At 44.3% G+C, this 59,385-nt stretch overlaps 2 protein-coding genes across 2 annotated transcripts in view; both read left to right on the forward strand.

Moving 5' to 3' along the window:
• Positions 1 to 4,642: 4,642 nt before the first annotated feature.
• Positions 4,643 to 31,277, forward strand: st6galnac2 (ST6 (alpha-N-acetyl-neuraminyl-2,3-beta-galactosyl-1,3)-N-acetylgalactosaminide alpha-2,6-sialyltransferase 2; the record flags this gene model as incomplete). Its single annotated transcript, XM_084329251.1, has 8 exons — positions 4,643 to 4,708; positions 5,770 to 5,941; positions 6,459 to 6,621; positions 7,290 to 7,428; positions 17,893 to 17,996; positions 19,033 to 19,113; positions 21,579 to 21,681; positions 31,098 to 31,277. The coding sequence occupies 8 exons, from the start codon at positions 4,643 to 4,645 to the stop codon at positions 31,275 to 31,277; spliced, it is 1,008 nt and encodes a 335-aa protein (XP_084185377.1).
• A 13,026-nt stretch (positions 31,278 to 44,303) lies between these two features.
• Positions 44,304 to 59,385, forward strand: part of LOC311240679 (CASK interacting protein 2) — a gene marked incomplete at its 5' end in the record, with an annotated part of 79,813 nt that continues 64,731 nt past the window's right edge. Inside the window, one exon of the mRNA XM_084329252.1 lies at positions 44,304 to 44,397. Within this exon, the coding sequence (XP_084185378.1) occupies positions 44,304 to 44,397 (94 nt within the window). The remainder of the gene's footprint in view (positions 44,398 to 59,385) is intronic.

Genomic DNA, 59,385 nt, shown 5'->3' on the forward strand with positions numbered 1-59,385 from the left:
CTGATTGTACTCACACGTTTGTTCAATTGTCTTATAAAAGATTTGGAATCGGAGCCAGCGCTGCGGGTGAAAACGGTCTGACCGTTGCTTTATTGGAATATCCAACAGCTTAATCAATCAGGTTTACAGCAATCAATTATTTCTATTTCTAATCAGCTCGTCTCGAAGGTTTCTTCTCGGCTCTGTTCTCGAACTCTGGTGGGGTGGATTCTCCGTCTCTGCTTCTCAGTTCTCTCTGCGTGTCTCTCTGCGTCTCGGTGTCTCCGTGTCTCTGTGTTCCCTCCATCATTCAACCTGCAGGTTTTATAAGAGAAGAGAGAATCCCCCCCGCCCTTGCCATCCCGTGCCGTCACCCCAGAGAGCCTGCTTTCCTATTGGCTAGAAGGTCTCCCCTCTAAGTGATTTGGGTCTTGCGAAACAGCGTTACAAGGTGACCTTACAGAGGGGATGTGAACTAGTTTCCTTTTAGAATGATTTACCCAAGTGTCCCTGAATGCGACCCTCATACAGATGGAAATATAGTACCCACTCAACCTAACAGTGGGTATCCCAGAATTGGTCTGTTTGGACTGCTTAGCTAAAGTAAACAGAACTCTGGTGCTGGCCTTCAGGCCGTAATTTTCTGACTTGAAGTTAAGTATTGGGCCTTCCTTCCCACTTTGTTGTGTGGGGAAAGAGGTTTCATCTGTTTGCCATTTGATCTGTTCTTATTTTTATGGTACTCTGGGCTTTTTCCTATAGCTGCTAGGTGAAGGGTGAAGGGTTGCACTGTTAGCCTTTGACTGAATTCTCCTATGGCCTTTTCCAGAAACCGCTAGATGATTTTGATCCCTCCTGTAATGCTTATACGGGTCATTTTGATCAATTTAATTTACGACACGTATAAATACGTTGCAGGTGGATACAGCAGTTATGTTACCCCAACAAGTTGAAGCCTTCACCACGATACAATGTGCCGTGAAGTGGGCCCGTTTTGCCCCTAAATAGAGCCTTGAGACCGCGTGCGAATTGATAGCTAAAGTGTCAGAGTTTAACGCTGTATCGTCGAGTTCGACTTATTCTATTATAAAGTAATAGTCTATTATGTATAGTGTATCGTGCGGCTACCGTTCTACAGTGACCAGCATTACCACCGTTTCATCGTACCGAGCTAGTGTGCTTATCCAGGCTGGGCGGCCTAACCTTGTGCCGCCATCCGAGGAGCCCTAGACGAGAACCGTATGGATATGTACACTGGATAACCTACACCGACGAATGCAGAGCCCTTTTCGGCTGGATTATATTGCTTTGGTACTGTGGCTGCTGGAGCAGAGAACCGTCTACCCCCACTACCGTGTGGGATCTACCCTGTGAGGAGCCCCGTCAAGCCCGCCTCTAGAACTCAGAGGCTGGCTAGCTTTCATCCATGCTGCAGTGCATACCGGAGTATAGCTGTTGCTTTGTCTAAGGACCATGGGATTATTGCACCGTCTCCTGTACCTGGAGTCTCTTTATTCCTCGTTGATCCAGACTTTTGCTCCCGACAATTCCTCTCCCCTGCTGGCTTACAACCGGAGGGAACCCCCCTAGTATCTCCAGCTGACCTACGAGTGTGCCTTATATAATTCTTATGCTACAGGTGGTATTAATTATCTCCATCGTAATATGCTCATGGACTTACGCTCTTGACCTATTCATGCACATTCTTCGCCATACAAGCGCGACCCTAATTCTCAATACTGTAATCTAATATTGCTGCTCTTCTAATAAATATTCCAAACAGGACTTTCTTGGTTAAGCCGTGTTATTGTGTGGGTGTTCATCATATATACCTGTGTACTGTATGGCCAGTAATTAAAGTACATAACTCAGTAGTGGTTTAATGATACCATACTCTCAATACAGTCAGGGAATTGTACCCCTCAGTTACAGTTATGTTATGTTGATTGATTGATTTATTGCTTGAAAACTTTATTAACAGATTGCAGAATGGGTACAATACAGTACGGCTCAATACACACAATTGTTAAGGGGATGCAGACCAGAGAAAGACTGTCGTCTTGTTTACATCAGGGTCCCCCATGTTATGTTATGTTATGTTGAGTGTGTTGGAGTTGTGAGTTGTTTTGCCCCAAAACCAGTCTTTCTGGTTTGCTCTGCACGTCCGCATAATAGCTTTATAGGTAGTTTAATTGCACACCCCAGGGGCCAGAGAGATGAAGAGCCCGTTAAGACTATGATCAGCAGCCTAGGCTGTGATGACGCTCCAGACGCAACACGCAGCGCTCACCTTGAATGAACGACGCGTTCGTTTTCACAATGGACTTCGGTCGCCCAGCATTTCTTACACCTGGGACTCGGAGTGGAGGAAGAGCAGCAGCAACGTGTTTGCTTAACGGGAAAATAATATGATGAGAAACGTTATTAATTATATATGCCGCCGGGAAAGCGAATAATCTGGAATGAGGTTGTTATTTTGCTTTTGGTGCGCTATGAAGAGGACGAGCTCCAAGAAGTATGGTTTCGTGGCTTTATGTTTGACAATAACGACGATACTATACGGTCGTTATTACAACCTGATCGACCGATCCCCCAGGTAATAATAATAACGAGTCATGTTACTTCACATTCTTTACATTTATAGCCTTATAGTTACCCTACCTGTTTCGTTTTCTTAAGATAACAACACCGGAGTTAATCTGCAGATCACTGAATGAATCGCACATCAAGTTCACGTTTTGTTTTATTTGTCACATAAGGTGCTGCATGTTCATTACAGTGAAATGCTTGGTTCAGTATGAGCCTGAGATTGTGCTTCATACAGTAATACAAGTAAAAAAGAATAAAGACCAAACACAAAATATACAATATACAACTAAAGTACAAAATGCTAACCTTTTAAAATGCAAAAATGAGGTATAGGGATGTAGTGCATCATCTTTTATACACTGATGATATGAATACACCGTTGGCTGGTGTCATGCCTGTGTTTACTTCGGGTGTACTAGGTCCTCATGGTTTATTTATTTGATTTCCAACAGGACGTTTGACATCTCGTTGCTGAGAATTATGTCAAGTTTTTGTGTTCTCAAGCAAGTGGTTGAATCACACAGATAACAGGTGTTTTTTTTACACAAACCAGGACATTGAACATCTCTGTTTGTATTATCCTGACAGGCAATCAGAATTTCAGTATGATGAATCACTATAGGCTACAGATGAAAATACAAGTGTCATTTGAATATATGCAATATTTTACTCAATACTCAATTGTGATCATTCAGGTAGTTACAACACCCCCCCCCCCCAAATAATAGATTATATATGATTGAAATTCTTTATTAGGAATAACCCCTTGAGATGAACCATCTCGTTTTCAAGGACGTCCCAGATTACAAAATAATCATACATTTACGACAAGATATTTTACAGACAGTTCAGACAACATCAATCAGACAAACGAACAAAACAAAGAACTAAACAAAACAAGCAAAGAAAACACAACAGTAACAACTACAATAACTACAACAGTACACATAACACATCATTATATTCATCATTGCGTCAATGAACTGTGATAATGATGAATGGTCAAAACATGATGATTAGTCAAAACATGAACAGGTCATCTCAAAGTGAGAGGAAAGAGCAGTTTTAAATAAGTGAAAAGATGTTATTGAACGAATATGAACAGGTAGATTGTTCCAGTCAGAAGGAGCCTTAAACTTAAATGACTTGATATGAAATGGCTGGTAAACATTGTGAAACTTAAAATGCCATCAAACTACCATAATATATTTTTTTGTTCTGCAAATGCATGAGAGTGACAGAGCCTCTGGGTCTGCACTCACAGCTCATATCATATGACCTGAAAGGCGACCCTCCTTGTGGGTCTCTATTTCAAGGGGAACAGGAAGAATGAAGGCTGCAGATTATTTAATTGTGTTGTCGAGTAATACACTATGTATGACCTTTTCAGAGGTTCACATTTATATACCAAAAACTACGACAACATGGAGTCACAGGGATATTCACACCACAAATCAGAATCCCTGAACCTCATCTGAGAGTCTGAATGATAATAATAAAATAGTACACATTCTGCACCATGTATATCTACTGTTATCCTGTGAGATATAACCTTGACCTCAAACCTAATAAGTCAGAGTCAGAGAGAGTCAGAGATTTTATTTGCCATGTATGGACAAATCCACATTGGAATCCAGGTACAGAGCAATACTGTGTGTCTACAACTAAACCAATACGTGAGCAGAGCAGAAACAGTATACAGAAAAAAACATGGACAGTAAGAAAAAAACACAGACGGTATAAAAGGACAAAGGCTAAGGTTAAGATCAACATCCCCTAAAGTGCATTATCATAGTAAAGTGCATAATGCATAGAGGCACAAGTTACAGTAAAAGTGCATATAATCAAAGTGCAAAGTCAGGTATCTGTTAGCTGATTTTCAGTCTATATTACTCCAGTATCATAAAAAAAAGAAAAGAAAAGAAAAGAAAGGTGCAGTGTGGCTGAATCATTGACGTCATCCAAGAGGTCATGAGATGGACAAGAACAACATTTTTGTTTATTATATTGTTGTTTTCTAGTCTCGGTCGAGATGAAGAGAGAGACTTGGACAGCAGCTGGATTGAAGATCACGATGACAGCGGCCTTGGGGGCCCGTGGCACATTACCACAGCAGAACCTGAAGAGATGGTGGGTCTCGGTTCAGTTGGACTTTATATGTCATGATGTGTAGGTTAACCCTTTCACTGCCACACGACAGAAGGTTAACCCTTTTACTATCACACAACCGACGGTCGTGTGATAGGGTTAACCTTATGTGAATTGTCGCGGTGAAAGGGTTAACCATTTGGTTGTGCGGCAGTGAAAGGGTTAACACACAGGGTCAACAGTACAATGAAATGTATTGTTGATCAGAGAAACAGCTCAGCAGTAAGAGCACTGGCCACAATAGAGCACTAGTCATATCAAGATAAAAAGATAAAGAAAATAAAGAAAACAAATAATATAGACTATGTACAGAGTTGTAGTATTAATTTGTACAGTGATACAGGTATAAAGACACTATGGTATATCATACTGGCCAGCAGTGTAACTAGTAAGAGTAGGTAAGGGATATATATGTATATAGCTATAAATAAAGAATCTACAGATATGTAAAAATGATTATATGCAGGTATGTACAGACAGATGTGGATAGATATATACGTTAAGAATAAGTATATACTGTGTATATATATATATACACAGCATTATTGTACATTCTATCATACAGAGTTATATGGGTTATATGCAGGTGTATAAGTAGGCATATAGAAGGATTGTATGCAGGTATATTGAGACAGATATGGATACTGCATGTGGTAAATATATAAATGTATATATATATACACACTATTGTACATGCTATCATATAGGGTAGACTATGATAGTATGAGGTAGGTAGTTGTGATGTATTATGATTACTATGATTACAGTGTAGGGCAGTTGTAGACAGTGAATATATGTAGACATGTACATGGAAAGGGGATTTTGTGAAGAAGGAAAGTGAACAGTAGCACACTTTGTAAACGTAGTCGGTTGCCCTGGAGATGGCGCTGTTGCCTTTCACTTTGGCTCCTTAAAAAGAGATTCTTCCCATCGCTGACAAGTTTGACAACCTCACTGTGCCACCTTCACCCTCTCTGGTGAGCGTTTAAATGTGACACAGATGTGTTGAAAGTAACTTCTTCAGACTGGTTGGTCTTCTTCCCTCCCCATCAGATCGAAGGACCCTGTTCTCTGAGAAAAGCGACGAGGGAGGACCCGCTTATCCGAGAGCGGTTCAACTTCTCGGTGCCGGTGCTCCAGTGGGGTGGAAGCTTTTCCGAGGCCGCGTGGCGACGACTGACGAGGCGCGCGCCTCCCTACGGCTGGAAAGGGCTGCCTCGGAGGGGTACACACTGGAACTTCCTGTCCTAGACTCTGTTGTCAACCTTTGACCTATCATATATGCCCACAAAATAAATGGTATACTTGAGATTTATACTTTTGATGATAAGTTAAAACAAAACCTGCACCGGACTACAACGTATGACGTCTATCGTGCCAGTTAGGGTACCTTGTGTATATTGTTTACTTTTACTCTTACTCATAGTATATTATACAGATTCAAATTCTTTATTGCGTATATATATTTATTGTAACATATAATATAACCAATATAGGGCATACAGACCCTCATCTGCACTTTTTTTTTTACAGTTCATTCTTTCTCATATTTTTATATTCAGATGACATTGTATTGCCCATATTTCTTTCCAGTATTACCCTGCCCATACCTGTACATCCCCCTCCCCCCTCCCCCATGCTGCAATGACGCTCCCCCATTTCCTCAAAGGGGATCAATAAAGCACTATTTTATCGTATCGTAATCTTATTTCATCTTATTCCCTCCTGTGTACGTCCCCCAGTGGTCAGGTCCACGCTGGCCCCCCTCAGCGGCCGGCCCAGCAGCCGTCTCTTTGAGCGCCGGTCGCCTGACCAGTGTGTCAGCTGTGCGGTGGTTGGCAACGGTGGCATCCTCAGGGGATCCAAGCAGGGACAGGACATAGACGGCCACGACCTCGTCTTCAGGTGCGTGTGTGCAGTGGGCCTGTCCCACAACTAAGGATTTGTATAGTCGACTATCGAATGCAAAAATATATATATATATACAAAATTTTAAAAATATTATAATATTATTATAATATTTTTTTTGTATCATTCCATTTGGGCTGTGGGGGGGGGGGGGGGAGGGTGCTTATTGCTTAATGTCTGAAGGGGTCGACTGAAGGCTTCTTGTCCTCTGCGAAAGCATGCAACTGGTCCACTGATGGATACATCTTGATATTTGTCTAGTCTAGTGTGTTCATTAGATGGGTGAAATCCTCTTTCAGTGCCTCTGTGCCCGTTTTCTTAGGCAGTTAGCCTCGTTGGTATGCGCGCCATTAGCGACCTCTTTGCTTTTGGAAAGAATGATATTTAAAATAAAAAAAATATTATACTTCCCATCATTGAGCTAAGACTCTGACGTGGTTTTAAATGGGGAACTTCAAACCTCACACAATCTTGAGCTTGACAACTCGCCCCCTGGACCACGATGGAAATAAGTGCTCGAGGTTTATTGTGTTGTCCTCGATCATTTTACAACTGTACACCGAGATTTAATTCTAGAGTAGCATCCTTCTCCTAACTATTTTGAAAAAATGCTCATTCAAAAAAAATCAATCAAATATTTTTTCTTTACTAAAATCTTCTCCCAGGGTCAACGGGGCGGTGACTAGAGGCTTTGAAGACGATGTGGGGCAAAAGACCTCCTTCTACGGGTTCACCACCAACACAATGAAGCACTCCCTCAAGTTATACTGGAAGGATGGCTTCACCAAGGTCCCCCAGAACCCAGTAAGACAACCCCCCCCCCCCCCCCCCATACGAAGATGAACTGTAGTGAAAACTATAATATTCCTGTGTTTTCTTCACACTAGCGATTTACTACTGAAATACTCTGGTATTATTGTAATTGGAAAAAAAAGCCACAGGAATGCTATGTGGTGATTCAATTAGATTAGATTGAATCGAATCGAATCGAATCATCATAGAATTCCTATGGTTTTACTATAAATGGTAAATGGACTGCATTTATATAACAGTTTTTATCTAAAGCACTTTACACATTATGCCTCACATTGACCCATTCACTCACACATTCACCCACCGACGGCAGGGGGGAAACCATGCAAGGTGCCAACCTGCTCATCGGGAGCAGTTAGGGGTTAAGTGTCTTGCTCAAGGACACTTCAACACGTGGCCGGGAGGGGCCAGAATCGGACCGGTATCCTTCCGATTACGAGACGCCCGCTCTACCTCCTGAGCCACTGTCGCCACCCTAGAAATACCACGGTTATACTATCATATTTGACACTTCCAAACTCCTCCACAGGAATACCATAGTAATAATTATCATGTGGGATGTTCAATGCAAAGACCTGTTAAAACTGAAGTGATTGAAAAAGAGGGGTGACAGTCGCTGGAAGTGTCCTTGAGCAAGACACTTAGGGGGCTTTCTCACGGCCATAACCCCTAACTGCACCTTGCATGGTCGCCTCCGCCATCGGTCTGTGAATGTGTGAGTGAATGGGTGAATGTGAAGCACAAGTTGTAAAGCACATTGGATAAAAGCGCTAAATATAAATGCAGTCCATTGAAAAGTGAAATTGAAGGAATTTCTCATAAGAAAAAAAAGAAATTCAAAGATGGGAGTCTACACGACTACGCTCTCATTGGTAGATTACCACCATGTGTAGTTTTGGGCGTGTTTCTGCAGTATAGACCTTTTCATAATAATAATAATAATAATAATAATAATAATAATAATAATAATAATAATAATAATAATAATAATAATAATAATAATAATACATTTATTTTATTTAGCGCTTTTCAATGATCCAAAGTAGCTGACAATAGGCAAAATGTGAGGTTTTGTCCGCTGCTCACCAACTTTCTCTGTTTTCTTTAAGCCTACTGTTTAGGAATTCCCTCCTCACTCACTCTCTCTAGCCCCCACCCTCTCGTTCTTTACTCTCGTTTACTCTCAGTGGCCACACCTGGACTACCTGTCATTATGTGTTTGATTGGTCTGGTGCCGAACTCACACTTTTAGTTCGATTATCAATTACCTCTCGCACCTGTGGTGGCAGGCTAATTAGTTCCCCTGTGGGCTTTAAATACCAGGGCTCTTCCCCTCGTTTCGGCGTGGGGTCGTGTTGTAAACATGCCGTATCATATTCTCAAACATCAAGACTCCTTCGGGAGGTCCTCTGTTCTGCCTATGCTGTTTTGATTCTCTGGCGTAGAGATGTTGCTCCAGCCTTCGCCTGCTGTCGCCGTTGCCTGAGGGGGAGACTGGTCTGCGCTCCCTAGACTTCCACGGGAGGCATCCCAGTGATCCACTTCAGACCCCCACGCAGCTATCGACCTGACGCACATCCAGACCAGCGCGCAGACGCGCATCTTCCAGACCATCGAGCTTGGCACGCTCCTCCGTACCAGCGCACAGACGCGCATCTTCCAGACCTTCGAGCTTGGCACGCTCCTCCGTACCAGCGCACAGACGCGCATCATCCAGACCTTCGAGCTTGGCACGCTCCTCCGTACCAGCGCACAGACGCGCATCTTCCAGACCTTCGAGCTTGGCACGCTCCTCCGTACCAGCGCACAGACGCGCATCTTCCAGACCTTCGAGCTTGGCACGCTCCTCCGTACCAGCGCACAGACGCGCATCTTCCAGACCTTCGAGCTTGGCACGCTCCTCCGTACCAGCGCACAGACGCGCATCTTCCAGACCTTCGAGCTTGGCACGCTCCTCCGTACCAGCGCACAGACGCGCATCATCCAGACCTCCAAGCTTGGCACACTCCTCCACGCAGACGCACCCCAGATGCGTCTCTCGGTTCCGGCGCGCACTCCAAGCAGTGGCGCACCACTCTGACCTCGGCTCGGACAGCCGGCTCCCCGGTGGCGACGCTCTCGCCCCGCTGCCTGTTCCAGCACCACTCTGACCTCGGCTCGGACAGCCGGCTCCCCGGTGGCGACGCCCTCGCCCCGCTGCTGTTCCAGCTCCTTTACGCATTATACGCATTACGTCTGGGTGAGTTTATTTGACTGTCTTGATCATCTCCGTTTTCGTGTGTTTCTTAACACTGAAGATAACCACCTTTTTAATCAGACAGTCACTCACCCAGCGTGTGCCTCTGTTTGTTTTCACTGGGATATTATTTTGGACGTTACATCTCCCACTGTGTGTTTGTTCACACCGAAGATAGTATTCACTTTTGGATTGTTTTTGGAACTTTGCTCTTTGTGTATTTTACACGAAGATAGTTTTTACTTTGATAACTTTTGTATTTGGACTAGTCACCTCTCCTGCATCTGCTCTGTTTTCCCCTTTGTACTTTAACCCCCTCCTCTCTCCCTCTCGGCCGCCGTTACCCACCTCGGAGATCTGCCGAGAGAGTTCTGCAGAGCGGCCCTGATGTTTCCCACCGTTCCTCCCAGTCCTCCCTGTCCCCAGCCCGCCTCCGCGGGCCTCTGTCCCTGTTCTCCCCTTTCTAGTCCTCCTCGTCCCCAGCCCGCCTCCGCGGGCCTCTGTCCCTCTGTCACCAGAACCTGGCCCTCTGTTCCCCAGAACCTGTTCCCTATGTCCCCCAGTACCTGTCCCTCTGTCCCTAGTTCTCCCCTCTCTAGTTCCTCCTAGTCCTCCCGTCCGGTCCTCCTAGTTCCTCCCTGTTTCTTCCAACCTTCCCCTAGCGTTCCCTTAGCCTTCCCTTAGTGTTCCCTTAACCTTCCCCTAGCATTCCCTTAGCCTTCCCTTAGTGTTCCCTTAACCTTCCCCTAGCGTTCCCTTAGCCTTCCCTTAGTGTTCCCTTAACCTTCCCCTAGCGTTCCCTTAGCCTGTTCCTTCCCCTCTTGTTATTTCCAGTATTTTGTGTTTCTCCCTTAAAGGGACAGTGCCGGTTTCCCTTTGTTTCAATAAATGCCCGTTTCTTGGCTTACCCTCATACCTGTCTTGTGTTGTGCGATTGGGGTCGGTTACAAACCATAACAGTACGACCCCACCAAATCGACGACCCCAGCCAGCACAGACGGTGTATGTTGAGTTTGCCTTTCTTTTCTTGTTCCCCTCTAGCTCCCCTGTTAGCTCCCCTGTTAGCCCTGTTGGCTTCCCTGTTAGCCCAGTTTAGCTCCCCTGTTAGCCTGTTAGCTCCCCTGTTAGCCCTGTTGGCTTCCCTGTTAGCCCTGTTTGACCCCCCTGCAGCTTGTTAGGCCTCTACTACCAGCATGGCCCCTGTCTGCTAGCCTTGCCCCGGCTGCTAGCACAGCCTCTATGTTTATGCAGCCCTTGCTGCTGGCATAGGCCCTGTAGCTAGCCTTGCCCTGGCAGCTAACCCAGTCCCTCAGCAGAGCCCCAGTCTGCTAGCTTAGCCCCGGCTGCTAGCACAGCCTCTATGTTTTATGCAGCCCTTGCTGCTGGCATGGGCCCTGTAGCTAGCCATGCCAGGCAGCTAACCCAATTCCCTCTGCATGGCCCCGGTCTGCTAGCTTGGCCCCGGCTGTTAGCACAGCCTCTATGTTAATGCAGCCTTGCAGCTGGCATAGGCCCTGTAGCTAGCCAGGCCCAAGCAGCTAACCCGGTCCCTCTGCATGGCCTCCACTTTTTTGTGTAGCATCTCGCACTGCTAGGACTGCCCCTTCAGCTAGCAGGGTCAGTTTTCTCCCACTGCTAGGACTGCCCTTTCAGCTAGCAAGGTCAGTATTCCCACTGCTAGGACTGCCCTTTCAGCTAGCAAGGTCAGTATTCCCACTGCTAGGACTGCCCTTTCAGCTAGCAAGGTCAGTTTATCTCCCACTGCTAGGACTGCCCTTTCAGCTAGCAAGGTCAGTTTTATCCCCACTGCTAGGACTGCCCTTTCAGCTAGCATGGTCAGTTTATCCCCACTGCTAGGACTGCCCTTTCAGCTAGCAAGGTCAGTTTATCTCCCACTGCTAGGACTGCCCTTTCAGCTAGCAAGGTCAGTTTCTCTCCCACTGCTAGGACTGCCCCTTCAGCTAGCATGGTCAGTTTGCTCCCACTGCTAGGACTGCCTTTTCAGCTAGCAAGGTCAGTTTATCCCACTGCTAGGACTGCCCTTTCAGCTGGCAAGGTCAGTATTCCCACTGCTAGGACTGCCCTTTCAGCTAGCAAGGTCAGTTTATCTCACACAGTTAGGACTGTCCTTCCAGCTAGCTTGTTCTCTCATGCTGGTCCAGCCCTGTCTGCCAGCCTAGCTCCGGCAGCTAGCGCAGCCTCTATGTTAATGTAGCAGTATAGCTGGCATAGGCCCTGTAGCTATCAGTGCCTTGGCAGCTACCCTTTCCCCCTGCTAGCCTAGCTCGGCAGCTAGCGCAGCCTCTATGTTGATGTAACAGTACAGCTAGCATAGGCCCTGTAGCTATCAGTGCCTTGGCAGCTGCCCTTTCCCCCTGCTAGCCTAGCTCGGCAGCTAGCGCAGCCTCTATGTTGATGTAGCAGTACAGCTAGCATAGGCCCTGTAGCTATCAGTGCCCTGGCAGCTACCCTTTCCCTCTGCTAGCCTAGCTCCGGCAGCTTGCGCAGCCTCTATGTTGATGTAGCAGTACAGCTAGCATAGGCCCTGTAGCTATCAGTGCCCTGGCAGCTAACCTTCCCTCTGCTAGTCCTTTTCCCGGTCCTACCCCTCGGCTCCTCTGGTTACCCCTCTGCTCCTCTAGTTACCCCTCAGCTCCTCTGGTTACCCCTCAGCTCCTCCAGTTGCCCCTCTGCTACCCTAGTTACCCCTCGGCGACCCTGTTTCTTTTGCTAGCCCCACTCTTGTGGTGGCTTCCCCTGCTGGCTTGGCCAGTACCTTTTGTTTTTGCCTTGTTTTGCCCCCTGCCACTCTGTCTGTATTTTTTTTGGGTCGCCGGGTGGCTCCCGTTGAGGGGGGGGTACTGTGAGGTTTTGTCCGCTGCTCACCAACTTTCTCTGTTTTCTTTAAGCCTACTGTTTAGGAATTCCCTCCTCACTCACTCTCTCTAGCCCCCACCCTCTCGTTCTTTACTCTCGTTTACTCTCAGTGGCCACACCTGGACTACCTGTCATTATGTGTTTGATTGGTCTGGTGCCGAACTCACACTTTTAGTTCGATTATCAATTACCTCTCGCACCTGTGGTGGCAGGCTAATTAGTTCCCCTGTGGGCTTTAAATACCAGGGCTCTTCCCCTCGTTTCGGCGTGGGGTCGTGTTGTAAACATGCCGTATCATATTCTCAAACATCAAGACTCCTTCGGGAGGTCCTCTGTTCTGCCTATGCTGTTTTGATTCTCTGGCGTAGAGATGTTGCTCCAGCCTTCGCCTGCTGTCGCCGTTGCCTGAGGGGGAGACTGGTCTGCGCTCCCTAGACTTCCACGGGAGGCATCCCAGTGATCCACTTCAGACCCCCACGCAGCTATCGACCTGACGCACATCCAGACCAGCGCGCAGACGCGCATCTTCCAGACCTTCGAGCTTGGCACGCTCCTCCGTACCAGCGCACAGACGCGCATCTTCCAGACCTTCGAGCTTGGCACGCTCCTCCGTACCAGCGCACAGACGCGCATCATCCAGACCTTCGAGCTTGGCACGCTCCTCCGTACCAGCGCACAGACGCGCATCTTCCAGACCTTCGAGCTTGGCACGCTCCTCCGTACCAGCGCACAGACGCGCATCTTCCAGACCTTCGAGCTTGGCACGCTCCTCCGTACCAGCGCACAGACGCGCATCTTCCAGACCTTCGAGCTTGGCACGCTCCTCCGTACCAGCGCACAGACGCGCATCTTCCAGACCTTCAAGCTTGGCACGCTCCTCCGTACCAGCGCATCATCCAGACCTCCAAGCTTGGCACACTCCTCCACGCAGACGCACCCCAGATGCGTCTCTCGGTTCCGGCGCGCACTCCAAGCAGTGGCGCACCACTCTGACCTCGGCTCGGACAGCCGGCTCCCCGGTGGCGACGCTCTCGCCCCGCTGCCTGTTCCAGCACCACTCTGACCTCGGCTCGGACAGCCGGCTCCCCGGTGGCGACGCCCTCGCCCCGCTGCTGTTCCAGCTCCTTTACGCATTATACGCATTACGTCTGGGTGAGTTTATTTGACTGTCTTGATCATCTCCGTTTTCGTGTGTTTCTTAACACTGAAGATAACCACCTTTTTAATCAGACAGTCACTCACCCAGCGTGTGCCTCTGTTTGTTTTCACTGGGATATTATTTTGGACGTTACATCTCCCACTGTGTGTTTGTTCACACCGAAGATGGTATTCACTTTTGGATTGTTTTTGGAACTTTGCTCTTTGTGTATTTTACACGAAGATAGTTTTTACTTTGATAACTTTTGTATTTGGACTAGTCACCTCTCCTGCATCTGCTCTGTTTTCCCCTTTGTACTTTAACCCCCTCCTCTCTCCCTCTCGGCCGCCGTTACCCACCTCGGAGATCTGCCGAGAGAGTTCTGCAGAGCGGCCCTGATGTTTCCCACCGTTCCTCCCAGTCCTCCCTGTCCCCAGCCCGCCTCCGCGGGCCTCTGTCCCTGTTCTCCCCTTTCTAGTCCTCCTCGTCCCCAGCCCGCCTCCGCGGGCCTCTGTCCCTCTGTCACCAGAACCTGGCCCTCTGTTCCCCAGAACCTGTTCCCTATGTCCCCCAGTACCTGTCCCTCTGTCCCTAGTTCTCCCCTCTCTAGTTCCTCCTAGTCCTCCCGTCCGGTCCTCCTAGTTCCTCCCTGTTTCTTCCAACCTTCCCCTAGCGTTCCCTTAGCCTTCCCTTAGTGTTCCCTTAACCTTCCCCTAGCATTCCCTTAGCCTTCCCTTAGTGTTCCCTTAACCTTCCCCTAGCGTTCCCTTAGCCTTCCCTTAGTGTTCCCTTAACCTTCCCCTAGCGTTCCCTTAGCCTGTTCCTTCCCCTCTTGTTATTTCCAGTATTTTGTGTTTCTCCCTTAAAGGGACAGTGCCGGTTTCCCTTTGTTTCAATAAATGCCCGTTTCTTGGCTTACCCTCATACCTGTCTTGTGTTGTGCGATTGGGGTCGGTTACAAACCATAACACAAAAAAAGAAAAGAAACAAAGAAACATAGAACCACAGGGAAACAGGGCACAATATGAATACACAAGAACATAATAATAATAACTTTAATAATAATAACTTTATTTGTATAGCACTTTTCATACAGAGGTTGCAGTTCAAAGTGCTTCACAACAGTAAAAAATACAGGCATAAGCGAGCATAAAAAGATAGACAGGTAGAATCACAGTGTTTCACATTAGGATCTAGCATCCCAATAGGCTCTCCGCTTACAGTTTTCAGTAACACAAATAGTAAAAATAGTTTAAAATGATTCAGTTTAAAAATAGTAAAAAAATTATAAAATAGAACGGACATAAAAAATACAGGCATGAGCGAGCATAGCAAGGTATGGCAAATCAGTGTTTCACATTAGGATCTAGCATCCTAATAGGCTCTCTATTCAGTAATACAAATAATCACAGTGTTTCACATTTGGATCTAGCAAATAATAAAAATAGTTTAAAATGATTCAGTTTAAAAATAGTCATCAGTAAGAAGTAAAAAGTGCAATAACCGACACATGAATTTGATAGGCAGTGTATAAGAGTAGGCAGGGTAAGAATAGTGCAGGTAGGGGAGCTCCAGTAGCTCACCGCGTACCTCGAACGCTATTTCGGCGTCGGGGACAACCGTGCGCGTCACGGATCTGGGGTAGCGAGTTCGACTCCCGGACTAGCCGTATTTTCTCAGAGTGTCTTTCCCCATCTATACCCCCATTCAACCTGTTTCTGTCGGTCATACTTGACCAGAAAAAGCGATAAACGCGAAAAGAACCAGCTGACTGGTCAAAGTTTAAAAAAAAAAAAGAATAGTGCAGGTAAATACAAGTTGTGTCAGGATATCCCTGATGTTTCCTCTTGCCACTAGGTGGTAGCAGATATCTATCAGTGAAATGCCTGAGAAAAGAGATAGGTTTTAAGCTGTCTTTTAAAGATGTCTAGCGAGTTGGCTTCCCTGATGTTTTGGGGTAGTTTGTTCCATAGTTTTGGGTCATAGTTGATAAAGGCTGCATTACCAATCCTCTTTTGACTGCTTCTGGGAGCCTCTAGTAGTCCAGCAGCTGATGATCGCAGTGTTCTTGCTGGTGTGTAATTTATTAGAGTGTTGGCGATGTAGCTAGGTCCCTGTCCATTTAGAGCTTTGTAAGGAGAAGGACCTTAAAGTCAATTCTAAATGTTACAGGAAGCCAGTGTAAAGCAGCTAAGACTGGACTAATGTGCTCTCTCCTTTTGGTTCTAGTTAGCAGTCGGGCTGCAGAGTTTTGGATTAGCTGAAGCCTCTCTGTGGTTTTCTTAGGGAGACCTGTGAAAAGTGCATTACAGTAGTCTAACCGGCTAGATATGAATGCATGAATTAGCTTCTCAGCATCGTTCTGATTAATAAATGGTCGTACTTTTGCTATATTTCTGAGATGGAAGAACGATGTTTTCGTCACTTTGCTAATATGAGAATTGAAGTTCAGTTCTGAATCTATGATAACCCCAAGACTAGTGACCTCAGATTTGATCCAAGGGGTTAGTCATCCCAGGTTCTTTATTAATGTTTCTTTTTTAGTTTTGGAGCCGATAATTAGAATTTCAGTTTTGTTCTCGTTTAGTTTCAGGAAGTTCTTACTCATCCATTTATTTATTGCCAGTAAGCAGTCTGCAATGGAGCTAATCGCTGTATCATTTGGTTCAGCAGATATGTACAGTTGTGTATCATCCGCATAGCTATGGAAATCTACATTATGTTCTCTGATGATATCACCCAGCGGTAACATGTAAAGGGAGAAGAGTAAAGGACCTAAGCAACTCCCTTGTGCATAGAACCGCAAGTAACAGACAACAAATACAGGAGTCAGTAGGGGAGGCAGTCGGGAAGTGAGTAAGGGAAACCGAGGGGGGTGGGAGGGTGGGAAAGGCAGGGGAAGAGAGAAGGTAGGGCAGGGAAAAAGGTGTTGATAGGTTGGAGGAGGGTGGTTATGGGTATGGAAGGTTAAATGCTAGGGAGAACAGGTTGGTTTTGAGACAGGACTTGAAGGTGGAGAGTGAGGGAGAGTCTCTGATGGTCTGAGGGAGGGTGTTCCAGAGTCGGGGTGCAGCACAGTGAGAAGGCCCGATCACCAAAACGTTTGAGTTTGGATCTTCTTTCGTGTATCGTCAGAGGTCCAACTCCCTATCTTGTAGCCATGCCCTTAACTCTGGTCCCACGTCAAAGAGGCTGGCTTCCGAGGGTGGTCTGTATAGGGGGGGGCAGATGGTCAGGATATGCTCAACAGTCTGCTCAGGGTCTCCACACTCACATGCAGCGCTGTCTGCCAGGCCCCACTTCTTTAATGCTGCTTTAAAGCGACCGACCCCAGTTCTTAAACGGTTCAGCAGAGTCCATTGCCGGCGTGGACGGTGAGGGAGGCAGTGGAAGAGGACCGGAGGGATCGGGTGGGGCGTTTTACATTTACATTTAGTGATTTAGCTGAACGCTTTCATCCAAAGCGACTCACAAATTGTGAACAACAAGTCAGCAGGAAGGGTACAACTCTGGCAGCTAAGGGTAAGCGATATTGTTCATCAAACAGTGTTGAACTTGAGTGCAACACTCTTGAGTGCATAGTAGTATAGACATTATGCGCAGAGTAGGTAGTAATATAGGCACAGTAGATTACTTAGTAGCAAAGTGCATAACAGTAAAAGACGGTATGAAGGTTAGTTGTTAGTCATGTTTGTTTCCTGTCAGATCCTGTATTAAAGGAACACGCCTTTTGGGAAATTAGCTTATTTGCCATCTACCCTGGAGTTAGACAAGCATGCATTAGGCTTAGGGAAAATGTCAATTTTTTTTTCATGTGGTAAATACACAGGTCACAACATGTTTACAGGAAAGTTTTGGAGTTGTATTTGGAGTGTATTTCGTGTTGGGAACTAGGCTACACTGGCACACCTACTTCCAGTGAATGACACTAAGCTAGGCTAACGTTGCGGCTGTCCCCTAAGCCTAATGCATGCAGAGAGAAGAAAAGGGTATGCATCTGACTGCTTGTCTAACTCCAGGGTAGATGGCAAATAAGCTAATTTCCCAAAAAGTTGGCGTGTTCCTTTAACAGAACACTGCCACAGGGAACACAAAGGGGCCGTTCAAAATGTTTATCTTGTCACGTTGGAAAAGGTCATGGTTTTCGCATCACACATTGAGCTGTCGTCTGTCGTTATCCCCGTTCCTGTGAACTCATCTTCAGGAAATACGATACATCTTCATCCCTTCAGGCGTCAGAGATTATGTGATGATGGGAGCAGCCATTCAGGGCGTGACCGTCGCCACCGGGGAAGACACTGGCGACCAGTGAGTTGTGGAATTCATTACATACCCTGGGTTCACACGGTAATACACACGCGGTTAATGGATATTGACTGAAATGTGTGTCCCCTATTACCATTTATTTTACATTTACATTTACAATGAATCATTTAGCTGACGCCTTTATCCAAGTTCTGTACAACAAGTCATCAGGAAGGGTACAGCTCTGGCAGCTAAGGGTCAGTAGAATTGTTCATCAAACAGTGTCGAACTTGAGTGCTACAGACTTGAGTGCATAGTAGTATAGTAGGTAATAATATACGCAAGGTAGATTCCTTAGTAACAGAGTGCATACTAGTGAATGACAGTATTAGTATTTTTCTTTTGGGGGGGGGGGGGGCTTCAAAGCTTCAGTAGTAGTTACTGTATCACTGAATAATGCAAGCTTTGTTAACCCTTTCACTACCACACTACAGAAGGTTAACCTTTCACTACCACACTACAGAAGGTTAAGTGAAAGGGTTAACCTTCTGTAGTGTGGTTGTGAAAGGGTTAACCCTTTGTTGTGTGGTAGTGAAAAGGTTAACCTTATGTATTGTCGCAGTGAAAGGGTTAACCCTTTGGTAGTGTGGTAGTGAAAGGCTTAAGAGAGACCCATCTCGGGGGCATGGGCATTGCACTGTATATCATGGAATAGTCATGGAAAAAATCATGGCATTTGATTTGGGGGAAAAAAGTTAATCTTGTAGGGAATGTAGGCTATACCCAGAGGGAAATTTGAAGGGGTGGGGGGGGGCACTTTCTTGTTAGCACAAATTATTACATTCTTCCTCTTGTTAACTGTACATTTATAGTCTTCCTTCCATAATTACATGTGTGTCCTGTAAATCCCTTCATGGCCGGTAGGTGGCGGTATACCATTGGTAAAGCAGCTGAACAGGCTCTCATGGACTGAAGGTGTCACTGAATGTGGATGTGCAGAGGTGTACCGATGAACATAAACCACATTGTTCTGTTGTTAGTCCACTTAGACATCTTCTGTCACCGTTGTTATTTAATCAAGGTATATTCCTTCCAACAGGCCCTCCAGGTATTTTGGGTTTAAACCACCTGAACACTTCAAGATGCTCCACCCTGATTTCATCGCCTATGTCACACAAAGGTGAAGGAACATTCTAGATTCAAGAGGTTTATTTGTCACATACATACCAGGGCATATACGGTGAAATGCGGGGTGGCCATGCCCACTTTAATTGTGCAATAATACTAAATAATAAAATAGACATAATAAACGGGTGATAAAAATAGACATAAAATAGGCATGATAAAAATAGACAATGCTAAAGTCCTGAGATAGTGCAAAACAATGTTAGCTACGGATTTAAGGCACTGGGTCCTATGTACAACACTACTATACAATATACCGTTTTTACTCTATATCCTTATGCTATACTTGCTATTTCTAAACTATACTATACAAGAACATGTGGTCTGGTCCACAAGCTGTTGTAACCGAGTGGATTTGAACCTGCGACCGTAGGATCCACACCGGTGGCCTCACTAACCAGCGGAGCTAAAGGGTCAGACCCCCACTGGCAGGTGCTGGTTGACTGTGAGTGTGTGTCTTATTGCAACTGACTGTTGATTGTCACATCCTGGTTGGACGTACACAACCTCTTTGCACTGTCTTGTACTGTGTAATGACAATAAAGTGAATCAATCAATCAAACCTGGGACAGTCAGACCCGTTGGCAGGTGCTGGTTGACTGCAACCAACTCATTAGTAGTTTACACTATGATTATCCTAATAGCTTGTTTACACAATGAGTCAAATGATCTATCCGTGAATACATCATTTGTAGTCAGAAGTCACAGTGAGGCACGGAAGTCGAGATCCCCGTCACGGAGCGTAACACAGCCCCTGAGACGTGATTATTTGTCGGTGGACAGATAAAACACAGAGATACCGATATACCGAAATAACTTTTTGTTACTTCTCACAGGGTTCGCACAAGGTCCTTGAAGTGCTTAAAATGCTTGATTCTTTAAAAAAAAACGTCAAGGCCTGGAATGATTTGAAAACAGCCCATTTTTGCTTAAAAAGTCCTTGAAATTCAAATCAACCATTTGCATTGAAAGTTTTGTTCATCCATGATAAAACATTTCTGAATCAAGAAATTGAATTTTTTTAATTTAAAGCAACTAATTGTCGGAAATTGGTTTTAAGCCATACATATTGGATCAGATTTTTTTCTATAAAAAACAGCATTTAAAAGTGAATTGTAAACTATATATATTTTTTTTTTGAACAAATGTTTTTTATTTACCCTTTTTTAACATAAAACTAGACACACAATACACAATAAATCACAGGACTATGACCGACATAATAATAACAATAATGGCTGTCCAGTACTTAAATCAAAATAAATGTAGATTAAAAGATATACACATAATGAATACAATACAATACAATACATATGCTCTTGCTTGCTCTTCACTCTTTCCTTCTCCTTCCCTTCCCCCCCCCCCCCCTCAGGACCCCCTCTTGGACTATCCATCCATTATTCCGTTTAACGCCAGGGATTACAAATTCATATGCTATCCTTTATTTTCTCCATCACCTCTAACCAGATTGCTATGCTGGCTTCATTAACACCTAAAATTTGTGCGGTAGATATCTCTAGATAAATCACATCGAGATAGGTAAGAACCCATACCTTCCGGCACATTTTATCCGGTTGAATCCAGCGTGATGCTATCAGCTTTTTGGCAGCCGTAAGACCGGACAAAATTTGTCTCTTTACATGTACAGAGGTTGATAACTGAGAAACATCATTCAACAACAATACAGAAGGCAGTACAGGTATGGTCAGAAATAAAAATTCTGATCATTGAGTGGTTACTTCTTCGCAGAATATCTTAACAGGAGGGCATTCCCAATACATATGCATAAATGTACCAATATCACCGTTTAAACACAAGGAGCATCGAGGGTCTTGTTTAAGCCCCATTAGGTGCAAACGTCTAGGAGTTAAGTAAGTCCTATGAATAAAATTAAGATTAATCTGTTGATGATCCGGGTTGCGTGACGACAGCCGAACGTTTTCCCAGACTTCATCCCAATCAAAATCTACTTCCAAGTTTGGTATATCCTTCCTCCAAACTAAGTCTAGGGGAAGGACCTCATATGAGGACGTAAGTAAGTGACAATAAAACTCAGATACAAAGCCTCTCGATGTCTCCTTTTCATAAAAGAATTTGTGATATCTGTGGTGCTCAAGTGGCACCTTTAATGGGACTCCATGAGCCCTTAAAGCTGCTCTTAACTGTAGATAGAAATAATAAATGGAGTTGGTGAGGTTAAATTTGTTAGATATATCTTTATAGCTGAATTGTAAACTGTTAAATGCCCTTTTAAATGACAAATAGTGCTTGGAAAAGTACTTGAAAGTCCTTGAATTTCATGTTGCATGGATCTGATATTTTAGTTATTTGTGTTGCCTTGTCAGTATTGTAATTATTGTGTTTGTGTTTGTGTTGTGTTTGTTTTTGAAAAGAGTGAAAATAAAAATTTGATAAAAAGAATTTCATTTAGCAATGTCTCTGTGGGAACCCTGTCCTCAGCTTCCTGAAGTCCCCTCTGCTGACGTACGCCAAGACCAGACACCTCTACATGCCGAGCACCGGCGCTCTGATGCTGATGGCCGCCCTGCACACATGTGACCAGGTCAGTCGACCTCCTCTCTCTCTCTCCACCAGGTCAGCACAGTTGACCTCCTCCTTACATGCAGTAGAACAGGTGATGTAGACACGACAGCTTCCCGGTTGCGTCTATTTTTTTACCAACGGATTTCCAGTTCCGCATTCGCGTTCTGCGATCTGACGTTTCTGGTGCGCTCTGATTGGCCACTGACGTTTCTGGTCATGTGACATGTGCGCCCAATCGCGTGACACCTGTGTCTTAGCCCGTTTCCGCCTCGAACAGCAGCAAACTACCTAACTCAGATCACAGAACGCGCACGCGGAACTGGAAATCCGTTGGTAAAAGTATTGACGCTTCCCGGTTTGATTCCATCCATTTTGGATTCACACCGCTGGTATGGATCTAGAGGAGGGGCAGAGGACGTCTGCTTCCCGGCTGCACTGCTTTGTTTCTGGGTTGGAATCTCATTTATTAGTGTGGGTGACCTGGCGAAGCCAGGTTGCCACCCACACTGTTGTTCTTGTTACTCTTTTTATTATTCTTTATTCCACCGATTTTGCAAACACCGCTCGTGCCAGAGCGTTCGCGCCCCATACACGTGAAAGGTATCAAAACGAGCGGCTTGCCTATGGCAACAGCGGTCTCCGAACTCGTAAAGTTTCACCGCACCGTCTGGCTACGAATCGACTTTAAACGGTAAAATTTCGGAAATGCATTGCAATTTAGAGTGCGAGATCCACCGATTTTGCAAACACCGCTCGTGCCAGAGCGTTCGCGCCCCATACACGTGAAAGGTATCAAAACGAGCGGCTTGCCTATGGCAACAGCGGTCTCCGAACTCGTAAAAGTTTCACCGCACCGTCTGGCTACGAATCGACTTTAAACGGTAAAATTTCGGAAATGCATTGCAATTTAGAGTGCGAGATCCACCGAATTTTTCAAACACCGCTCGTGCCAGAGCGTTCGCGCACCATACACGTGAAAGGTATCAAAACGAGCGGCTTGCCTATGGCAACAGCGGTCTCCGAACTTGTAAAGTTTCACCGCACCGTCTGGCTACGAATCGACTTTAAACGGTAAAATTTCGGTCCCATTGGAAATGCATTGCAATTTAGAGTGTAGCAGCTGAAATAATCTTTTTTCCCCTACCTTGGGTGAATTGCGAGTGTGATCTCAATTTTGGACGTAGAAATAAAACACACATCAAAACGATGACACGGCTGTCAGCCCGCTCACAAAAGAAAAATAAATGGAATTGGACATTTCTATCTCAACTGACGACCATTTGTTTGAAGGTTCTCCTCCCCATTGACCGCCATGCAATCGCACTCTAGAAATCACATTTTTCACACTATTTTTTAGCCTTCTGTTCCGATCGCCGAAGGAGTGCCACAATATCGCACGAATGCCACAATACCGCACACAACCCTTCGCCTACTCATTGTAGTGCTTCTGTGCGCGTCACAACGCTTCATCTCTTATAGTTTTCTTTTAATCAACGTGACAATGCAGTCATGTAAAGAAAATTCAGAATATGCAAGTCATTGTGCTCATGGCTGATTGGTTCAGGCTTAACAGCTGTGAGGCTCAGGGCTCATGGCTCAGCTGACCTGCCAATGACATCATCCACTTAACCCATCATTGCCCATCACTGTGTTGCAGTACTGAATTGCTGGACAGCGCCCTCTGTCTTGCGGGTTGTGTCTTGCGGGTTGTGTCATAGACCACCGTAACACTTCCGGGATTCTGAAATCAGGGAGGAGATTGCGGGGGGTGCATATGAATGAATGTGGATGAGAGCCGTGATGTAAGTGGTTGCCGATACGGCTGTGGGGGTGCTAGAGACATGATCGAATAGACGTTTATGCGCCTCGCTCTCCTGAACACGGCGTGACCCATAACTAATCGATCAGAACTAAATCGGCAGAGAAAAAGCCCATTTTAAAGCACCTATTCCGCTTGGACATGCGCAGAGTGCCCATGGAGTCTGGACGACGCGAGATGACGCTCGAATGAATGTGGACTGTTCCATCAGAGGGGGGAGCTTCGATGGTCATGTAAGTGGCTACAGACCGCTGCACTTAAATATAAACATTAGTCTACCTGGAGACTCAATGAGGTAATTGTAGATGTCGCCATAAGACACGTCTGGCCATTTAGTGGGATCATTTTTTCATTATCCTGTTCGGCTGAAAGGACATTGGCCACCGAAGCTCCCCCCTCTGATAGAACGGTCCACATTCATTCGAGCGTCATCTCGCGTCGTCCAGACTCCATAGGCACTCTGCGCATGTCCAAGCGGAATAGGTGCTTTAAAATGGGCTTTTTCTCTGCCGATTTAGTTCTGATCGATTAGTTATGGGTCACGCCGTGTTCAGGAGAGCGAGGCGCATAAACGTCTATTCGATCATGTCTCTAGCACCCCCACAGCCGTATCGGCAACCACTTCCATCACGGCTCTCGTCCACATCCATTCATTTGACCCCCCCGCAATCTCCTCCTTGATTTCAATGTAACGCGGAAGTGTAGTGGTCTATTGTACTCAGTAGGGATATCCTCTTTCATTTTTCATTGGTTGATGTTGACCACCTTTCATTGGTCGATGTTGACCACTCCCCCGATCCTTAGACCACGCCCCCTTAGGCCACACCCCCTCAGTGTATCTCTTGAACCGTTTGTCGTAGAGACTTGCGGATTGTGCCATTGGTCGATGTTGACCACCTTTCATTGGTCGATGTTGACCACTCCCCCGATCCTTAGACCACGCCCCCTTAGGCCACACCCCCTCAGTGTATCTCTTGAACCGTTTGTCGTAGAGACTTGCGGATTGTGCCATTGTACTCGGTGTAATAGTGTAATAGTGTGTAATAGTGTAATAGTGTAATAGTGTGTAATAGTGTAATAGTGTGTAATAGTGTAATAGTGTAATATTATGTAATAGTGTAATAGTGTGTAATAGTGTAATAGTGTAATAGTGTGTAATAGTGTAATAGTGTAATCGTGTAATAGTGTAATAGTGTAATAGTGTGTAATAGTGTAATAGTGTAATAGTGTGTAATAGTGTAATAGTGTAATAGTGTGTAATAGTGTAATAGTGTGTAATAGTGTAATAGTGTAATAGTGTGTAATAGTGTGTAATAGTGTAATATTGTGTAATATTGTAATAGTGTAATAGTGTAATAGTGTAATAGTGTGTAATAGTGTAATAGTGTGTAATAGTGTAATATTGTGTAATAGTGTGTAATAGTGTAATAGTGTGTAATAGTGTAATAGTGTAATAGTGTGTAATAGTGTAATAGTGTAATAGTGTGTAATAGTGTAATAGTGTAATAGTGTGTAATAGTGTGTGATAGTGTGTAATAGTGTGTAATAGTGTAATAGTGTGTAATAGTGTAATAGTGTAATAGTGTGTAATAGTGTAATAGTGTAATAGTGTGTAATAGTGTGTAATAGTGTAATAGTGTAATAGTGTGTAATAGTGTAATAGTGTGTAATAGTGTAATAGTGTAATAGTGTGTAATAGTGTAATAGTGTGTAATAGTGTAATAGTGTGTAATAGTGTAATAGTGTATTAGTGTGTAATAGTGTAATAGTGTGTAATAGTGTGTAATAGTGTAATAGTGTAATAGTGTGTAATAGTGTAATAGTGTGTAATAGTGTGTAATAGTGTAATAGTGTGTAATAGTGTAATAGTGTGTAATAGTGTAATAGTGTAATAGTGTCTAATAGTGTAATAGTGTGTAATAGTGTGTAATAGTGTAATAGTGTGTAATATTGTAATAGTGTGTAATAGTGTAATAGTGTAATAGTGTGTAATAGTGTAATAGTGTGTAATAGTGTAATAGTGTGTAATAGTGTAATAGTGTAATAGTGTTATAGTGTGTAATAGTGTAATAGTGTTATAGTGTGTAATAGTGTAATAGTGTGTAATAGTATGTAATAGTGTAATAGTATGTAATAGTGTAATAGTGTGTAATAGTGTAATAGTGTGTAATAGTGTAATAGTGTGTAATAGTGTAATAGTGTGTAATAGTGTAATAGTGTGTAATAGTGTGTACTAGTGTAATAGTGTGTAATAGTGTAATAGTGTAATAGTGTGTAATAGTGTATTAGTGTGTAATAGTGTGTAATAGTGTAATAGTGTGTAATAGTGTAATAGTGTGTAATAGTGTAATAGTGTGTAATAGTGTAATAGTGTAATAGTGTGTAATAGTGTAATAGTGTGTAATAGTGTAATAGTGCTATGCGACTTGCGGGTTATCCCCAGGCCATCAGGCTGCTAAACGAACAATGAATGAACACTACACAACAACAACCACCAAACGCACATAGCACACACATCCACACGCACACACTCACTTTAAACAAACACACTGTAGCACCCACTCCACACACTTTATAGCACACACCCACTTTAAACAAACACACTGTAGCACCCACTCCCCACACTTTATATTTATGGATGAAGGATTGCACTACAACTCGTACACCTTACTGTAAATTGTACCTAAAATTGTACCTCATCCCATTTCTGCTTTGCACTAGATAGTACTGTACATTAGTACACTGCATAGTATTGTGTATTGTATATTATATGGTAACTCAGAACATTGTACATATGTCTATACCGAACACTGTGACCTCATTTTCTTCTTCTAAATTCATGCTATATTATGTTATTATGTTATTTGATACTATCTTGTCTAGCACAGTCTCTGGAGCGTAACAGTAAGAAGCATTTTGTATGAAAGTATTCTGTACTTCTGTATGACAACTATTAAAGAACTTGAACTTGAACTTGTGTCATTGCACTCAGTAGGGATATCCTCTTTCATTGGTCTATGTTGACCACTCCCCCGATCCTTAGGCCGCGCCCCCTTTTTGTATCCTTTGAACCGTTTGTCATATAGACTCGCGAGAGACCCTCTCCCCCGTTGGCCGGCGGTGCACAGGCGTCACCCACACTTTCACAATTTCCCCTGCGCGGAATTGTCTAGTTTTATTTTATTTTCTTTCTTTTTAGGCCATCAATTAACCCTTTCACTACCACACTGCAGACGGTTAACCCTTTCACTACCACACAACAGACGGTTAACCTTTTAATTCCACTCAACAGAAGGTTAACCCTTTCACTACCACACGACAGAAGGTTAACCCTTTCACTACCACACTACAGAAGGTTAACCCTTTCACTACCACCACCCATTTATAAATTCAAAATCAAAATGTTTAAATAAAAAAAAAATCTAATTTCACATTTAAAATTCCAAATGTCACATTTCCAAATGTCATAATTTCTCATTTCAAATTTCAAATTTTCAAATATAGCAATACACCCCTGCCAAGTGTAAAATTGATCGGGTGAACGGCTCTCGAGACTTGCGAGCCACAGTCAGACACGCGGCGCACGTTGAGTGCGTCTCTCGTAGATGGTGACGTGTTGGCCCCCGCCCCCGGCGCCTCTCCAGGGACAGTGTGGATGAAACCACGTGGCGTCCGACGTCCCGACCTGCGTATATACCTTCACCTAGTCGTCAAGTGTTTTCAACCAGAACGCCCCTGGAATTTCCCCGGCAGAGTGCAATAATAGTCTAACCAGGTATGCAAGGGCATTAAACACCAAAAATCCAATGAGCATTTATTACACTAGAGCAGGGGTGGGCAACTTTGTATATGGTGAGAGCCACTAAATGTCCACACTCAATCTGGGGGGGCGCATTGTTTATCGGCAGTCCCGCCAGTAGTACCCCATCACTCAAATAGCCCATAATAGTCACAGATGTGATAAATAAGGCATATAAACTATTATAATTTGTTGTAACTTTGTTTTTATTCCATTTCAAACGCATTTAGTAATGCTTAATTTCAACTTTATGAATTTATAAATACAGCTGAATTTGAAAGTATTGCTGTGTAACCCAAATATATACAAAAATGACAAATTATAATTAAGGCTTCTATTAAAATAAATGTATGAACTTAAAGCCCACTGCTCAACAAACACAAAGCAGCATTCCTGCTGCATTTCACTACAACAGTAAATCAAAAGTGCAATAATAAATGATTTTGTTAAATGTATAAACTTTTATCCTGCTACTAAACAAAACATTCCTGAGTGCTTCATATCCATAACATGCATTTCAGTGTTATCTGAACACTACAAAAGTAAACAAGTAGCCAAGTGCAATACTCATCAGAATAATGAATTCCTTTTTGTGCAATTCTACATGCCTCCCATTGACCCTTTATGAAACTGGCATGACATTCACCCTCCCCCACAGTGTTCTGTCTTTAATGAGACACTTGTGGTCTCTCCTGTTGGACAATAGAAGGAATGTCAACTTCAATGTTTGTGCATGCGATCTGCATCAGATGAAATAACGTTTAATTTTTGTGTGCACGCACGTGCACATCTGTGCACGTACTTCTGCTCAGAAAAGTGCTGGGACGGCGTGGTACCGCGTGGCATGACCACTGCACCCCTGATTATTAGTGATCCACAATAGATGGAAATTATGTTAGCGAACTTACCTGATGTATAATGCAGTGCAGCATTGGACACTCAACGCCACTCTGCCTTAGAAGCCCGGCGAATCCTGTGTGTTTTCCTTTCATTGCGGGTGCTCCATCGGTAACAACAGCGGACAGTTTATCAAGCCCCCCATATTGCTGCACGGCACTTTCAACAGTGTTGAATATGTCCACACTAGGGCTGACCCCTATTAGTCGAATAGTCGACTAATCGATCGAAAGGAGCCATAGTCGGTGAGGGCCGCATGCGGCCCGCGGGCCGCCAGTTGCCCCTCCCTGCACTAGAGGTTCCAGTAGTGGGCAGCTTGATTTGCCAGGTCAAAAAAACAACGCTTTAAGGAGATCTTTTATTTTTAGAGCATTAACTCTTTGGAATAACCTGCCTCAAAACCTCTGCTGCATTTACAGTAGATTCACGTTTAAAAATGATCTTAAATTGTATTTAACACTAGTATTTTATTTATTTTATTTTTTTGTTTTGTTTCTGTGCTTGCATGTAATTTTAACCATCTTAATTGTTAGTTTCATTATGCATTGTGTGTTGAGTACTGAATTTTAATAATTTTGTTTTGCAATAATAATAGTTTTTGTATGTTTTTTTGTGTAGACCCCAGGAAGACTAGCTGGTTGCTTTGGCACCAGCTAATGGGGATCCGTAATAAAATCAAAATCAAATCAAAAATCAAATCTTGACCCAGCTGTCACGCTCACTGCAGCAGAGAACGAGGGCCGCAGAGACAACACTGAATTAAGTGTCTATTTCATGTTTTGAGAGCTGATTCTATGATTTAATCTCAAAAGATCCACGTGTATTTTGGACACAGAGTTTTACCTACAAAAGTCGTCGGTGAAAAGACGTCGGTCACAACGACGCTGTGATGCAGATGCACAGAAAATGTCCTAATTCTCCCCTCCTCTCCTTTCTTCCTTCCCTCATCTCTTCCACTTTACCCCCATGGTAGGAGACAAGTGGTACTAGGTAGTGAGGGAAGATTACAGTAGTCAATAGTAATGGACACAGCCTGGGCACGCATCGAGGAGGAGCCGCCATCTTTATACACCTGTTTGTCAAGCAGCCATAAAACTAATTTCAGGAATGAAACTAGTTCATTTGGAAGCCGTGATCCTCGTTGATATAATCGGCTTGGATCCCATACAGTAGCAGCGCCACATTGATTTTCTCTGCCTCTGTTCACACTTATAACCTATTGACTTTGCCCCATGATTTCATATTCGTATATTCTCGAAGTTAACTTCCTGTCTGTTGTTGCTACGCAACTGCAGCGTGGGGGGAAACTGTCCCGCCTGGTACATTGTGTACGCTTCATTTAGTGGAGAAACGGATTGTTAAAGCGGCAAATTAAAGACAATCAAGCGGAATTTTCTTCAGTCCTTCACAATGCCAAAGAGCTGCTGTGTTACGCGTTGTACTAATGACAAAAACAGAAATCCAAATCGCAAGTTTTATACCATCAAAAAAGTGGCTGGCAGCTAACGTTATCTACGTTAACTAGACAAATAGCTACATGCTGAGCTAACGTTAATTATATCATATCGAACCGATAGGAGCTTATCTTATCTAATCTTACGTGGATGTTTGATCGGTTAGTGGCACACGTGGTACCACCGCGTAAGATTAGATCAAATAAGCTCCTATCGGTTCGATATGATGTAATTAACGTTAGCTTAGCATGTAGCTACTACGACCACAACACCAGTCAATCAGGGGGAGCTTCTTTGACTCATATCTTGCCTTAGAATCACCAGAAAGGCTTTCGAAATAGTGAAATGCCATGTTGGCCTCAATATTTTCAAAACAAATCGTATGAAAATGTTATGAAATGAACAAGAATGTGATAAAACATGTAATAAAAACGGAGCTCAACGCATGCATTTGATGGTAGAAATCCGTTTTGTTACCCTCATACCAAGATGGCGGCGGTCTCGTGACATCAGAGTGTCTTCGAGAATGGAAAATGGAAACTGTGTCGATGTGTAAATGAAGCGTGAAAGTCGACACGGGAGAGGATTTAAACTCATACTATGCATATTATAAAGCATATATGGGTTCCTCCAGTTTGCTCTGCTTTTTTCCTTTGATGCTGGAATGGAATGTTCTCCAACTGACTCGGAAGCTGAAGCTTCTTCCTTCTCTTGCTGCGTTTAAAAGTAGCCTATGATGTCCGACCACCGTGTGTCGACTTGTCTGAGCGGATTTTTATTGTTTATTCTTATTTGTTGTGCCTATTATGTATGAATTTGATGATAAACCGTGTGTTTGTTTTGTGAGCTCGTCGTCGCTGTAAGTGAGGGTGACATCAGTGTCCCCCGAGTTGAAATAAAGGTTTGAAATGGAAAATGAAATGAAATATGATGGTCATAATGTGTAACTGTGGCGGCTAGGTGGTGTAGTGGGCAAGGCGCTCGCCATCAACGCTGGAGACGCTGGGTTCGAGTCCAGCTGTCGGCGTTGCTATCAGCTTGGCTGGTCGTTCATACTAACACAATTGGCAGTGTTAGGGGTGGGAAAGCTGGTGGGTGGGTCCTCCTGGGCGTTGTGGACAGCGATCCCTACAGTTCGGTCGGGGCGCCTGCACAGCGAGGGTAGGATCTGGAGGGAGGTAGTGTGACCTTCCACACGTTACACTCTCCCAGTGAGAATCTGCGCGGCCAGGCTGGCTGCCGGCTGGCTGCACATGTGTTGGAGGAAAGCATGTGACAGTCTCCGGCCTCCCGGACGAACAGTAGGGGGGAGTGCGCAACAACCAGGAAGGGGGTTGGGAATTGGCATAACGACTAACAGTGGGATGGGAGAAAAATCGGAAAAAGGAGGGGGGGAAAAGATAATAAAAAAAAATAATAATAATAATGTCTAACTGTGGTAACTGTGCATGTGATCCTATCCCCAGGTATCCGCTTATGGCTTCATCACGAAGGATTACGCTTTCTTCTCCGACCACTACTACGATCCTGTGATGAAGCCTCTGCGGTTCTACGCCAACCACGACATGCAGATGGAGAGCTTGGTGTGGCAAATGCTGGACTCTCGACACGTCATGCGGCTTTACGCGAGAACAGCGGGAGGCTGACGAGCCGCGGAGCCAGAAGCACAGGAAACGCGACTGCTTTTGTCCAAGTAGTTCTGCCGGGAGCGTATCTATGTTCCCCGGGGTCCTATGTTCCTCGTTCCCGATAAAAAGGGTCCTATGTTCCCCGAGTCTAGAGTAAATATCATTCATACAGTAAACATGCACCATCTACACCCTCACACAACTCTGTCGCTAGTGTTCTTTTAGGAACGTTTGAACCACCACACACACGCAATCAATCAATCCTACCACCAATCAAGCCTACCACCTAGCCAACAATATGATTCTCTTTCCTCCAGAAACATTCTCAGAAATTCGACTACTATTAGAAACACTAATTCTACTGTTCATTGCGGCGACTACTAACACAAATTTAAGCATTGATTTTGGCAGTAGGTTAGGCTGCCTCCGCGGCCCACTGGATGGCGCTCACTGGCCCACTGTTTGAGAATGGCTGATCTAGGACCCGGGGAACATAGAACCATAGAACAAGGCACTGAAGCGCAGCCATTTCCCCCTGCCCACCATAGAAGATGTTCTCCCAGACCTGTCGAGAGCAAAGGTGTTTACAGTCTGTGATGTCAAACATGGATTCTGGCATGTGAAACTGGAGGAGTCGTCGAGCTATCTGACAACGTTTGCCACACCATTTGGCAGATATAGGTGGCTCAGGATGCCTATGGGGATAAGTCCGGCTCCGGAGATATTCCAGCAGAAGCTGACCCAGGCGCTGGAGGGGCTGCCAGGCATATACATTATCGCGGACGATATCCTCATCACGGGAGAAGGGGACACACAAGAGATGGCTAACAAAGACCGCGACAGGAAACTGAGACAGTTCCTCACCAGATGCAGGGAGAGGAACATAAAACTGAATGCAGATAAGCTCAGATTGAGACAGCAAGAGGTACCGTACATCGGACACATACTGACAGCGGAGGGGCTGAAAGTCGACGCGGGGAGAAGGTTCGAGCAGTGAGAGACATGCCGAGGCCCACCGATGTGAAACGCATACAGAGACTAGTCGGCATGGTGAATTACCTGGCTAAGTTCTATCAACACCTATCAGACGACTGTGAGACACTGAGACAGCTCACCCATAGAGACAGCATATGGGAGTGGACAGATGTGCAAGAGGAAGCATTCTGCAGGCTGAAGGACAAGATAGCCAAAGCGCCAGTACTCAAGTACTATGACCCCAAGCAGGAACTTACGCTGCAGTGTGACGCATCAGAAACGGGACTCGGAGCAGCACTGACCCAAGGTGGACAGCCGGTAGCGTTTGCAAGCAGAGCGCTGACTCAGACGGAAAAGGGTTACGCCCAAATTGAAAAGGAGAAATTTCATCAGTACACGTGACTGTACAGAGCGACCACAAGCCTCTGGAGAACATTGTCAGGAAGCCACTGCTGAGCGCACCCAAGCGACTGCAAAAAGGATGTTGCTGCGGCTTCAGTCATATGATATAGATGTGACTTACGTTCCCGGACGTGACACGTTGCTCGCGGATACACTGAGCGGAGCGTACCTGCCTGAGAGCTCAGGCGCGGGGTCAGTGGAAGCTGAGATAGAGACAGTCAATATGGTGGACTACATACCAATCTCAGAGGCAAGACTCGGCACAATACGCTCTGCGACCCCGAGACGATGACCCTCTACAAAGGTTAAGTGATATCATAAGGAAGGGATGGCCGAAGAATAAGAAAGACACACCGATAAATATCAGACAATATCACTCCATGCAAGAGGAGCTGAGTGTTCAGGACGAAATCGTCTTCAGAGGAGAGAGAGTTGTGATTCCAGACACAATCCGAAGCGACATCACCCGCCGCATACACTCTACTCACCTGGGAGTAGAGGGGTGTCTCAGACGGGCGAGAGAATATGTCTACTGGCCAGGAATGACCGAGCAGATCAGGACAGCCATATCCAAGTGCGACATCTGCAGAACAATGGACACAAAGCAGCAGAAAGAGACACTGCACTCACACGAGGTGCCGAGCAGGCCATGGGCCAAGGTGGGGACAGACTTGTTTACCCATAACAACATTGATTACCTACTGACAGTTGACTACTATTCAAATTTTTGGGAGGTCGACCATTTACCGGACACAAAATCGAGTACGGTGATAAGAAAGCTGAAGGCTCACTTTGCTCGTCAGGGGATCGCAGATGTTGTGGTTTCGGACAATGGGCCACAATACTCTTCACACGAGTTCGAGAGGTTCAGTCAGCTGTGGGGATTTAAACACCAGACGTCATCCCCTGGCTACCCTCAAAGCAACGGGAAAGCAGAGTCGGCGGTCAAAACTGCGAAGAGACTCATGATGAAAGCCAAGGCGGCAGGGGAGGACCCATACCTGGCGATGTTGGATCACCGCAACACTCCATCTCAAGGGCTAGACACAAGCCCAGCTCAGAGACTGATGTGTAGGAGGACCAGAACCCTGCTACCAACGAGGGATAGTCTTCTGCAGCAGGAGGTGAAACGCACAACGTCAGAGCAGATGAGACGAAGACAAATGAGACGAGCAAAATACTACGACAGAACAGCGAGAGATTTGGACACGCTAAAAGTAGGAGAGCATGTCAGAATTCAACCCTTCGAACCGCACACAAGCTGGAGAAAGGCGACAGTGGTGCAGCCTGTTGACCACGGATCCTACAGAGTAGAGCTGGACACCGGAACTGTTCTTCGACGAAATCGACGACACCTGAGACGGGACAGGGGCACAGAGCCAGGTGGGCCGGACCTGACTGTATCTGTTGAGACCCACAGCACACCAGAGTCTACCGCCACTCTGGGCAGGGACATAGGGGACACACAGACTGTAACCACAAGATCTGGTCGAGCAGTTGCTAGACCAGGATATCTCATGGACTATGCAAGCTGAGTGTGTGGGGCATAAGAGAAAGAAAGAAAAAAAAAGAGAAAAAATAATGGTTTTAAAAGTAGATTACCGTTTAGCTCCATGTTAGTTCGATATTAACGTCATTCACTGTTTAGCTCCCTTTAGTTCAGTAAAAGAAAAGGGATGTTACAATAGGATCTTTTAGTTCAGTAAAAGAAAAGGGATGTTACAATAGGTTTATATTAAACTAAGGTTTTGTTTCCGCACGGACGGAGTTGAGTGTGACACAGCTATGTGGAGAGCTGGATGAAGAATGTCAACGTGAGATTATAATAAAAGTGTAAGCAACTTGGAGAATGCTTCAATCGTCAATTCTGTAGTTCAGGGTACAGTATGAACCAAGGCAGAATTTAACAACCCCGTTCTGCCTCCACACAGCTCTCTGTGCTGCCAGGCTCCGTCATTAGGACGTGTGGTAAAGTGGATTGTAAAATTATGCTTACGAGGCTTTTAAAGGAACACAGCAACATTATGGGGAAATGAGCTTACCCTCTTCTCCAGAGTCGGACCAGGAGATATATACCCATTTCCTCTCTGTGTGTTCAGTAGAAAGCTATCTGGCTGCAAGCTAACCTAGCCTAGCACAAATGAATGGAAGCGGATACGGACCACTAGCCTAGCTGTTGGCCAAAACCACCTTTCTCTGACCCTTTCACTGCCGCACTACCAAACGGTTAACCCTTTCACTGCGACAATACACATAAGGTTAACCCTTTCACTGCCACACAACAGCAGGTTAACCCTTTACTATCACACTACCGACGGTTAACCTTCTGTCGTGTGGCAGTGAAAGGGTTAAGCTAGGCTAGCAGCTGATCCGTATCCGCTTCCATTCATTTGCGCTAAGCTAGGCTAGCTTGTTGGCGTGTGCCTTTAATCCGATAGGACAATCTATTTTTACAACTATTACAACTATTTCACACCTGAAAGAGTAACCACCCCCACTGTAGTTAGTTGTAGACATATACGCTGTGATGGTGATGTCTCATATATTGTACATTATAGATTTTTGATACTATGTAAACTTGATTTTTAGTTTTATATTTCAACACTTGTTCATTATATTTTAAGGAATTATAATGAACATTTAAATTTTTTTAATAGTATTTTTCCAGTTTTAAAACCAACGTGTGCTCTTTTTTTTTTTGACACTCTTCAAACGTCTCGTTTGGATGGAAAGGTTGTCTCTCCAGAAGACGAGTGGTTTTGGTCGGAGTGGAGCTCTTTGTCATTACCGTCGCACACTAACATTAAAGCCTTTGACTGTGTAAAACGAAGCTCAGGTGTTGTCAAGCGTCTGTTTGTGGGATCAGCAGAGTCTTTGATCATGTTGTGGGACCCTTATCTCCCCTGGGAAGGCAGGTGCAGTGAGAGAGAGAGAGAGAGAACTATGCTGCCCTGCGGAAGCTAACCGCAGTAACCACAGTTTCCCCTCCCAAAATTGAGTGATGAGTGAAATTGAACTTCTCAATATCTGTTTTATGTTGTGACAAAAGTTTCAGAGCTCAATCGTACATTTACATTGAGTCATTTTATAGCTGAACGCTTTTATCCAAAGCGACTTACAAGTTCTGTACGACAACAAGTGAGCAGGAACTCCAGGAAGGGTACAACTCTATCAGCTGAGTAGCAAAGTTCATCAAACAGCGTTGAAACGTGGGCGATGCAGTGTTGAGTCCATAGTAGTAAAGACATATTAGTATAGGTAGTAATATAGACAAGGAAGATTATTTAGTGGAAGAGTGCAATCTTGCTCTGTTTTAGAGAAAAGGGGTATCAAGAATTGCGGTAACTACAAAATCACTGGATAGTCAAATAACTTTAAAGCCATTTCTCTCAGTTTCACTGTTTGCGTGGCTACTATGGTTATAGCTTCTGCGGGGCGGATAGCCTCATTTCTCTGGTGCTTTCCCCCCGCAATGCCTCGTTCTCGTTTAAAACTACTGGAGGTACTATAGGCTCACAATGGAAGCCTTTTCTTTTTCACATGTGCCTGAGCGGTCTATTCATGCTAACCTTTTGTAGGTGAGATTTGACTTTCAGAGCCTTTGTCCAGTACTTTTCCAGAGACAGGGCTATGCTAGAGCCACAAGAAAAAGAACATGACACATGGGCAGGGAGAGTCTAGCTTTGATCCCTGTGAGCCATTGTGTGTGTGTGTGGGTGTGTGTGCGTGTGTGTGTGTGGAGGGAGGAGGAGGAGGGGGGGGGGGGGATTTCATCATTGCCGGAATATGATCTAGATCTAGAGTTGACTGGAATTCCTTAGAACCTAAAATGTTGTGGAAGAGGAAGAGTACAACTCAGACCCCCCCTCCCCCCCACACAAGCACTCAACCTAAAGGTTTTCTGTTAGGATCTCTGTTTAACAGTACTGTATATTTGCATATCCTGTATGTCACAAATGTAACAGTACTGTATACCGGCTGTATGTCATGTATGTCAGAAATGTCAAGATATATATCTGTATGTTGCGTATGTCATTAATGTCATTATGAATTGGAAATGGGGGACCCTGATGTAAACAAGACGAAAGTCTTTCTCATGGTCTGCATCCCCTTAACAATTGTGTGTATTGAGCCGTACTGTATTGTACCCATTCTGCAATCTGTTAAATAAAGTTTTTCAATCAATCAATCAATTCAATCAAAGCACACAATTGACAGCCTTAACAGCAACATTACACACATCATCCCTTTCGTGATTTGATTATGCAAATTATTGAAGAATGAATTTGACCAATTTTATCCCGCCCCCATGTGAATAACTTGAATGACAAAAGATATGTCGCAACTTATTCCTTCAACCAAGGTGTGAACTGGGAGAAGAATTCAGCAACTCTTTGGATGTTGTAAAAAATATGTAATATTTATATACTACAACTCTGTACATACATCTGATTAGCACGACACTTAGTGGTACTCATTTGTATATTGTGTGCCCAGTTTAATCACATGCACATTGCATATTGCTGTTCCACTTTACTGTTGTTACATTTGCACTCCATGGTTGAATGCCAAACTTATTTTTGTTGTACTGTACTTGTGCTGTATATAATGACAATACATTTTAACCCTTTCACTGCCGCACTACCAATTAAAACGGTTAACCCTTTCACTGCGACAATACACCGAATGTTAACCCTTTCACTGCCACACAACAACCGCAGGTTAACCCTTTCACTGCGACAATACACAGAAGGTTAACCATTTCACTGCCACACAACAACAGCAGGTTAACCCTTTCACTGCCACACTATGATAGTAAAGGGTTAACCTTCTGTAGTGTGGCAGTGAACAGGTTTTAATCTAATAAATTTTTTCATACTTTTTTTTAAGAGTTGCTGATTTCTTCTCCCTTAATAAATATTATTCCAAATTCCATTCCATTAGTGGTGGTGTTGGAGTGTGTGTGTGTTGGTGTGTTGGTGTGTGTGTTTTGATGTGTGTGTGTGTTGGTGTGTGTGTGTTGGTGTGTGTGTGTTGGTGTGTGTGCGTGTGTGTGTGTGTTGGTGTGTGTGTGTGTGTGCGTGTGTGTGTGCCTCTCTCTCTCTCTCTCTCTCTCTCTCTCTCTCTCTCTCTCTCTCTCTCTCTCTCTCTCTCTCTCTCTCTCTCTCCTCGGAGCAGGGCAGAGCGGGACAGGGGGGGGGACTGTGCAGCAGCAGTGGGAGGGACGAACACACATTCTGGAGGCTCTGGCGGAGCGAGTGACAATAACGTAGTGGAGAGAAGGAGAGAGAGAGAGTATGGCATTCACGGCGAGAGCGAAGCAAACGTTACTTACTCTCCATTCTAGCTGGTAATAATAATAAGTAACACACACCGCGGAGTCCGGTGAAGAGAGGAGAACTACCTGCTGTGAAGAAACTGTGTAAGAAACTCTCCCCCTGACTTTTGGAATATCAACAACACAGACTTCTATTCGGACTATAACCTCGAGACTTGCTTGCTACCTAAACTTTATAGGTTCAGACAAAACCCCTCTTGTTGTCTGACATGCTGGAATAAACGATCAAGGTGAGTTTAATGTGACTTCAAAAGTCGTCCTATAATAAACTGGTAATAAACAGTTAGAACTAAGCGACCAACTTCAGTACAAAGGTCGCGGCGCGGCTGAACCACAGCCCGGCTATAGTGGAGGCTAGCCTGCAAGCTAAACAACTGGTGTTTTATTATATATATATTATATATAATTATGTTGTACTAGTAAACCTAATATATCATAGGCTATAATCTGTAATATCGTGGCGATCGATGCACTCCGTCTGCACCATTCTGACCGTCTCAGTACAGCCAAAGTTGCATTGACTGCACTCGTTCTTCTTATTAAGTTAAATTGTTTTGCTATCTTGTTGTTTTTTAACCTTATTTTCTCTCTCTCTCTCTCTCTCTCTTAGATATTAAGAGAGCTTTATTTTAAATGTCATGCTATTGTATACGAAAGGGACAGGAGGAGGACTAGACCATAGCTGTCCCCTTCCCGAACTCACCCTTGTTTGTTTTTTCTATGATGGATGAAGATGGGAGTCATTTGTTTACATTTAGTCTTTATACTGTGATTTGTACGTGTGTTGTGTTCGAGATCAATAAAGATCAAATCAAACACGGATGGTTTCCACGCTATGAAACGCATATATATACTTATTAAACTCGTTGCTGACTTAGTGACTTGTTGTGGACACGATGGGGTTGTGAACATTATCCAGACAACTTCATCAACAATGAATCACCATCCGATTCAAAGCCAGATTCCCGTGATAATACCCCCCCTGTGTGTTTGCAATAATAACACTGTTAACAGTGGAATTGCAAACTTGCTATGATGTCATGAGTTTGGGAAGTTGGTCTGACCGGTATAACGTGATCCATGATCCATTTGATGACCCAATCGTCTACTTGGAGACCATTGATTGATTGAAAATGTTATTAGATTGTACAGAATGGGTACAATACAGTACGACTCAATACTGTTAAGGGGATGCAGACCAGAGAAAGACTTTCGTCTTGTTTACATCAGGGTCCCCCATTTTCAATTCATCATAACATACATGACATACAGATAGACAGTACGGCTACATCTAGACATTTATGACATACCAGATCTACAAATACAGTACTGTTTGTGATATGTACAGTTTCTACGTCAAATGTATATACACTCTTTTCTGGACACTTTTTGTATCACAAACAGTACTGTATTTGCAAATCTGGTATGTCATAATAAATACAGATGTAGCAGTACTGTCTATCTGTATGTTGTGTATGTTATGGTGAATTGAAAATGGGGGACCCTGATGTAAACAAGACGAAAGTCTCTCTCTGGTCTGCATCCCCCCTTAACAATTGTATGTATTGAGCCGTACTGTACCCATTCTGCAATATGTTAATAAAGTTTTCAATCAATTCAATCAATCAATACAAAAAGAGTCTAAAAAAGATTTGAGGGCGAAGAAACTGTCAGTCACCCAGCACTCTCGTCTGAAGCCCACGTTTCCATGTAGGCTATTTTGTTCCCCTTTGCCGTCAATGCAATGAGCGTGGAAAGACTTGGCTGCTGCCCGCAGTGCCCGGCCCCCAGGGGCCCAGGGGCAGAGCAGAGGAGAAGGAGGACATGATCACTGTTATTGGGAATGACAGCCTTGCTTACGCCCTGTGTGTGTGTGTGTGCGCCTCTCTGGGAGTGTGGTGTTGCTGTATGACTGCCTAGTTATGTAACGTGTAACAAGTTGTTACCACGAAAAGCGTGATCCTGGGCCTGCTATTGTACACAGTGAACTCCCTTCCCCCCCAAACACAATTTGTGTTTATGTAGTAATAACACTTTATTAAGTTCCTGCGTGGTGATGTGGCTGGCCGTTTTGTGGAGGTATTGCAGCAGTTTATTATCACGTAGCTCCGCTGTCTTTTTCTATAAGCCACACAGAGAGCCGTCACTAATGTGAAGAATCCAGCAGGAGAAGAGAGAGAGAGGTTACGGTCCCCTCCACGGGCAGCATCGTGCGATCTCTTTCTGTTACAGAACTATTAGGCAGCTTTCTGCTCCTATCTCTCTGGTGAGTTGTTGTGCCCGGGCCACTGGGTCGGAAGAGTTTAATGTCCTCCCAGTTGAAATGCATTCAGTGCACGGTCGAAAGCAACAGTACTAGAAAATCTATCAGAACCCCCCCCCCCCCCGGGGTGCGACTGAAAACAACACCCGCTCACGTGTTGGCAGGCCACTGGAAAACAGTCCATAAACATTTGTACACATCAGGCGAAAGGGAAGTGGATCCGTCAATGAAGGTTGCAGCAATTAAACTGTCCTTTCAACCCCAGCAGTCTGAGGCTCTGTCACAGTACTGTGTGGTGGTGGTAGCTCATTATGGAGCTTGAGTGTGTGCGTGTGTGTGTGTGTTACTATCCGCTCTTGGTGGTCACTTGTGTTGATGTCAGTTTTGTTTCATCAACAAACGAGAGGCAGAACACACAGTGAATGTATCCGTTTTGTTTATTGCACTTTTATTACACTTTGCTGAAAAAGAAGTGCTGCATTGGCGGCGCCCGCTTGTTGACATTTTCTTTGCAGGAAGTGTATTGGCACATTAAAGTTCTGATTGGTTGAAAATTGCCTTCATGTTCGCCACCTACTGCCACCTACTGCTTTGGCAGTGTACTACATCACTGTGCTCACAAGCTCGCAAAACCACGCCCCCCGTTCCCACTGGGCCGAATCCAAAACCACCTAATCCAACCGGCCCCGTTCAGCGGGGGGTAAAACGAATCAGCGCCGTTTCGCTCCCAAAAGGGGTGAGTGAGAACACTCCCCCCCGTTCCCGGGAGCAGTGATTCGATCCCAAAACGTGAGTGAGAAAGGCCCCTCAGTCACTCTGGAGAGGGGTGCCAAGTGTTTGTGTTTGGACTAGTTTGTGTGTGTGTGTGTGTGTGTGTGTGTGTGTGGTGTGTGGTGTGTGTTGTGTGTGTGTGTGTGAGAGAGAGAGGAAGAGGGATATAATTGCACAGAGAAAAAGTGTCGCAAAATAATTGACCGACAATTAGGGATGGGTACCTTTCACATTTGAACCGATACCGGTACCGGTACCTGTGAATTGATACCGGTACCCAACGGTACCTTTTTTCGGTACTTTAGTCTCAAGAAATTTAATTTACCCACCTCAGTCGTAAAAATAAAAATCCAAACTTCAAATAACTACAATTTCGACAGTTTTCGGCTTGTCATTGCTCCGACTGCTTTGTTGTTGAATCAAGTCAAATCTTATTGTGCGTGTGAACGTTGACATGAAAATTAATAATAATAATAATAATAAATAATAAAAAATAATTTGTTTGGTTTCTCACTTGATTCGATACTCGGTAGTACCGACGTGTTTCGGTTCGATACCTCAAAAGTACCGAATTCGGTACCCATCCCTACCGACATGGGATTTTTTTTTTGTCCTACGATTTGTGTCAAAATAAAGTATTCAAAAAGACAATGCGTTCTGGAACACCGAGGCACCGCGCCGAGGTGTTCTAAACGCAGTGAAGGTCAATTATTTTGCGACAATGACCAAGTATAGCTATACATTATCCCACTTATTACAGGGCTAACTTACTAACAATATACGTAATTCATTTTACACCATCGACGAGACGAGATCAAATGCAGACGCAGTTCTGTCGCTCCTCTGGCAAGTGTGTGGGCTTGATTGCACCTGATGCAGTGCAGCTGTGCATGATGGTATAACGCTGCGAGAGTCCGGCTGCGAAGCTATCTTTCCCCGTTGCCCCTAACAGCGGTCATTATTGCGCGTTGCCCCTATCAGTGGTGAATTGTCGAGAAATTATTGACTGCTGCTAGGGGCAACAGAGCGCTATTGACCAATCACAATCAAGCATTTTGGCGAATTTTAAAACGCCATGTAATAGGGTAAGATATTTTAGGCAATCAAATTAAATCCTGATATAAAGATGTGAGAACATTTAAACAATGGTGCAGATGAGGGTCTGTATTATGCCTTATTGGTTTAATATGAAATATGCTACAATAAATATAGGCAATTTGTTGTGTTTTTGTATACGTATGATGTGTTTGTGTGTACGTATGATATGTTTGTGTCTTATGTTTTGTGTGTGAGATGTGATTGTGTGTTATGTTAGCATGTGTGTGTGTGTGTGTTATGTTAGCATGTGTTATGTTTGTGTGTGTGATGTGTGTGTGTGTGTTATGTTTGTGTGTTATGTTTGCATGTGTGTGATATGTTTGTGTGTTATGTTTGTGTGTGATATGTTTGTGTTATGTTTGTGTGTGTGTGATATGTTTGTGTGTGTGATATGTTTGTGTGTGGTATGTTTGTGTGTGATATGTTTGTGTGTGATATGTTTGTGTGTGTGATATGTTTGTGTGTGTGTGTGTGTTATGTTTGTGTGTGTGATATGTTTGTGTGTGATATGTTTGAGTGTGATATGTTTGAGTGTGATATGTTTGTGTGTGATATGTTTGTGTGTGATATGTTTGTGTGTGATATGTTTGTGTGTGATCTGTGTGTGTGTGATATGTTTGTGTGTGATATGTTTGTGTGTGATATGTGTGTGTGTGATATGTTTGTGTGTGATATGTTTGTGTGTGATATGTTTGTGTGTGATATGTGTGTGTGTGTGTGTGTTTAAAGTACAGAGAGTTTCCTTTAGGTTTTGAAGATATTACTCTTCCCCAGAGAAACAAGCCTGTGACCCTCTGTTTGTGGAGGAGGTTGGTGAAGACATGTCTGGCACGACGCCAGCCATTTTTTTTTTAATAATTTTTTAAACAAACACATAAACAAACATGACAACACACGATTAGATATACAGGCATTGTTAACAGTGCACATCAAATTAAATCACCGTTTAGATAAATGTCTTATACAAGATATACCCCTAATACCTGCTATCTATTCCCCTACACACATATGCTCTTGCTCGCACCCCCCACCCTGGACCCCCCAATGGATAATCCATCCATTATCCCTCGCTCCTAACCAGACACTACCATTATATGCTAGCTTTTATTCTCTCCACCACTTCTAACCACATTGTCAATTTGGATTCATTGAGACCCAAAATTCTTGCTGTAGATATTTCTAGATAAATCACATCGAGATATGTAAGAATCCAGACCTTTCGGCAAATTTTTTCCGGTTGAATCCATCGTGATGCTATCAGTTTTTTAGCCACTGTGATACCCGATAAAACCAATCTCTTTAGCTGTATAGGTACTGCATACTCAAAAACATCATTCAGCAGTAATACAGAGGGGTGTACAGGTATATTCAGAATTAAGAGATTTGATAATTGCTGGGTCACTTCTTTCCAGCCTCCTTATGTTTGAAACATCGTTTATTTATTTTATTTTAGAAAACTTGTTTAATTTGTCAAATTAGTGACCGGCTGAAGGTCGATTGAGACACAGATACAAATCCACTTCCTCTCCTTCCGGTTCCGGTTCTGAGATCCCTTGGCGGTCGGACGGTTCTGTCGGCTCCAACCGGCCCCCGCTTTGGTTTCCCTCCCGACGGTTTATTATATCTATATTATATATATATATATATATGTACACTGACAGACTCGGGGGCTCCGCTGCGGTCGCGTCTCCCTCGACTACTGCAGTGATATATCAAACTGAGCTGTTTTCCTTCTTGTCTGTTCACATTCTCAGGTTCTGATCGGCCGGTTCCCCCTGAGTCCCCCTGACCGCAGCGGCCTGCTGGTGGCCCCCGTCCCGGGCAACAGTAGCTCCAAACCCCCCCCCCCCCCCGACGGCCTCTGGAAATAACATCTCAACCAAATAAAGGCTGAAAAGAAAAGTTGAACAGGAAATTAAGCTGCAGAATAGATTTTCCATCTCTCTCTCACGGCTTGGCACTCGACCGCCCGCCCGCCCGCACACCGGGGGAGGAGACGTCGCGGAGGAGCGGATCTGTGGAGTTTCAGCGTTGTTTTCAACGCCATCCTCCGCCCTGCCCTGGGAGGAGGGAGCGCGGCCCCCCGGGAGGGAGAGCACCGTCTCCGGGCCTCGGCGTGACGATGGCACTCTGAGGAGCCGCTGGGGCTTTTTCAAAGCGGGTGGCGGTGAGGTTTGTCTCGGCGCACAGGAGCATCATGGGGCGGGAGCAGGACCTCCTCCAGGCGGTGAAGAGCGGAGACCTGCCCTCCACACAGAAGCTGCTGGCCAAGCTCAAGGCGAGCAGGAACAGTGAGTCCACTTTTATTCCTTTCACATGAATCATGACAAAACACAATACAGTAGTAGTAATAATAATAATAAACAGGACTTCACAGGACAATAATAATGACAATAGAAATAACAAAAAGAATAAATACAGAACACACAAATCTAATTATATTATCACAGACACCACAAAAGACATTTCCTCCCCCACTGCCACCTCCCCCCCACCCCAGGACCCCCGGACCCCCCAGGACCAACACCCCGATCCCGGTTTGCTGCTTGATCATGGCTTTAACTTTCTCGGCCGCTGAGACCCACAGCTCGATGCTGGCCTGTCCCACCCCGACCACCCGTGCAGTCGAGATTTCCATATAAATGACATCCAGTAGTGTCAGAGACCAGTTAATCACTGTGAGTTTCTCAGGTTGTTTCCACCTCATGGCTATCAGTTTCTTGGCTGCTGCAAAGCCCGCCAGAATGGTTATTTTTTGTTGTATGGATGCCGGTAATAATGATATATATCGTTTAGGAGTAGTGTTGCTGCTGTCAGTGGGATTGTCAAGTTACATATGTTTTAAAGTCGAGTTGTTATGGAACAGTGAGTCCATCTTTAAGCCCGTTTTGATGCTGAAATGTGTTGCTTGATAGTTTGTCACAGTCAGGTATTCACCTCCGTTCATTACTAAAATGCCATTGACGTGATGAGTAAGTAGGCTTCTCCAATTTCTCCAAAGGGATATCTTATGTTATCTTAAGGTACATATAGTCTGACTGACAGGATGTTGGACGTGATAATAATAATAATAATAATTATAATAATGGCTTGAATTTATATAGCGCCTTTCACATAACCAAGGCGCTTGATAAGTAAGTATGCTACATATAGTCTGACTGACAGGATGTTGACGTGATAAGTAAGTAATGATAATAATAATAATAACTTATTTCCGCCGTTGGGTGATCACAGCGCCTGCGCACCATCCCGTATCTCTGTCCGAAACCCTCGTGCAACTGTGAGCACATTTGTAATGTCTCTGTGATACTTGTATAACTAACGGTTCGGCCAGAACCAGTCCTTCAGGGTAAATCTAGGTTGGTTTCCCATTGAGGAGCAAGTGACTGTGGATTCACTCGGTGCAGCACAGTCACGAAAGGGGCTAGTATGGACCCTGATGTAAACAAGACAAACGTCTTTCTCTGGTCTGCATCCCCTTAACAATTGTGTGTATTGAGCCGTACTGTATTGTACCCATTCTGCAATCTGTTAAATAAAGTTTTCATTCATTCATTCAGCCGCTGCGCTCACTGGGGCTATTGATAGCGTCAATTCATTGCTGTTGTTGTTGTTGGTACTGCCGCTGCGGATGTGAACGGGGCCGGAGGGGCTTTGGGAGGATGGGAAAGTTATTATTATTATTATAATAGTAATTGGCTATCATACGTGCCTAGCTAGCGTTAGCTAAAAGAGCCCTCGCAGTGAAGTTATTATTATTATAGCTATCATACTGCAATATAAACTTGAGTTTTATAGTGAAAAGAGCAGCTTTATTTTGGTCAAGATTGAAGGCTCTATATTGCAGGAAATTGCACATACAGGTGTTCATTAAATGTAAAAAAAATCTGCCGTGGAGGGGGACGTGCCGGACCCCCTCCAAACCACCCCTTGCAAAAAAATAAATAAAAAAATATAAAAAGGTAAAAAAAAAAAGAATAAAAAAAAATCTTGCACCCCCACTTTCAACTATAACTAGGCGGCCATGAGCGTGATAAGTAGGCTTCATATAGTCTGACTCACAGGATGTTAGCGTGATAAGTAGGCTTCATATAGTCTGACTCACAGGATGTTAGCGTGATAAGTAGGCTTCATATAGTCTGACTCACAGGATGTTAGCGTGATAAGTAGGCTACATATTGTCTGACTCACAGGATGTTAGCGTGATAAGTAGGCTACATATAGTCTGACTCACAGGATGTTAGCGTGATAAGTAGGCTTCATATAGTCTGACTCACAGGATGTTAGCGTGATAAGTAGGCTACATATAGTCTGACTCACAGGATGTTAGCGTGATAAGTAGGCTTCATATAGTCTGACTCACAGGATGTTAGCGTGATAAGTAGGCTTCATATAGTCTGACTCACAGGGTGTTAGCGTGATAAGTAGGCTACATATAGTCTGACTCACAGGATGTTAGCGTGATAAGTAGGCTTCATATAGTCTGACTCACAGGATGTTAGCGTGATAAGTAGGCTTCATATAGTCTGACTCACAGGGTGTTAGCGTGATAAGTAGGCTACATATAGTCTGACTCACAGGATGTTAGCGTGATAAGTAGGCTACATATAGTCTGACTCACAGGATGTTAGCGTGATAAGTAGGCTACATATAGTCTGACTCACAGGATGTTAGCGTGATAAGTAGGCTTCATATAGTCTGACTCACAGGGTGTTAGCGTGATAAGTAGGCTACATATAGTCTGACTCACAGGGTGTTAGCGTGATAAGTAGGCTACATATAGTCTGACTCACAGGATGTTAGCGTGATAAGTAGGCTTCATATAGTCTGACTCACAGGATGTTAGCGTGATAAGTAGACTACATATAGTCTGACTCACAGGATGTTAGCGTGATAAGTAGGCTACATATAGTCTGACTCACAGGATGTTAGCGTGATAAGTAGACTACATATAGTCTGACTCACAGGATGTTAGCGTGATAAGTAGACTACATATAGTCTGACTCACAGGATGTTAGCGTGATAAGTAGGCTTCATATAGTCTGACTCACAGGGTGTTAGCGTGATAAGTAGGCTACATATAGTCTGACTCACAGGATGTTAGCGTGATAAGTAGGCTACATATAGTCTGACTCACAGGATGTTAGCGTGATAAGTAGGCTACATATAGTCTGACTCACAGGATGTTAGCGTGATAAGTAGGCTACATATAGTCTGACTCACAGGATGTTAGCGTGATAAGTAGGCTTCATATAGTCTGACTCACAGGATGTTAGCGTGATAAGTAGACTACATATAGTCTGACTCACAGGATGTTAGCGTGATAAGTAGGCTACATATAGTCTGACTCACAGGATGTTAGCGTGATAAGTAGACTACATATAGTCTGACTCACAGGATGTTAGCGTGATAAGTAGACTACATATAGTCTGACTCACAGGATGTTAGCGTGATAAGTAGGCTTCATATAGTCTGACTCACAGGATGTTAGCGTGATAAGTAGACTACATATAGTCTGACTCACAGGATGTTAGCGTGATAAGTAGACTACATATAGTCTGACTCACAGGATGTTAGCGTGATAAGTAGGCTACATATAGTCTGACTCACAGGGTGTTAGCGTGATAAGTAGGCTTCATATAGTCTGACTCACAGGATGTTAGCGTGATAAGTAGGCTACATATAGTCTGACTCACAGGATGTTAGCGTGATAAGTAGGCTACATATAGTCTGACTCACAGGATGTTAGCGTGATAAGTAGGCTACATATTGTCTGACTCACAGGGTGTTAGCGTATATTATCCTCCCATTGGCCAGTATGAGATGGACAAGGCTATCGTATCGTTACTAAAGTATCGCGATGGTATCGTATGGTTTAGTGGCCTCTGGTGTTTTCCACCCCTAACGATCACATCGTTTTGATTAGAACTCTGAGAACTCAATATATTTGGACGATGACGTCACCAGGGCTGCCAGCCCTTGACACCTACAGAGTGGCAGAATTCCAAGATAGAAATCGTGAGAGAGAAAAAACTGAAATAAACCCACACCTGAAAGTTAATATATTGACTCAGTTAAAGTTCCGGACCTGGGGGGGGGCGACAGGGCCTTCGCTGCAGCTGCACCCACCCTCTGGAACGCCCTTCACAACCATATCCGTCATGCCCACCCTCTCATCATTTAAATGCCCTCAAAACCCACCTTTTTACCCTTTTGCTTTCAAGCCTCGAACTCCTTCCTCTCTCACCTTTTTATAGATTTTTTAAATTTTCTCTACTAAAACTGTATTGTTTGTTTTGTTCTAGAGTGTCTTTGAGCATTAGGAAAAGCGTTATACAAATTTGATGTATTATTATTATTATTATTATTATTATTATTATTATTATTATTATTATTATTATTATTATTATTATTATTATTAAAGTTAACCCTTTCACTACCACTCTACCAAAGGGTTAACCCTTTCACTGCGACGCCACATAAGGATAACCCCTTCACGGCCACACGACAAAGGGTTAACCCTTTCACAACCACACCACAGTACAGAACCACACTACAGAACAGTGTGGCAGTGAAAGGGTTAACCTTCTGCAGCGTGGTGGTAGCGAAAGGGTTAACACATCGGTTCCCACCACCAAGGCCTTGATTGTTTCCACTGGCACCACGACAGGGATTGCAAATCCAAAATCTTCTACGTTTTTGCGCTGACTTTTAGGGTTTCTAGGTGGACACTTTTTTTGCACACATGTGCAACAATTACACGTCGTACGCTTCAACGCTGATCTCCCAGCGGCACCACAGACACGCTTTCCCGGGCAGGACGGGGGTTCGGTGACGTGCTTAAACAAGCAGTTTGCCGAGCCCTGTCTGCCGCGGCTGATGCCACACCTGTCGTAACCACTGAACCTCTCTCTGGACGCAGAACCTCCTGAACGCACCGCATGCTGCCAGGGATTCTCAGAACAAAAGTTGTTGAGCCAGCTGGAGCTGACGGCTCCCCCAGTTCAGACACGACTCCAGAGCCACTGGGGTGGTGACTGATGAACCCGTTTCTCCCTCCCCCCCCTCTCTCTCTCTCTCTCTCTCTCTCTCTCTCTCTCTCTCTCTCTCTCTCTCTCTCTCTCTCTCTCTCTCTCTCCCTCTCTCTCTCTCCCTCTCTCTCTCTCTCTCTCTCTCTCCTCTCTCTCTCTCTCTCTCTCTCTATCTCTCTTTCTCTCTCTTTCTCTCTCTCTCTCCCTCTCTCTCCTCTCTCGCTCTCTCTCTCTCTCTCTCTCTCTCTCTCTCTCTCTCTCTCTCTCTCTCTCTCTATCTCTCTCTCTCCCTCCCTCTCTCTCTCTCTCTCTCTCTCTCTCTCTCTCTCTCTCTCTCTCTCCTCTCTCTCTCTCTCTCTCTCTCTCTCTCTTCTCTCTCCTCTCTCTCTCTCTCTCCTTCTCCTTCTCCTCTCTCTCTCCTCTCTCCCTCTCTCTCTCTCTCTCTCTCTCTCTCTCTCTCTCTTGCTCTCTCTCTTTCTCTATCTCTATCTCTCTCTCTCTTTATCTCTCTCTCTCTCTCTCTCTCTCTCTCTCTCTCTCTCTCCTCTCTCTCTCTCTTGTCGCCTCAACGAATATTTAAAAATGTTCAAAGAGCTATTTAGTCTGGTCAGTTTGGGGCAAATATGGGGTCAAGGCTGCAAATCATGATTAACATTTGAGCCAATGTTTTTCTGTTCATTTAGGGTCCAATAAAGAAATAAATGCAAGGAGCCCAACAAATTTGGTAGGCGAAGCCTCTGAAACGGCCACGCCCACTTTTTAGACCTGACATTTTGTATCTCGGCTCCTGGAGGTCGCAGAGAGTTGATTTTGGGCTCAAAGGTTGCGGAAACACAACATTTATATTAGTGTTATGAACAAACATATGCCCTAAAACCTTTACTTTTTGAGATATTCGTGAAAAACCTTTTTTTTAAATCTCTGAATTGATCAGCGCCCAAGCAGCTTCAGCCAAATCTGCTCATGAAGGCCATGCAGTTAGTTTGGGCCAAAGTTCTAAATCTACTCATGGGGCATACTAGTGTTTAGGTTGAGGCTTTGTTATAAGATGAGGACCCCAACAACCACCCAAGAAACAAAGCAAACCACTTGAAGTCCAAAAACACTTTATTTTGAACACATCACACATCCCATCACACAGGATTCAAACACTTGCTGATGCACTTGCAATAAATGAGACATTTCATCCCCCTGCGAGCACAAGAACATGAGGTGCATTTATTAGATCTGCAGCTACACACCCCTGTTACCTGAGACAATGTGTCTCCTGCGGAAACTATGCTCAACTTGACAAAGAGTTTCTCCCCATCGGTAGTCCATCCCCATTCAACAACCAGGGGACAAGGTAGTTGTAGAAGGCTGTTTCCCCACAGCCATCCTGCCTGTACTGTATCTCTCAACAGATGCTGTAGAAGTGCATCCTGGCTTGGGGGCAGGTCTCGCAACTCATCTTTAACTGACTGCTTGAACAGCTGGAATCTGAGTCCATCTATACTTGCAGTCTTGCACAGTCGTCCAGTCCAGCCTTGTTGTACCAGCTCATTACCCAGGGTTCAATAACTTCCATGCTGTTCTTAACAGTCTCGATACTAGGGCAGCAACTTAGTCCTCTCATTGCAGCAGTGAGCTCTGTCAACTTACTGTGGTTCATCCAGGCTTTGAATTGAGCATTCTTTGAGTGGCCAAAGAAGGCGCTCAAAGAATCACAGCCACTAAAATAATGGAACACAGGCATGGCATCAGCCACATCTCCACCAAGCTTCTTGTGTGCTTCTGTGATTGAGTAGAACTGGCATTTGTCCGGAACAGCAAAGTCGACGAAGTTGCAAATCACAACATACTGACAGGAACTTTATAGTGAACCCTAGTAGGATGACAACTACATCAGAGTCGACTGTTCTAACCGTAACTGACTTGATCCGCTTGTTTAGCATGTCCATAACATGGCAAATGATGCGGTTGTTAGCCTCCTCAAGCATCTCTATATGGTCATAAAGCTGGATCTAAAAATTTTCGCCAACGTTTGCAAGGATCTTCATGCCGTAAGTGATGCTGAACTCCATGCTCCAGTTCCATGCATGTTCCTTAGCAATCCTGGCAAACATTAAATTCGGGGCTACCTTGTTGTCTTGATTAGACAGAAAACCTTCAAATAATTGCTTAGATTGCGGCACAGTGTCATTCTCGCTGAAGGCCATCTGTGAACTACCTGCTGACCCCCGATTATTCCTAGTCACAGTCTTAATGCTCATAGTCTGGTAAAGGTCAGCCACAATGTCAATACGATTTGCTCCCTTCTCATGACCAATCTTGACAACACTGTTCAACACCTTGATGACAAAGTCCCGGAATGTCATGCCTTTGGTGAGAGACTTCGCCAGGATTCGTACTTGCACAGATAGATCTATCACAAGTCCCTCTGAGGCTGTAGATTGAACTTGTACTCCGATGTCCTTCAGGATTTGAGACTTTTGGCTGTGATAAATGTCTCCATCCTTTCTTGACAGGGCTTCTGGTAAACCTGTGATTGAAATGAATAGTTTTACCAAAACTAAATTAGCACTGTCAAATCAATTCACTTATAAAATGAATAATTGAACGTCACTGTATCGAGAATCTGGTTAAATGAAAGTTGCCTGCGTCTAAAACATTGAATAACTTTGAAATTATATCAACTAGATTTACCTGTGAATTCACCACCAAAGAGCCTCCTTGTCTCTTCTTCTCTTGATCTGCAGGCCTCCTTCAGCTTTGCAAAGGTTCCTTTAGGTGGCTTGATTGCAGGGCTAGCAAGCTGGACTTTTGCACCTGAACTTGGGAGTTTCAGGGCATTTCGGGAGATTTTCGCACTAACATCCTTCTGAGCATATACAAATCGCTCCTGCACAAACTGGTCATGCTGTGTTTTGCCAACTGTAAAAACAAGGCTGGCATCTTTAGTTACCACATCTGGGAAGGGAATGGATGAGTTCAACCTCATGAACTGAGCTTGGTTGAATGGGTTGGTAAGGATCCCCTGATACACCTTGAGAGTGTGGCTTGAAAACATTTCCTTGAAGGAGTCCAGCATTTCTTTGTGTCCGTGTGCTAGATCTTGACCTTCGACCTCAGCTAGGTAGCGCTGGATTTCGGGTAGGGCAAGTTCGAGTTTCCTGAAGAATTCCTGATCTTCCCGATTGATGATATCGACATATCCAGTGTCAGACTTGATGACCTTTATATTATGCTCCTGCTTTTGATCACATGCAATCTTCGAAAATCGGTTACCTCTGGTGTTTACTGCGAAAGAGCCTGATAGAAATTCCTTGAACAACTCTGGGTGTCTCCATTTTAGCTCTTTGAGATCCGGAAGAAACACTGATGTCCATCTGGCATAGTGTGTATGATCAAGCGCAAAGTAAAGAGGAATGAGCTGCTTAAGTGCACTGATCATCATGATGAAGTTGGCCTCCCGAAAGAATCTGATGAAGATAAGATCCTTATTGATTGCTTCAAGGACATTGGTCCAGTAGTGAAACATGGGGCTGTTTTCATTGGCCACCCAATTGCTCCAAATCAAACTGTTGTCCTCTAGATGTTTTGCCTGGAATGCCTTGTCTCTCTTATTGGCCAGGACCACAGCCAGGATTTGAATGCAGTATCTAGCCTTCTTTATGGAATTCACATCACATACAGCAGTTGTCAGACCAGTGATGTTCAGATTAGCTGAGGTTAAGATGGTATCCAGGCCAGTTCCTTTTATCAACTGGCCAACACAGACCAGAGGAACCTTCTCAAGGTGCAGCCCACCCATAAAAGCGTAATATGAATGAGAAAACTCTTCTCCCATGATACGCCCAGAGCGTTTTAGAATTTCGGCCGTAGCCAAAACGGGCGTGGCGGAATGGCAGCGATTTTTCACAAATATCTGAAAAAGTAAAGGTTTTAGGGCATATGTTTGTTCATAACACTAATATAAATGTGGTGTTTCCGCAACTTTTGAGCCCAAAATCAACTCTCTGCGACCTTCAGGAGCCGAGATAGAAAATTCCAGGCCTAAAAAGTGGGCGTGGCCGTTTCAGGGACTTCGCCTAGCCAATTTTTTGGGCTCCTTGCATTTTTTTGTTTATCAGGCCCTAAATGAACAGAAAAACATTGGCTCAAATGTTAATCATTTTTTGCAGCCATTATGCCTAAACTGACCAGACTAATTTAAACGCACACCACACAGATTTTTGTGTGGGGTAAAAAAAAAATTGCCGTTAGTCGACTATTGGTAAAAAAAAAAGTATAATATTTTTAAATATTTTTTTAATTTAAATTTTTTAAATTTTTTATCATTCCATTTGTGCTGTGGGGGGTGCTTAATGTCTGAAGGAGTCGACTGAAGGCTTCTTGTCCTCTGCAAAAGCATGCAATTGGTCCACTGATGGATACATCTTGATATTTGTCTAGTCTAGTGTGTTCATTAGATGGGTGAAATCCTCTTTCAGTACCTCTGTGCCTGTTTTCATAGGCAGTTAGCCTCTGGTATGCGTGCCATTAGCGTTAGCCATTAGCTAGGCCTCTTTTCTTTTGGAAAGAATGATAAAAAAAATATATATATATATTTTTTATTTTTTATTTTTTTATTATATTCGACTAAGAGGTTGGCCAGTCGACTACGGCTCCTTTCGACCGATTAGTCGACTAATCGATTAATAGGGGTCAGCCCTAAAACAAGACAAACGTATTTCTCTGGTCTGCATCCCCTTAACAATTGTGTGTGTTCAGCCGTACTGTATTGTACCCATTCTGCAATCTGTTAAATAAAGTTTTCATTCATTCATTCACCCTCCATCTAATCAAATCAAATCAAATCAAATTTATTTATAGGGCCCGACAACACACGTTAATGTCCCCATGGGCCGTACAGATCTTCTTTAAACAAGTCAAGAAGAAAACATAACAATAAGTCAAGAACAGAACAAGAACACCATAAGGTCCAAACATTTTTAGATGAATGCAAATAAATGAAAGAATGCAAGCACTCCCAGACATACCCCACGCGAAGGTAAGGAAAAACTCACTAAAACCTAACAATAGGGAAAAAAGCTCCACAGGCAGTGTGGAGGAGAGAAACCTTAGAAGGGCCATTCAAGGGGGGATCTCCCTTCTTAGATGTTGGTGATAGTAGTGTTGCAGATGGACAGTTGGTAAGCATGCACTCATGTGTGTAGTGGAACACAGATGAGTGCATGCAATAGCAACTGTACATTTTGAAAAATTAAAGATAGAGCTAATAGCGATAGCAACTGAACATTTTGAAAGATTAAAGATAGAGCTGATAGCGAATCTATTTGAGGCACAGGGGCGGCGCAAAGAGGGTCACGTCCTCCCCGTCTTAGTCAAGGGACATTTAACACTCCGGTCGTTGCTCAGGGACAGCCGGAGACAGGGAGATAGGGGGCGGCGCAGAGAGGGTCGCGAACTCCCCGACATCATCGAGGGACATCCGGCACTCCGGTCACCACTACGAGACCTCCGGAGACAGGGGGGCACGCAGAGGGGGTCGCAACCTCCCGGCCTTCGTCACGGGACGTCCAACACTCCGGTCAACACTCCAGGACAGCAAGTCATAGGGAGACAGGGAGACGGGACAGGCGTTAGACAGCTCATGAGATTGTAGTAGGCGGACATAGCAATAGATACAAGTGGTAGGCATATATGTGAATGGAGTAGATATATGAAGTAGGCGTATTATGTGAATAGAATAGAAGTACTTAACCCAGCAATGAAACCGCGTTGACTGTTAATCTGTTAACAGTCTGTTAATACTGTTAATCAGTTGACAGGACCACGGACAGACGGCGGTGAATAACTGATCCAAGGCCTCGGAGGTGCATGTAGAGCAGTCACTACAAACTTGGCCAAGACCCCGAGGCATCCATCACCTTAGTCAGCGCCAGGAGACGGGCACTCAGAGAGAAGGGGGAGGGGGGGGGGAAGGGGGGGGGAGAGTTAGAGAGTTCCCATGTTTGTGGTGCTGCAAAGGAGCAGACATGTAGTACCCTGTAGTGCCATGTAGTACCATGTAGTACCCCGTAGTGCCATGTAGTACCCTATAGTACCCTGTAGTGCCATGTAGTACCCTGTAGTACCCTGTAGTGTCATGTAGTACCCTGTAATGCCCTGTGGTACCCTGTAGTGCCATGTAGTGCCACGTAGAGCCATGTAGAGCCATGTAGTACCCTGTAGTGCCATGTAGTACCATGTAGTACCCCGTAGTACCATGCAGCACCCTGTACCCTAACTAAACTACCCTGTAGTAAACTACCCAGTGGTACCATGTAGTACCCTGTACCATAACTAAACTACACAGATTAATCTAAAGGTCAGTCCCCGACCAGGTGAGATCAGGGTAGGTTGAAGGAGAGAGAGAAAAGATGAGTCTTAAGCAGGGATTTAAAAGCTTCGACAGAGCAGGCGCCCCTGATGACGGCAGGTAATTTGTTCCACAGGTAGGGAGCGCGGTAGACAAAGGCTCTGTGGCCGGCGGATTTCTTTTTAACCCTAGGGGTCGATTGAAGCCCCGCATTTTGTGAGCGCAGAGCACGAGCGGGCGAGTATCGGGAGATGAGATCGGATAGATAGAGCGGTGCAAGCCCATTTAAAATTTTGTAGGTGAGGAGTAGCACTTTAAAGTCAGAACGGGCTTGGATAGGAAGCCAGTGTAGGGCGGACAAAACTGGTGTGATGTGATCAAATTTTCTAGTTCTAGTTAGTATCCGTGCAGCCGCATTTTGCACGAGTTGAAGATTTTTGATGCTTGAATTAGGTAGGCCTGAAAAAAGTGCATTACAGTAGTCCAGACGTGATGAGACAAAAGCATGAATCTGCGACGCAGCGGTGGCAGCAACACTGGAGCACGGAGTAACGTTAACGGTAGTTTAGGAGCGGATTAGCTACGGAGCTAACAGAGTGTACCATCCATCTGCGACGCAATGGTGGCAGCAACACTTGAAACGGAGTAACGTTAACGTTATGTCGAGTTCATACTACACTATACGTATGAACTCGACATAACGTTAACGTTACTCCGTTTCCATGAAGTGTTAAATTAGCAGCAATCTGTTGTTGAAAATGTTAAACCGGAAACGGAAACGCGAGGACAGGAAGCCGTCATGAAATCGTTGTAGTCATATTGTAGTCTCTTAGTCTTATTAACTAAAAGATTTTAACTAAATAAAAAGCAGCAGCACTATTGGATAACTGAGTCATGTTTGCTATGTATTTCTTTCTTTAGGGGAGTAGGACAGTTGTTTCACAGTTTTAGCATGATGTTTTATAGATGGCTAGGTTAAACACAGGTTTTTGTTTTTAAGAGGGGGGTTTTGATTTGATTTGATTGAAGTTTATTTCAAATATGCAACACAACAAACAAACATCAAGTACAGATATGGCCTTAAGCCGTTCAAATAATAAATGTATACTTTTTTTTTTAAATAATAATAATCTAAAAGAACCGAACCGTTAAGCAGTATCGATAAGAGTAGTAGTATCAATAAGATCCTAACGATACCCATCCCTGGAGGTGAGCGTGTTCAGAGAGACTGTGAGGTGAGCGTGTTCAGAGAGACTGTGAGGTGAGCGTGTTCAGAGAGACTGTGAGGTGAGCGTGTTCAGAGAGACTGTGAGGTGAGCGTGTTCAGAGAGACTGTGAGGTGAGCGTGGCTCAGGGAGACTGTGAGGTGAGCGTGTTCAGAGAGACTGTGAGGTGAGCGTGTTCAGAGAGACTGTGAGGTGAGCGTGGCTCAGGGAGACTGTGAGGTGAGCGTGTTCAGAGAGACTGTGAGGTGAGCGTGTTCAGAGAGACTGTGAGGTGAGCGTGGCTCAGGGAGACTGTGAGGTGAGCGTGTTCAGAGAGACTGTGAGGTGAGCGTGGCTCAGGGAGACTGTGAGGTGAGCGTGGCTCAGGGAGACTGTGAGGTGAGCGTGGCTCAGGGACAACCTCCGTCCAGAAGACACTGAGCTCCCGAGGCTGAGGCTTAAAGAGAAATCTATCCCTGAGGGATTAGTCCTGTCCAGGTCCTCTCCGCTCCAAACCCCCTCCGATGACGCCTCTGTAATGAACTCTGTCCAGAGAGCCTCCGCATTCTGCCTGGGCTTTAATTAAAGGCCCAATCCGGATCTCTGTTTGACCACATAGATTGGGGTTATTATATTCACATACATTCTGAAGGAATTTGATTTGTAGATTGTAGATTCAAGTTTCAAGTTTTTTGTGTGTGTGTCACATATAAGGTACACACGTACATTACAGTGAAATGCTTCCCCCTGAAATTGTGCTTCATACAGTAAAAAAAAGTAAAAGATTATCGAACAGCCATCGACTCTTCTGAACACCAGTCCAGGTACCAGCAGGGGTGTAACAAGTACCCAGAAATTATACTCTTAAGTGAAAGTATGGGTACCGTCTCAAAAATCATACTCAAGTAAAAGTCAGAGTATGTGGTTAAAAATACCCATGAGTAAAAGTAAAGAAGTTTCTACTTTTAAATGTACTTAAGTACTAAAAAGTTAAAGTAAAAACTTTTTTTTATTGCAAGGGATAGGTATCAAACGCATTCCATCGTGGGCCAAGTTTTCATTTGATATGAAATTATTCTTCTGATAGCAGGTGTTTAATCAAAGATCCCCGCTTTCTAGTCTTGCACAAGGACCAATCAGCATGGGTATGGGCGGGTTCATTTTCCATTGACGGGGATTTGATTGGCTGTTTTTAAATAAAGGCGGCCGCAGGATTAATAACGTTAACGTTCGTTCGGCCAGAGAAACAAATATACTAATTAAAATGGTTGGATCTGCGAGATTTGTACTTTGTACTTTGTAGGTCTGCATTTTAAATGTAAGGAGTAAAAAGTATGTTTTTTTTCTCTGAAATGTAGGCTAATTGAGTAAAAGTACAAGTATACAAACCTAATAATACTCGAGTAAAGTACAAATCCCCAAAAACAGTACTTAAGTATTGTAACAAATTACATTTACTCAAGTACTTTACACCCCTACCTACCAGCCATCCAATCATATACAATAAGTTGTGCAGACATTTGTACATCATTCCACGCCCCAAGGGTATATAATAGTAGCCTACTTTCCCATAAATAATTTTTTGTAAATCCTCCCTCAGGGTAAAACCTCTACATATTGAATAATGAATAGAGACAGAAGCGTCATGCAGGCCCCCGATGGCTTGATTACCATTTCCTGTTTCATGTCAAAGAAAATATATTGTTCCACGTCGTTTATCACACCTTGCTCTGAATCAACAGTCATTCTATAATATACCGTAAACCTTCATTCATTCAGCCCCTTCTGAATCTAGCACAGAGAGAGAGAGAGAGAGAGAGAGAGAGAGAGAGAGAGGGTGGCTAGATTCATTCAGCCCCTTCTGAATCTTTTTTTGGGCCAATTTTGACAGCCGCCCACTGCACCCAGCTGCCCTGCTTCAACCTGTGTTGTTGTGGTACATGAGTAGGTTCAGCAGTAGGGTTGGGTACCGTTCACATTACCATCACGATACTGGTACCTGTGAATCAATACCGGTACTACTTTTTTCGGTACTTTAGTCTCTAAACATTTTATCTATCGGCTTGCCATCGCCCTGACTGCTTTGTTGTTGTTGAATCAAGTCAAATCCTAGGTGTATTGTGCGCGTGAACGTTGTGAAAGTATGGAACGTTGTTCCATTAGAGGGGGTGTTGTGTTGTGAGAATGATAAGATAGAATTAAATATACAGTAAAAGGAATACAGTACAAATATACAGAAGTCTACAGTAAGTGTAATATTGCACAGTGTTGTGCATTTATAATCAGTAGCTTAGGCTACATAGTAGGCTAATGACAGCCTATTCTAGTCTAGCAGGTGCTGGTATAGACTAGTAATGTTGATTTTCAGTCATCTATGATTTTTTTTGCCTAGATCTAGGCAAGAAATCATTCTCACAACACAACACCCCCTCTAATGGAACATTCCAGGGTGGATGTGCGTTGCGTCACACTCCGTGGCCAATCTGCGCATGTGCATGGGGAATCGATGATTAAAAACGGTCTTTTTCGCTGCCAATTTAGTTCTGATCGATTAGGAATGTCTCGCGCCCGTGTTCAGGAGATTCAGGCGTATAAAAGTCTATTGGATCATGTCTCCAGCACCCCCACAGCCGTATCTGCAATCACTTAATGTCAAGGCTCTCATCCACATTCATTCATTTGCCCCCCCCCCCCGCAATC

Source organism: Notolepis coatsorum (assembly GCF_963971535.1).
Source record: "Notolepis coatsorum genome assembly, chromosome: 14".
In the NCBI taxonomy this organism is placed as follows: Eukaryota; Metazoa; Chordata; class Actinopteri; order Aulopiformes; family Paralepididae; genus Notolepis; species Notolepis coatsorum.